Source organism: Thermobia domestica, chromosome 17, assembly GCF_964235325.1.
Source record: "Thermobia domestica chromosome 17, izTheDome1.hap1.1, whole genome shotgun sequence".
Lineage (NCBI taxonomy): Eukaryota > Metazoa > Arthropoda > Insecta > Zygentoma > Lepismatidae > Thermobia > Thermobia domestica.
In genome coordinates this window covers 184,283,946-184,356,034 of record NC_137470.1, presented here as the reverse complement: position 1 = coordinate 184,356,034, position 72,089 = coordinate 184,283,946, and the positions used below count along the sequence as shown (strand labels likewise).

The following is a 72,089-nucleotide window of genomic DNA, read 5'->3' as shown; positions in this document are numbered from 1 at the left end:
AATTATTGAAAATCCAGTTGTAATATCCTCTTTCTTCAAAAGCTCTGTTTTCTGTACTTAATTTGATTCAAATCTAATTACTCACTAAGCACAGTAATATATTTTATTTTTAAAAAAACTTAAACATGTAACAGTTTCGCCAACTATCTACTTTTTAGACTTCCAAAGACATTAAATAAAATGAAAACAAAAAGTCAATGATAAAAGACAGCTTTTGAGATCCCTTACATCCGATTGGGTATTCTCAACCAATCTCACCAATTATAATGCAGTTCACTCTAAACAATCCAAAAGGTAAACACACTCTTTAAACTATCTTCCTCCCTATTGTAAGCTACTAAAACGTAAACTAATTGCTTAATTTGCCTTCCTCTCTTGTTTTGACTTATACATAAAAGCTTGTCGTATAGCAATCTGAAATAATTCCTTATAACTAGACGAACTGTTGAGTCCTGCGAGAGATTTGTTACTTGTGTAATAATTTCTTCGATGTTTTCAGATTTCTTTGATATCCTCAAGTGGTGAACACCCTCTTTCCATGGGCGCCCGATGGGAAGGCAGGGATCGCCCCCCTGGCTCACGAAAATGTATACGTAATATAGTAAACCACGTATATTAAATACCAGATATACCAGACGTGATACAGCAACCATGAAGATGCCCCTCCGTAGAAAATTTTCTTCGGGCGTCCCTACCTCTTTCTGATTTCTTTCTTATACCATAAACATATTCTTATACCATAAACATATTCAATCTAAACTTATGCTCCGCACATTTTAACATTAAATTTTTAATTATATTAGAATCATAGACAAAGATGGAGCTATTCTAAATATTAAGTTAGTTTTCCCCTTGATATAGTCAGTGTACTCATAGAAATTAATTCAAAAATATAATATTAGGGAAAACGTATAAAATATTGTTAATGTAATGAGAGCAGTCTCACGTATTAAATTCAGGTAGAGCGAAATTTTTCACAGTACATTTTGTTAGGTTCTAAATCACATTAGCATGAAACAAGTTAAAGAAGGGAGAACCTTATCTTCTTTCATTATCTTAGTATGAACGAATCGGTGACTCATAGGGCAGTTAACAGATCGAATCGGTCGCTCATAGGACAGTTAACAGTTCCTGTCGCTAATAGAACTGTCGCAAGTGGGACGACATCATTCCGGAGCCGCCTTGGGCCAGTTGTGGATATTTTGAGTGGCTTTATTGAATGATTTCCTTTTTGGATCGAAAGATCCGTTATATTTCAATCAATTATTCTCTTGCACGTATTATATCTGGAGAACTACATTTGTGTAGCCGAACCCAAGCTACCAGTTAAATCAGTATGATGTGCTTATTCCATAGAAAATATAAAAACTTGATTTAGGGGCCATTAAAAATTTTTCGACCCGTGATCCAATTGATCCAATATATTTTGAATCAAAAAATTTCTTGTAGGCCTTCTTACCTGGAGAACTGCATACAGTGTTGCCAAGTCCAGACAATTAGTTAACTCAGAATGATGTGATTATTCCGTAGAAAATACGTAAACTCGATTTAGGGGCTGTTCAAAAATTTTGTAGCCCCTGATACAGGAACTAATTATTGGCCAAGATCGCAGTATTTGATTTTTTTTTGTTTTGTTTTACTAAAATCCTTGTTCATTGTTGTAATTGTTATATCATTTGGTAATATTTCTATTGTATTTTCTTTTGACTCCAATATTTCCTGCTCCTCTTCAACTAGTAACTACCAAATTTAATCCAACACACTGTAGTGCTAATACAAGTAAATTTTAATAAAGAGCAGTAATTATAAGTATTCACCTGAGGACACAAAGCAATATGACATTTGTAATTATTATCTAAATATATTTCTTTCTTTTCTTTTTTTGTTAATTTTACAGATTGTGCACTTCATGGTCCTAGGTCTGTCTGCTGAATGTATGGTAAAATATGAAGATCTATCATAAATTCGTTTGTGTCGTGCAAAAGCAACTTTTCCTCTTTATGGTGTGTACTATTAAGATGTATATCTTTTGGACGTAGACAAAGAAATTCCAACATCCCTTCATGGTCTTACTTTATATGACGGTTGTAACTTCATTGCATCTGGCCTTCCATTCATTCCATGAAATCAGCATTTTATAACGCAGTAAGTATTGTTTATTATTTGTATTCTCGATTATTGTTATTATAGAGTACATTAGAATCGATTTTCTTTCTACATATAGACAAGTTCTATAATATCTGCGTTTGTCTCATGCAGAAATCAGCCTTTCGTCTTCACAGTGTGTAGCGTTAAGATGTATATGTACACCCAGAAGTTACGACACAGATTATGTGGTCTTACTTTATATGACGCTTGTACTCTCGTTGTTTCTGGCCTTCCATTAATCCCACGAAATCAGTATTTTGTGATGCAGTAAGTATATTCATTTTCGATTCCTGTTATTATGGAGTACAATAGTAATGTAATTTTTCCTACGTATAGACAATTAAATTACCGTCAACAAAAGATGTAATTCTTGTTGTAAACACGAAAACTATCAAATCTGAATTGTTCTGATATACTAATTTAAAACGCATGCATATAGTAAGGTATCTCCTCTAAACCAAAATTGATGAATCCCATATAAATTGAAGTAGTTGGTATATGTGAAAATAATGATCAACGTCATAGGTATTCTACCATTATTGGAAGGTTACTTGCCACAGCTGAGAAGCTTCCATGCTTCATGTTATTCCTCTAACTTCTTCGTCTTCACGTATGATCTTTCTGTTTTACATTGTCCATTAATTGTAGCCTCCTTTGCTCTCTCCCTCTCTTTCGTGCCGTCATACCCTCTAGCACGTCCCTCATGATTTGGTTCCTTCTTAGGCAATGTCCCAATCAGTTTGTCTTCCTCTTAAAAATATATAAAATTGTTCTATTCTCTGCGAACATTTCTAGCACACTCTCAGTCGTCTTCCGCTGGGCCCAACTAATTCTTCCCATTTTTCTCCAATTCCCGACGGGAGCTCTTGTGGTTCGGATTCCACGTTAATCAGTAGGTCCTGTTTCATACAGCCTAGCTGCTGAAAAGGACATCAAAGTCAGCTAATTTTTCTCCGCATCCACATTTCGAAGGTTTCCAGTCGTTTTTCATCACTTTTACGTAATTGTCATCTTTCTACTCATACAGTACAACACTCCACACGAAGTCTTTTTTCTCATCTCTTTATTCGATGTCCCATAAAAAAGACTTTTCTTCCTCCTAAAGGCTTATTTCGCCATTCCTGTTCTTGCTTTTATTTGATATTCGCACTTCATTAGAATACTACGCAGATATCGAAAAAGATTCACTTGTTCTATTTTCTCCCATCCTGCTTTTATATTTTACCCAGACTGCTTCGTTCCAATCACCATGGCTTTTCTCTTTCTAACATTTAATTTTATTCCATATTCTTCAAAGCCCTTCTTCAAATTTTCTAACATTCTATGTTTTTTTTTTTTTTTTTTTTTTTTTTACTAAAATGTCAATTCTACCCGTTCATAGCGAACAATAGCTTTGCAGGTGCGTTAATATTACACATTAGGTTGCTAAGTTGTTCTTAGTGAAAACCAACAAAGTATTCTAAAATGCTTCCTAGAAAACGAGAACGTCTGGAACTTGACAAGGAAAAATTAGGATTGCATGTTGATCCTTTTTTCTATTTAATACACTAAACAGTGACTCATTTGCCTCTTAAGGCACTAGCTAAGTCGCATTCATATCCCAGCAAAAATATGAATGCGAATAAAGAGGCAAGTTCGCGTATGTTTATCACTTTGTTGGGCCACAGAAATAATTGACATCTGAAAAGAATGTCAAGTTCTTTTATAATTTAGAATCACAATGTGAAATAGATAACTTTAGTGCTGAGAGTAACTTGCAGGGCAAAACTTTCCTAAATAATATCGCATATAGCTTCTTTTCAGAGCTAAAATTACAAACTTGATTTTTCGAGTTTCAGATTCCTATAGAATTTGTCTTTGTTTAACATTTTTCTCTGATATTTACAAATTCAGTATAAAGTTCATCGTAGTTCAAACCCTTCCTTATATTATATTTTTAAAAAATGAAATCTTTCCACTTTGTAGGTAAATTCAAAAAAAAAAAAACTAGAAAATTAAATTTTGAATTTTAGTGCTGAAAACAAGTTCTATATAGTATCGCCCCCCAAAGAAGCTTTTGCCTGGCAAGTTCTTCTCAGCATTAAAGTTGCTAATTTTGAATTCAAGTTTCCGAACTGGAACAAAACTTGAGATTGTTTCAAATTTCTACTCTCTTTTTGACCCTACAAAGTTTAAATTGTACGAAAACTTGGTTCTATTATTTATGTGTGTATTTGTGGAATTATCTTTACATCTCACTAGAGGCGCTAGGGATGTTTTTCTCCACTGCGAGCTGAACTTAGACAGGATAGAAAATATCAATATTCATTTGCGTGACTCCAAAAATTATGGATTTGAGATTAATGTTAGTCATTTTTGATTATCTCCACAAGACACTCCTTCCCACAACCACTATAGATGTAATATTTTTTCTCGGACGTAAATCACATGCGTATCAAGTTTGGTTTCAAATAGTTCCAGAGTGGTTTTAAATTGCTTCAAATTTTTAAATTTAGTGACACGGTTTCCTATTTGATTTTTAATTTTTATTTATTTATTGTTTTCATTGCAGACTAGGAATAAGCCGAAAACTTAAAGGAAAATTGTAAATAAAATTAAGGAAGAGGAAGGCTAGTTACGAACAGGGATTATCGTTAAATTCGTGGTAAATGAAACATAGCTAGAAGGCGAAATGGTAAAATACGAAGCACCAAATATGCATTTTATATAATTTAGTTTCCATAGAATAAGCTAGGGAGAACGGTAACGCACTGACGTTTTGAAGAAGTAATAACGAATTTGCCTAATTTAATTGAATCTAATTGGCTAAGTCGCTTGTGTTATTGACCCTTTCTCATCAACTCCGTAAAAAAATATATGTTTCTGGCCCCGTTGCAAGATTGTACTTTAAGAAGCCCCCAACCAGCGATTTATGTTCAAAATGTGAGAGTTGAGGCTTCTAGCAGGATAGACTATCTCTTATTATCAACGATCACCGGTAAATTGATTTCTAAATATGTAGAAGAAGAAGGTTAGTCATGGTTAGGGATTGTCGTTTAATTTATGGAAAAAGAAAACAAAGCTAGAAGAAAAATATGTAAAATATGAAGTAATTAGCATGTATTTTGTACTAATTGGATTTAACATAATGAATTACGGAGAAATGCAAAACATTGGCCTTGTTTGGAAATAGTAATAACGGATTTGCCTAATTGAATTTCACCTAAATGACTGATTTACTGACTCTCTCTTCAGTTTGGTAAAAAAAAAAAAAAAAATTCTGGTCCCATTGGAGGTGTATATTTTTGTATCTCCCCCCACTCAGCGAGTAATTTCCAAGTAGGGATGGTACCGAGACCGAGACTAGTCTCGGTCTCGTCTCGGTCTCGTCTCGATAATTCGAGACGAGACCGAGACCGAGACGGACTTTTAAAAACCGAGACGAGACCGAGACCGAGACAGACCTCTATAAATCGAGACGAGACCGAGACGAGACTTGGGTCAGTCTCGAAAGTCTCGGTCTCGTCTCGAATATTGATATTGATATATACTAAAATTGCCTTCACTCAAACTTTGTTTCGTTGCTGTGTTAGATAATATGAGAGCGGTTGACTGATGTACATTGGCGTATTTAGGGGGGCTATCGGGCTCAAACCCCTCCCGAAATAAATTTGTGATAATTTTTTGCATTGCACGTACAACGCAAATGATTCTTACTGGTTTCTCAAGCCTCTCCAGAAACTAAATCCACTGCTGATGCAAATAGAATTCTCTCTCCCTCTCTCTTTCTATATATATATATATATATATATATATATATATATATATATATATATATATATATATATATATATATGGTCGCGGTGCCACCCAGGTCCGCCCTGCATAGGTTCCCGGGGCCCAACTTTAATTTTAAATGGAAGCAAGGGTTGAGTGGTACCTCGTTCGATAGATCTTGATAAACTAAAAAGCATTGTGGCAAAAGATCTTTCATATCGGGCACTGTATTCAAAATGGCCGACAAGACATGTTGCCTCTATTAGATACAGTTAAAACGTGCAGTACCACTAATATGAAAACGGTTGAACATAAATGAACCGAACAAAAACTCAAATAGAAAATGTCATGTGGCACATCGATTGATATTGTCGCGGAGGCTTCCAGGGCCACCCTTCATGGAGGCCCAGGGCGCAACCTCAAAATTGTAAATGGAAATATGGGGTGAGTGATACCTCGTTCAACATATCTTTAAAAACTGAATAGAGCTGTTGCAAAAGATTGTTCATATGGGTCACCGTTTTCAAAATGACCACCAAGACATGGTACCTGCATCAGGTAAAACGTCCAGTATCACTAATATGAAAACACCAGAAAAAATTATTCGAATAGGAAATATTCGAATAGGAAATTTATCATTCTATAGCTCGGGAATGTTGCAACAGTCGAAAAGATGATTAGAGTGAAAGTGCCATAATGGAAAGGAAGAAATTTAACTCCTAGAAATTTATCATAACCTCACTCCGCAAGTGAGTGAAGCGGAAAGGATCAGTGAAATTGCAAATGAGAGCCTTAGTTTTTGCAAATTGTATCTACGAAACAAAGTTATTTGAAATGTGTTTAATAAGAGATAAATGTCTCTGTAATGGGATAAAGTATGTAAAATTCTTGTTAAATGGTACCTTGCATTTTGATTGCAGGCAATGGTTTGATGCAAAAATGAATCAACTGAAATGCGAAACCAATTTGTCGAACAATGCAATTTTAGAACAAAGTTTTCAAACGTTGCTTTTGTTCAACAGTCGTCTGCATGATATTGGTTAGCTTCTTTTCCTTCATGTCTTCTTGCATGTGATAGAATATGAGTTTCACTGAGATGTCCACAGTTACATTCCGAATAACTTTCAACGGTAATTTCAGTTGTGATCCTTAGTCACGAAAAGGTACATACTGATGCAGATATGTCCCAAAGATCTTGCACGCATTGCGTTAAATTATCAGGGGCGAAGGGGCGGGCAAAATGTTGTTAAACTTGAATTTCGCCTTATTTTTCTCACCTTATTTCACTTTATTTTTATTCATTATAGTACCAGTCATTTGTACACACAAGTTCTTCAGACAAACCATATCTATTGTAAATAAAAGTGAGGTTCTCATTTGAGATTTTACCATTCATTCCCGCTTCACCCGCTTACGGACAGAGATCGGAAAGATAATTTTCTATCATTTTCTCTTTTGCATAATGTTAATTATACTTTAGTAATATTTTTCTCCGTTGCATTATACTCGAGCCGTGGAATGATAAATACCCTCTGTGCTTTCCTATACGAGTTTTATTCTGCTCATTTATCTCCAACTATTTTCATATTAGAGGGCTAGTTGTACTGGACGTTTTATCTGATACAGGCACCATGTCTTGGCGGCCATTTTGAAAACGGTGACCCATATGAAAAATCTTTTGATACAATACTGTTTAGTGTTTCAAAATGTTTCCAACAACGTATCACTTGACCCATATTTCGGTTCAAAATTTCTAAGTTTGGCCCCCTTGAAAGGCAGCCGTGGAGCACTGCGAGAACAGTAATCGACGCGCCCCATGCCTTTCCTCTTTCACTTTCTGACTGTTTGTTTACCTCCAACTGTTTTCATATTAGTGGTACTGGACTTTTTACCAGATACAGGCACCATATCATGGCGGCCATCTTGAATACGGTGACCAATATGAAAAATCTTTTACCACAACGCTTCTTACTTTTTAAAGATCTATGGAACGAGGTATTACTCGTCCCACGTTTCCATTTAAAATGTTAAAGTTTGGCCCTGGTACCCCATGAAGGGTGGCCCTGGGAGGCGCCGCGACAACACCATTCAGTGTGCCCCATGGCATTTCCTATTTGAGTTTTTCTTCGGTTCATTTATGTTCAACCGTTTTCGAGATATCTCCGTGGAAAGATTAAATATATCCGTGGACCCAGTATATGATCAAGGGAAGGGCTAAACCATGGTTTGTCGCTTTATCCAGTGTAAAGAAAGTAGGATTGAAACTCATTTTATCCAGTGTATACCTGCGCGTTAAGGGGGGGCTATAGTCCCTATAGCCCTCCCGTATGATCTGCGAAATATATATATTAAAAATGCTGAAATTTTGTACCAAGTTGGGAAATTCTTCTAGATACTCTGCAATATCACTAGATAAGCAATGTTGCTAAAAGCAAAATAAAGTTGTATTTTCTCAAATTGCGCTACGTAAAGTATTACATATTTCTAATTTAGTTATTTAACAAAACCACAATAGCCCATACATTATTTAGTGTGACAAAGAATAACACAGAATCATTAACATCATCAACATTTTGGAAATTTCTAATAACTCAAATGGCATGGACGGTGCAATGCGCATCAACTGTATCTTGGCTTCAAATACTGTGATCATGGTATAATATATTTCGAATGAATGAGGGAACAAAGTTACAAGAAACGAAAAATGTAAATGTTTCTAAAGATTTACTTCGAAAACGCGCTGACATATCACGTCTCATCATGCACATGCTTCGACAAGACTTAAATGCTTATAACGCCATTTACAACAACTGTTATTTCTCATCGTTTCAGAGATACCAAACACATTGGTAGTGATTGTTATACTGCTTAAAATGACGTATTTGTATTAATTTTTTATAATGATTATTGCTTTCCTTTGCTTCTATAACATTACAACAATAGTTTTTGGTGGTTTTAATTACAAGTCGCAGTTACATTATTTTAAGCAGCGTTGCCCACTTAAATAAATTGCTAAATATTATTCTAAATACAGTATGTACAAATAACGTAGATGAACTGCAAGATGTTTTAAAATTACTCGTAGTTTGTTTTATGGTGCAAGAATGCTTTCAAGAGAAGACGTTTTTCATAGTCTTTGGGCTACTTATAATGTTAAAGTCTTCGTTCCAGCAATACACGTAAATGCAAATTGTAACTGATACATTTTCAGTAACACTAGTTGTTCCTCCTAAGCCTTAGGCCTGGTGTACACTTCAGATTAAGACCGTGTTTAATTAAAAGTTCTAATTACACACTAATTACATATCATTTGATTTAGTTTGACCACCGATCACATCAAATTCGACCCATACCACATAGCTATATGCAATTATTCAAGGACTTACAGTTAGTAATACACAGTGTACACTTTTGTTTTGTTTTGTTTTGTTTTAGTTTAACGTCCCACAGTTATGCTAGGGCGGCTAAAGGAGACGTGGAGCTAATGATTATAAGTGGAATCCGAACCACTTCGGTCGTTCAACTTTACCCCTACCGGAAATCGAACTCGAGACCACTCGAACCGAAATCAAGAGTGCTAGCCGCTAGACCAAATGGGGGTTCTCACATTATGTTGATTTAAATCATTCAGTCAGTGTTGCCAGATTCGAAGATTAAAAAGTAGCGTGTCTCTACTCCGAAAGTAGCGAATTCGAACTATTTGTAGCCCAAATATATAGAAATGAATACTGATGGTGCTAATGAAATAATTTAATATGAGCTGCAAAATGTGCTGGACGTATTGCAAGAAGAAATTATGATCGACGAACGAAAACAATTCTAGACTGGACACCACAAGACAAAAACAGCCTAGGAAACCTCCGCATACAAGAAGGTGTGACGAAATCAAGAGCCACTGAGGAGTAACCTGGAAAAGAATTGCCCAAGTTAGATAGTTGTGAAGACTTGGAAAAACCTTCATCCAGCAATGGATTGATAATGGTTGATTATGATGGTGGTGATGATTTTATTATATCTAAACCTCGGAGGTAAACTAAACCAAGTCATAATTTCGTAATTTTACAGAAGCGAAAAACTGGTTCCTCAACTAAGACTATATACATAACTTTTACTAGGTAAGGTAGGGTAAAAATGGATCCACAATTTAATGAAAGTCGTAGAACGAAAAAAGTATTTTTGACTATTCAATCCATCATGTTGCAGCAAAACTACGAAAATTAACACAAAAGAAAACTAGAAAGTTAAGAATCACTTGTTTTGGCGAGTAAGAAAAAAATAGATACAGATAACTCGAATTACCTATATACTTATATAATATGTATGTCCATGTTTCGCAAGTAATTTTTAATCAATATAAAATTTCAACTTAAGGAAAACAAGATTAGTTTTCTCGAATAAAGTTTGCATGCACCGTTGAGAGCTCAGGAATAAGATTATTCTATGTTACGGCACTGGATATGTGCTTACGTAATGCATTACGACCTTATGAACTTGTATAATAAACAGAATTCACTTAAAATGAGACGCGAATTGTGCGAAACATTGGACTTTGAATCTAACTTGTTTTGTAATCCAACTCGAGACCCCACATAGCAAAGATGAGTGTAGTAGCTCCCACCACAAGGTTCAGGACGTACGTGTTATAAAGTGTCAATTAAACACGGAGATGTGAAATGGTAATAAAGCATTTCATCAATTTCAAACAAAATTCGTATATTGTAGTAATAATTTACCCTATTTGTTAAGATAATGAAAGTTATATTCTGTTTTGAAAATGACAGTCAAAGCAGAATGTATTGGATAATAAATGAGAAACTGTAAAATTTCAATTTCGGTATGATTAAATACATTCATGCTGCTATGTGTTACGTTATCCGTTAGGAGGTATTGAACAATTCTGATTCAAAGGAAGGAAATAAACTACTGTACAGTACTGGAGTTAATTTAATAGAGTTTAATTGTATAGGCAGTTCTGAGGTTATATGAGACAAAGCCTATTGCTGAAAGTGAAATATGGGTTCTATTAGGGTTTTAGGGTGATATACCCACTGATCATTGAACCTGGAATACGCGCATGGAAAGCATTAGCACTAGCAAATTGGCTATGAAGAGGTACACCATATCATAATTCTAAGTCAAAATGAAAGGAAAAAATAAGCGGATACGACAGACTGTACGAGAATAATACTTTCACTATTTTAATTTCACGCTATTTATTTCGAGACTTTCGAGACTTTCGAGACGAGACCGAGACTTGGTACTCGAGACCGAGACCGAGATCGAGACAAGCATCTGTTGACCGAGACGAGACCGAGACCGAGACGGTGATTTTTTACTCGAGACGAGACCGAGACCGAGACCGTTATTTATCAACCGAGACGAGACCGAGACTGTACAAAGTCTCGTCTCGTCTCGTCTCGATACCATCCCTATTTCCAAGGTGTAAGAGTTGAAGCTTCTCAGCAGAATAAACACTTTCTTCTCATCAAGGAACCCCTTAAATTGCTTTATAAACGTGACACCGCTCCTTAGGGCCTTTTGCTGTTGCAACGACTGAAAGTCATCAATTGGTAATATCATTGGAACAAAACAAGTTAGACTAGTAGATTTTTTGATTTCAAATAGGACATACTACATATAAAGCTTCGATAATTATCATAATGAGAGTCTATATATATGCTCGGATTCGGCGCTGTTTCGCTGAACATTTTCGTATTCTACAGTAGTTGAAATGTTCCTATTTCACACGGGAATAATAAGTTTATAGAAAAAGTTGTATCCCTTCTCCCTATATACACATTTCATTTTGAAAGCGTAAAAATTAAAAAAAAAAAACAACATAGTTAACTCCAATTTTGGCGTAAATTTTGAACATCCTTCCCCCTAGAATACACCTTTTGATCAAAGTGGCGTGACAAAATGACAGACTTGGTAAGTTCTAAATATGTTTAAAAAGCTTTTTCAAAGGAGTCAACCGTTTTCCCTATTACAGAAACTATGGATTTGACACTAATTTTAATCATCTTGGAAATATTTTTTTTCAACTCCTTCCAACCCATTTGGCGATAGAGAATAAATTTGAACTTAAACAAAATCAAGGAAACTAATACGTATCTCAGTGTATCAATAATAATAATAATAATAATAATAATAATAATAATAATAATAATAATAATAATAATAATAATAATAATAATAATAATAATAATAATAATAACATCAGTAAAAGAGATACATAAAAGAGATACATACATGTAAACTTGCACCGTTAGAGCCCATCTAACAAGTTTTACACACATTCAAGACAAAGATGAAAGGGTTATCCCTGATCGTATGTCTAACAAAGGTGATACAAAAGTTTAGTTCACTGTGTATTAGTAAAGAAGAAGGGTGCAGACTTGAGTATGTGTATTGAAATATAAGTATGTTCCTTTGTAGGATGTTTTTTTAAGTCCTCACACCTGCCCTGAAAACCTTTGGCGCTTCAACAGAAAGACGAGCCGCACAGTTTAAAACCCCTGCAACATTCCACTGTTAGTTTTATATATTTCTAAAATCATATGTTTTCTAAAGTTAGATATCTTGTTTGATTTTATAGATCGTATCAGCCTTTAGGTATCACTTACTTTTGCTGTTGAGTAAAGCGAAACTTTCGAGTACCAGAGTTAACCTTCATAATTCCGAAGAAGATCTCAAACTTTCACAGTTTTTTATAATATATTTTAAAACTTATTAAAAAATCATTTCACTTTTAGAAAATAGCAAATAAAATAAATCATGACAAAAATTAAAAAAAAAATGTGTTTTCTGAAATGTTTAGAATATCTATTTCTGATTCGCAAAAATGAAAGCACTCTGAGCTATTTTATACACAATCAATTTATAAATTATTTCATTATCATGTAAATCAAGTCACTCATATGAGATTAGTGTCGTTGCATTCTTTTTCGTCATGCGTAAATAGAAAATTCTTTGAAAAATAATTTTCTGGAATATATATACACCTTCCTTTCGAGAAATGTAGAAGAGCTTAATTGTATTTTTCACATTTATATATATGTGTGTTGGATAGTTTTCACATATCACTACGGACACTTGTGGTGTTTTCACCCCATGGGAGATGATCTTTAACTTACGCTGGCTAGAAAATGTCTCTATTCATTTGAGTGATCATAAAAAATATGGGTTTGGGAGTAATTTCAGCCATTTTTAACTGTCGCTGCTGAAGTGGTAGTTTTCAGTTGCACCCGCAGTATTTTCTTTGGATATAAATCACATGTGTATCAAATTTGGTTTCGAATAGTTCCGGACAGTTTCAAATTGCTTCTTCTTTTACATTTTTGCAGACACTGTTTCCGCGTGGATTTTTATGTTCTTTGTTTTCCATTCCAGGGTAGAAGAAAGCCGACAAAGCAAAGAAAAAATAAAATAAAATTTAGGAAGAAGGAGGTTTCTCACGGGCAGAGATTGTCGTTGAATTCGTGGTAAAGAAACCACAGGTAGAAATAAAAGAGGTAAAATATGAAGTACTTATCTTGTATTTTATATAATTTATTTTCTACATAATGAGCTAGAGGGAAACGTAACACATTGACTTTATTTCGGAGAAGTAATATCGGATTTTTTAAAATGTAATACCACCTAAATGGTTGAGTTATTGACTTTTTCTCGTCAGCTCCGTAACAAATTTCCTTCTGGTTCGTTGCAGAATGTACTTCTTAAACTTCTCTTTATCGAGGTATTTTGAAGGTGAAAAAGTTGAAGCTTCCAAGCGTATAGGCACTCCATTATAATCAGCGAACCCCATAAATTGCTTTATAAATGTGACATCCCTCCTTTGGGCCTTTTGCTGCAGCAAAGACTGAAGGTTGTGCATTTTTTATATCATTGAAACAAAACAAGTTAGCCTGGTAGATCTTTGGATCTCAACACGGACACATAAAGCTTTGATGATTATCATAATGGTCTTTATTGATGATCGGATTCGGCGCTGTTTCGCTTAACATTTTCCTATATTCTACACTAGTTGAAATATCTTCCTTTCCAGAAGGGAAAAATAGATATGCACAGCCAAATTTGAACACTTTCCCCTTAAGGAACACGTTGCATTTTGAAATTGTAAAGATGAAAATAAAGAAGAAACTCTAATGTTGGCATAAATTTGAAACATCTTTACCCCTAGAATATCGTTTTTTAATCAAAGTTGCTTGACGGAATGACAGCTTGAGGCGACTACTAAATATATTCAGAAAGATATTTCAAACGGGTCAGTACTACTGAAACTATGAATTCGAAATTTTATTTTTAACTCTTCTCAAACTCCTAGGCAATAGGGAGTCCATTTGAACTTAAACAAAATATCGAGAGGTCTAATAAACGTCTAAGTGTACCAAAAAGTGTCAGTAAAGAAAGATCCATATTAAGTAAACTAGCTCGAATCTGTAACGTCGCACATGCATATATTTTTTTACTGTCTAAACAGATGGATATACATTTCTATATCTATATCATTCTATCTCACTATCTGTTTAAGTTATACTGTTTGATATTTTTTATTATAATGTTCGTTTGATTATAACGTATGATAATAATAAGTCTCACGATGCAACAAAATTAATACAAATGTAAACAGTAATTTCAATAATTTTTAAGATCTCGTCAAATTTGCTTTCGGGTAGAATTTTATATCATATATTACTTCATTTGATCTCAAGATTAAGCAACACTTATTGTTACAATATAAAAATTAAAGTTTTGATTGTTTTGTTAGATGTATCTCCATAATATTTGCCTATAATTAAGATAAATTTTATTTATTTGACAATAAATGAAGGAAGAAAACAACGGAGCACCTATGATATGAAGAGCTAGTAACATATATGAGATTAACGTAAGAAGCTTGTTGATCCTAGGACATAGAGGATATTTTGCTGTAAATCCCGGTGAAAAATCGATAGAAGTCCTTATTTATAAGTCATGTGATTAAGTTATTATCTTATGCTATGTAACCCACAACAACATTACAAATAGAAAGTTGAGTATACTATTCAGTATACATTCTATTGTCCATTTATACTTTATAGAGTTTTATACACAAAACCGAAAAACGTGTACATTTTAATACACTCGTATCTGGTCTAACGAAATAAACAATCGGTCCTGCGACCTGGAAGTTTGTGGGACTTTTCCAAAGCATAGTTTTAGTTAGTTTATTTATTTGTATTTTTTATATATTTTAACTAACACGACTTATAACGCTAAGGTTGCTAATTGTATAATCTTATTTTCGAATGTCGATAGAACGTGAGATCGTTTCAAGTCTCTATTTGTTTGGTACTAGAAAGTGAGAAATGTACAAATGCTTGGTTCTATTTTTCACATTTATGTATTTCTCGGATGCTTTTTATGTCACTATGGGACTTGGGGTGTTTTGACCCACTGGGTGATGATCTCTATCTTAGACAGGATAGAAAGTAACACCATTCATTTGAGTGACCACAAAAAGTTTTCATTTGTGACTAATATCAGTCATATAATTTTTGCTTATATTTAATTGTCGCTCTTCCCACACTACTCTTTGAAATGGTAGATGTTTCTTGTACCCACAGTTTTTTTCTTTATATATACATACATTTTTATCAAATTTTCTTTCTAATAGCTCGAGACTGGCTTCAAATTACTTCACCTTTTACATTTTTGCTGGCACTGTTTCCTCCTGAAGTTTTAATTTTTATTTTCTTTGTTTTCCATTGCAGTGTAGGAAAAAACACCCACAAAGCAAGTTACGAAGAAAGTAAATTTTAGGAAGATAAAGGTTCCTCACGGGCTAAGATTGTCGCTGAATTCGTGGTAAAGAAACCACAGCTAGAAGCAAAAGAGTTAAAATATGAAGTATTTAGCATGTATTTTATATTAATAAGTTTCGACATAATGTGCTCCGGAAGAAGGAAGCACATTGGGGTTGTATTGAAATAAAGTAGTGATAACGGATTTGCCTAATTGGATTTCACCTAAAGGGCTGAGTTGTTTAAGTTATTGACTCTCGTCAGCTCCGTAACAAATTTGCTTCTGGTCCGTTGCACGAGTGTATATTCGAGGCCTCCATTCATCAAGTTATTTTGAAGGTGAAAGAGTTGAAGCTTCTAACAGTATTGACACTCCATTATCATCAACGAACCCCGTAAAATTGCCTTATAAATATGACACCCCAGTGTGGAGCCTTTTGCTGCAGCGAAGGCTGAAGGTCACGAATTGGTAATATTATTGGGACAGAGCAGGTTAGCTTACTAGATCCTTCAATTTCAACAAGGACATATTACGATAAAGCTTTGATATTTGAAGCAGTTAAAGGTTAAAGGTGGTATGTAACAAACTGTAGATTTCGAGAAAATTGACTTTCAGAAAAGTGTCTGTTAACATACACCTTTCATCTCTTCCAAAACCCTTTACTGGGACAAGGACTCACTAAATGATATACTAAGTAGCATGACTAACATATAACAGGTACACGAACCGAGAGAATTCAACGTTTCCGAAAATGTAACATAAAACCTTTATCATTTAAGCGCATCATTTATCATATAAAGAGTTTGTGTCGATGATCGGAAACAGCACTGTTTCGATTAACCTTTTCCTATTCTACACTAGGTGAAATGTCTCTTTATTTGTACGGGGAGAGTAGGTTTATATAATCAAATTTGAACACATTTCCCTTAGGCTACACATTTCATTTTTAAAGCGCTAAGATAAAAGCGAAGAAGAAACTATAATATTGGCACAAACTTTGAAACATCTTTCCCCCTAGAATATCTTTTTTAATGAAAGTGGCTTGCCGAGATGACAGCTTAATTCGACTGCTAAATATAATCAAACGTCTCAGTTTCTTTCTCTACTACTGAAACTATGGATACGACACTAATTTCAGTGATTTTGGAAATTTCCTTTTTAATCTCTTCCCAGCATCCATGGGAGTAGGGAGTCCATTTGAACTTGAACAACATCAAGAGTTTTAATAAACGTCTAAGTGTACCAAAAAGTGTCAGTAAAAATGGTCCATATGAAGTAAACTTGCACCAATCAATAACGTCGCACATGCATATAATTTTTAAAGTTATATATAATCAATATTGTCCGAACAGAGGAATATATATTTCTATATCTCTATCGCTATGTCTATCTATCTAAACTTATTCTGTTTGTTTATTTTATCATATTTGTTTGAGTATAACATCAATAAAATAATAACAATATGATAAAATAATAATAATAATACGATAAAATAATTATATAATGATAATAATAAAACTCACAATACAACAAATTTAATTCAAATATTAAGATAAATATTAATAATTTTCAAGATCTCGTCATGTTTGCTTTCGGATAGAATTTTATATCATATAATACTTCATTTGATCTCAGGATTAAGCAACACTTATTTCTACAATAAAAAAATAAAAAAATGATTATTTTGTTAGATGTATCTCCACTATATTTGCCTATAATTAAGATACATTTTATTTATTTCACAATAAATGAAGGAAGAAAACAACGGAGCACCTATGATGTGAAGAGCTAGTAACCTCTATGAGATTAACGTAAGAAGCTTGTTGATCCTAGGACATAGAGGATATCTTGCTGTAAATCCCGGTGAAAAATCTATAAGTCATATGATTATGTTATTATGCTATGTTATGTAACCAGAAACAACATTACAAATATAAGGTTGCGTATACTATCCAGAATTCATTCTATTATCCATTTACTTTATACACAAAATCGAAATCGTGTACATTTTAACTTATTCGTATTTGGTCTAATAAACTAAACAATCGGACCTGCAACATGGAAATTTGTGGAACCTTTCCAAAACTTAGTTTTAGCTAGTTTATTTTATATGAATTTGTTTATATCTTTTAACTTGTGCGACCTATAACGCTAAGGGGTCTAATTGCATATTCTGATTTACAAATGTCAAGAGAACATGATATCATTTCAAATTTCTATTTTTTATTTTTTAGGGCGTGGGCAGTCTAGAAAGAGAAATGTTCAAATGTCTTAGTCGTTTGGTTCTATTTATGATTTCTATATATTTGTGGTATTATTTTTGCATGTCAGTACGTGTACTTGGGGTGTTTCGACCCATATTGAGATGATCTTTAACTTACACAGAATAAAAATGTCACCATTCATTGGAGTAACCACAAAAATGATTAATTTGGAGTCTACTTTCAGCCACTTCTGTTTATTTTTAATTGTCGCTCTTTTAAAATGGTGCTGGGCTCTTGCACCCATAGTTTTTTTTCTTTAGATATACAATGCATGTACAAGTTTGGTATCAGATAGCTCCAAACAGGTTTCAGATTGCATCTCCTTTTATATTATTAGTGACAATGTTATCCTTTGGATTTTTATTTTTTATTTTCTTTGTTGATCATTACAGACTAGGAAAATCCGACAAAGTAAAGGAGAAAAAAATAAATCTGTGGAAGAAGAGTTATAGTCATGGGCAGAGATTTACGTTGAATTTCTGGTAGCGAAAACAGCTAGAAGAAAAAGGTAAAATATGAAGTACTTAACATGTATTTTATATTAATTAATTTCTATATAATGAGGTCCGGAGGAGAAACGTAACACATTAGTATTATTTGGAAGAAGTAGTAACGGATTTGTCTAATTGAATTCCACCTAAATGGCTGAGTGGTTAGTTTTTGATTCTTTGTCGTCAGCTCTGTAACACATTTCTTTGTCGTCAGCTCTGTAACACATTTCTTTGTCGTCCCGTTGCAGGAGTGTATTTTTGAGGCCTTGTTAGAGAGTTATTTTGAAGGTGTAAGAGTTGAAGGTTCAAGCAAGATAGCTACTCCCATATCATCAACGATACCCTTAATTTGATGTTTATAGATGGCACTCATGTACGGGGTGTCTTGCTTGAGGAATGGTTCCTGAGTCCAGAAGGTTAACTCCTTCTGACGTTTGTGGATATGTTATATCATTGACACAAATTAAATTAGCCTTCTATTTTTTTTTTTGATTCCATCAAGTACATAATACACACAAATATTTGACAATAAGTATAATGAATTTGATGATCGTTTTTCCTACTGTTTCGATGACTCATTTTCTATTTTACACAAACTGACATGATCCTTTTTTGCACGGAGAGAATATGTTTATAGAAATGATTTTAATTCATTTATTCCTTACTTCATCCGTTTCAATGGAAGTTTAATAATGAAAATGCCCAAGACACACTACTTCTCGTATAAGGTTTGAAATACTCTATCCCCTACAATGCATCCTTCAATCAAAGTGCGGTGATAAAGTGGCAGGCTGAGATAAGTTCTAAATGCGTTCCAAAAGGCATTTGAAACAGGTCAACCGTTTTCCCAGTTACAGAAACTAAGGACTTGATACTAATCGCAAACATCTTACGCCCTTAAAAATTTACTTGCTCAGAAATGAGAAAAATGCGTGTTCAAAACAAAATAAATAATTTTTACTCATATTTGAGACAAAATTATCATTATTTTCAAACATGTTTTCATTTGTGAGATCAAGGAAAATTTTCAGGTACCCATATATGAGATTTTGTCATTTCCTAAAAATGAGAACGAGATAGTGTGTGATTTGCAAAATCACAGATGATTAAAAAGTAACGGTAGCAATCTTACCCAAATAATATTACTATGTTTTACTAAGATGTAATATTGCTAGAATTTAATTAGTATACAGGAAATGAAATAAAGGATTTCTGTTGTAACAGAGTACGTATGCATATGAGTACGCAGTACGGCGATGTGGCTGAGGTGGCGTATGAGTACACCATACCACAACAAGAGTCGAGGAAGTCAACAGCATATGAAAATAAGCATATAGATTTGATCAGACAAGATTCGTGGAAATTATCAGCTGTGTTGTAATAAGATTAATACTGTAATGTAATTTCGTGTAGTTTATTGGTGGAACACTATTGTAGTAATTGCACCGAGTTTACAGTAAAAGCACAATTAAAGAATAAATGGATCAATTAATATAAATACCCTGTTTGTTATGTAGCAATAAATAGAATTTGGAGGCATATATATGCTGTACTTCCTTTCCCATTCGATATAAGGTGCAAAATAGCTTATATACGGAAACAAAGAACACATAAGTTATCTGCGTAGTTGGAAATGGCGTTGAAAAAAGTGCAATTTACAGTCTTATCATGGAATTGTAATGCACAGGTACTCTGTACTTATCACCTAGCATAGGTTGGCGCCTCCTTTTTCCTTACCAGTCATCTTTTTAATGGCATACGCTTTAAGGTTATTTGTGACATATAGTCACTGTGCGAATTGAATATTTCGTGCAGATTGATTATACGGATTCATACAGAAATTCATAAAATATATACTTCTTTGTGAATTCACTTTCTGTATTTTCAGGAATAATTTTTGAGGTGTACAGTTGCATTCCCTGGTGTAGATTCACAAGAGCTCTTGTTCAAAAATACTACCAAAATGTGTTAGGTGGCAAGTAAAAATCAAGAATGCTATTTAACCGAGTCAGGGCAAGATTGCAGCAGGGTGCCGCACGGGGGTGCGTCCGTAGAGAGCAGGCGCAACAGTGATGGTGGTTATACGCGTAAACAAGGTTTCTGGAAAACCACTGCTTTCACGATACAAAGTTATCTTTTCGTTAAAATAGCACGTTACATTGTCCTTTATTAATATAACACTACATACCGTATGGGCGAATACGTGCATTAATATAATATTTTCATTAATATATTTTCAAGTAAATACGCATCTCACATATAAGAGCACACAATAATTTCATAAGACCACACCTTTGTTATAATTATTATTACAAATTTCTTCTGTAAATTTTACAAATATGTGGATCATATTCAATCTGCACCGAATATTTTTCCCGGCGGGAGGTATGAATTTCACCCATATATGCATCCAATCGTCACACACGTATAATATAGAGAGAGAGAACTTGAAAAGTTATCCCTGCCATGGATGATAATTTTCTTCTCCATGGCGATAATTTTTTCTCAAAGAGGGAAATACCTGGCGTCATCTCATTAATTCAAATACTGCAACTGTACCCATGTGTTCTTAACTTAACGTAGGAGCCGCGGTAGCTCAGTGGTAGAGCGTTCATCTCTTGTGCATGAGGTTATTGGTTCGCTACCAGATTGCGGGAAATGAGTTTTCTGGTGGATGAACACAGTGTGCGTGGGTTTTCTTGGGATTCTCCCGTTTCTTCCCAGTAAAACTCAAAGATTTAGTTGTTTTTTTTTTCTAAATTTAACGTCCCAAGATTGTGCTCCAAGACTAAGGAAGACAGTGATAGAGATGGACAATAATGGTGTAATGAAAATGTGGACTTTCGTTTCTCGGCAGTTTTTACAGAATTTAGCTGCTTATACATATTTGGTTTGTTGTAAAACAAACGTTTCGTTATTAAAGAATGTAATTTTCATGCATTGAAATGAAAGTTTAAATGGATTATATTTTAACAATGTAATTGTGGATGTGTATTTAATATAAATTATGTATGTACTAATAGTTTGAATTTTTGGGTTATGTTTATATTTTGTTTGTAGCTTTCGCTTCTCCTTCTCGTATTTGAGAATCCTGTTTCTTGCACCGTTTCTCGCTTTTGAGAAACACATTTTTTCTCCCTTTATTTATAAATGTGTTTCTCAAAATTGGGGTTGTATATGTCTCGTTTCCTCAGATGCCCCTTTGTCAATTTTAAGAAAAAATATATATATTTTTTTTCAAATTTGAGAAAGCATTTGCACGCTCAGAAGTGAGATATAATTCCTCGCATTTGAGTCATTATTTTTCAAAATAATATGAGAAAATTTAAATCTCACCTTTAAGAATGTATTATTTGGTGCACAGGTAAGGAACGGATGTTCTCAAATAGGAGGATTCTTTTCTCGAATTTAAGTAACAATATTTTACAGTGTAGACATTACATTTGTCACCTCTTCCCAATGTTCATGGCGATGGGTGCCCAATTTGAATATCCATCTTAGTGTACCAAAAAGGTCTCAGCGTAAAAATATGGATTGGACATTATATATGTTTTTTTAAATTATTTGTACGTATGTAATCGCTTTTCTCCTAGGTTATGGTACGGTTATCTTATCCTTATACTGGTTTTATCTAGATTACAAGCCTGCGTGTGTGTGTGATGTTTAACCATTATCTGAGACAATTTAACAGTAGAAATAATTTTAGTTCAATCTTAAAAGAGTTTAATCTATTATTGCCTGCCAAGATCACGATGCACTTGTAGCCATAAGCATGAAAACCCATGTAAAGTAAACATGCACCTAGCAATAATTTATCATCTATATACTTATAAATATTTTGAAAATAGGCTGTGTTGAATAAAAAACTGTGTATAGTTTATACACTATGTTTGTGTTGCTTAGGTACTAAATTATATTCTTCTTCACGTGGATTAAACATTTGTGGATTTTATTTATGTATTAATAACCTTTATTTCCGTACCATGCTTCATGTGGGTTTTTGGTGAAGACTGTTGAATATTGCATTGTCCTAGCGAACGTAGGACACACGTTCGAATTTCATTACTGGCCTATGAAATAAAGTACTCTCCAACTACCTCCATAAAAAGTGTCGCGTGAGTACCTTAGGATTCTAAAACATGTATTTTTGGATAGAGCACATACTAGTTTCTAAGTGAAGTCTTGACCCGACCACAGTAGGTCCCATAGTTTTGGAGCTATGGACCTTTTGAATTCGTTTTCTTTTTTTCTGTTTTCGGCAGCCTATAACACGTAAACGATAGGGTTTTCGCCCTAAGTTTATTGGAACTTTTTTGTTTGTTTCACTCTTAGGAATCACTCCTCTGCTTTTGTACAATGAATTTAGCGCCATACTATATATATATATGTATATATATATATATATATATATAATATATATATATATATATATATATATATATATATATATATATATATATATATATATATATATATACAATCACGTAACGGTTTTAACACAAGAGAATGAGTGCAAATGGGATGAAGACACAGTTATTGTGTAGAACTATTTGGTGATATGTGTTATGTATAACCACATAACTTTGCTCATGGTGTTGTGTTTAGTTTCACAATATGGAAACAAAGTATGATAGATTTAGTTCCTAATCCTTCCAGACTGTTTATTGGTGTCACTAATATTTCCTCATGCATTTTTATTAAAAAAAAAAACATTTCTTCGCTTTTCATTGCAGAATAGGAAAAATCAGACAAAATAAAAGAAAGAAAAACAGAACTAAAATTGAAGAAGAGAAAGGTTAGTAACGTACAGAGATTGGTGATGAATTCATGGGAAAGAAAACATTGCTAGAAGGCTGAAAGGTAAAATGTGAAGTACCTAACATGTGTTTTATAATAATTAATCTCCATATAATGAGCTACGGAGAAGGAAAAAGCATTGGCGTTGTTTTGAAAAGGAAATAAAACTAAAAACGGATTTGCCTGATTGTATTCCAGATTCATGGTTGAGTCATTTGAGTTTTTGACTCTGTATTGTCAGTTCTGAAACAAATTTGTTTCTGTTCCCGCTACAGAATTACATTTGTGAAGCCCAAACTCATTCAGTTATGTTCAAGGTGTAAGAGTTGAAGCTTCTAGAAGGGTAGAACCCTGGTAGCAGCTCATGTGGTTCAGATCTCACGTTAAGTTTAGGTCCAAGTTTCATATAGCCTCGCTGCTGAAAGGAAGGCTAAACTCAAAATCAAATCAAAATCAGTTTTTATATTAGAAGATAGTGGATGATCAGCATTTCATAATAATAATAATAACGATAATAATAATAATAATAATAATAATAATAATAATAATAATAATAATAATAATAATAATAATAATAATAATAACTCTTTTCCACTTAGTATTGCTAATGGGAGCCGTACGTGGACTTAAACAGTATCCGGAATGTAAGTATTCATCTTAGCCAGCCTGAAAACTATAGATCCGACATTAATATTGGTATTTTTTTTATTATTTTATACACCACTTTTTTCCACTTCAATTTGTCGAAATTATGAGACGAATATGTGCCAAGTTTAGTTGAAATTTCTTCAGGCGGTCCAGAGTTATGATTGCCCTGGTAGTTTAATACGGTTAAAAGGTAAATGATATAGTTGTAAAAATTATGTTTAAAATATGTCCATAACGATAATGAGGGAATAGACTGTGGTAGGCATTTTAACATTTGCTCGGCACTCGAAGTTAAGGAACAGCCAACTCCATTAACTGTAGTAACATAACCCAATTGATCAATAGGACTCAGTCTACAGAAACCAGATTCCGGAGCCACCCTGGGCCAGTTGTGGTATTTTGAGTGGCTTTATTGATTGATTTCCTTTTTGGATCGAAAGATCCGTTATATTTTAATCAAGAATTCTCTTGCACGTATTATATCTGGAGAACTACATTTGTGTAGCCGAACCCAAGCTATCAGTTATCTCAATATGATGTGCTTATTCCATCTATATATATAAAAGAGAACGTACAATATTTTGTCCGCTCATCACGCTAATACGGCTGAACCAATTTCTTTCATTTTTGGGGGGTTATTAGGATTTGGACCCTAGATGGTTTTTATCATATCACTTTAATTTTTAATTACCAGTGTCTTGAGATAATTGACCATTCAAGTGTCCATAACGTACAAATCCTTTTTTATTAGTTCATCATAGGTAAAAATAAACGTATTTATATGCAACCCGCATGACCGTGTCACTCGGCGGGTTAACATAAATGACAGGCGATATACAGCGGAAAATAGCTTGAATCTTCTGTTTAAAATTTTTTAATTGATTTGCTTATTTTTACAGACACTTTTACAATATGCCAGCACCGGGATGACCGCAGCGAAGCGGGGCGGGTTAACATAAATGACAGGCGATATAATGTTAAGATTTACTGCAATCTTCTATGGTTTTTATCATATCACTTGAAAGCGAAAAAGTAAAAATTATCTAAGTAACAAAGTTTATTGCGTTCCGGGGTGACCGCAGCGAAGCGGGGTGAACGCTGCTAGTAGAAAATATAAAAACTTGATTTAGGGGCCATTAAAAATTTTTTGACCTCTGATCCAATTGATCCAATATATTTTGAATCAAAAATTTTCTTGTAGGCCTTCTTACCTGGAGAACTGCATACAGTGCTGCCAAGCCCAGACAATTAGTTAACTCAGAATGATGTGATTATTCCGTAGAAAATACGTAAACTCGATTTAGGGACTGTTCAAGAATTTTGTAGCCCCTGATACAAGAACTAATTATTGGCCAATTTCGCAATATATATTTTTTTGTTTTGTTTTCCTAAAATTCTTGTTCATTGCTGTAATTGCTATATCATTTTGCCGTATTTCTATTATATTTTCTTTTGACTCCAATATTTCCCGCTCGTCTTCAACCAGTAACTACCAAATTTAATCCAACACACTGTAGAGCTAATACAAGTAAATTTTAATAAAAAAAAACAGTAATTATAAATATTTACCTGAGGACACGAAGCAGTGTGACATTTGTAATTATTATCTAAATATCTTTCTTTCTTTTCTTTTTTGGTTAATTTTTCAGATTGTGCACTTCATTGTCCTAGGTCTGCTGATAGTTTATGCTAAAACGCCCATGTAATCAACTAAACAAAAACTTACAAGCTCTCAAATATTCTACTTTAATAGGATTCCACTTGCTGAAGGAAAGGGAAAAGATGAAGATCTATCATAAATTCGTTTGCGTCGTGCAAAAGCAACTATTCCTCGTTATGACGTGTACTATTAAGATGTATATTTTTTGGACGTACACAAAGAAATTCCAACACCCTTTTATGGTCTTACTTTATATGACGGTTGTACCTTCTTTGCTTCTGGCCTTCCATTCACTCCATGAAATCAGCTTATAATGCAGTAAGTATTGTTCATTATTTATTGATCTCGATTATTGTTATTATAGAGTACATTAGACACATCTACATATCGACTAGTTCTATCATGTCTGCATTTGTCTCATGCAGAAATCAGCCTTTCTCCTTCACAGTGTGTAGCGTTAAGATGTATAGTTTTGAACGTAGACGCAGAAGTTACGACACCGATCATGTGGTCTTACTTTATATGACGCTTGTACCTTCGCTGTTTCTGGCCTTCCATTAATCCCACGAAATCAGTATTTTGTGATGCAGGAAGCATATCCCTTTTCGATTCCTGATAGTAGTGTCATATTTCTTATGTATAGACAATTAAATTGCCGTCAACAAAGATGTAATTATTGTTGTAAACACGGAAACTTTCAAATCTGAATTGTTCTGAAATACTAATGTAAAACACATGCATATAGTAAGGTATCTCCTCTAAACCAAAAATGATAAATTTCACATAAATTTAAGTAGTTGGTATATGCGAAAATATTGATCAACGTCATAGGTACTCTTCCATTTTTGGAAGGTCACTTGCCACCAGGGGCGGATCCAGGACCGACCTCTGGGGGGGCGATAGGTTGTCATACTGCTACCTTTAAGGGCTCCAAACTTAGGAATGATTTTTATTTATATATATAAAATAAGAAAGCTTCTTCTTCTGGGGGGGGGCGATCGCCCCGATCGCCCCCCCCCCTGGATCCGCCCCTGCTTGCCACAGCTGAGAAGATTCCATGCCCCACGGTATTCCCCTAACTTCTTTGTCTTCACATATGATCTTTCTGTTTTATATCGTCCATTAATTGTAGTCTCCTTTGCCCTCTCCGTCTCTTTCCTGCCTCCAATCAGTTTCTCTTCCTTTTAATAATATCTAAAATTGTTCTATTCTCCCCCAACATTTCTAACACACTCTCATTCGTCTTCCGCTCGGCCCAACTAATTATTTCCCTTTTTCTCCACATGTACATTTCGAAGGCTTCCAGTCCTTTTTCATCACTTTTACGTAATGTCCATGTTTCTACCCATACAGTACAACACTCCACACGAAGCATTTTATAAGTCTTTTTCTCAACTCTTTATTCGATGTCCCATAAAACAGAATTTTCTCCCTCCTAAAGGCTTCTTTCGCCATTGCTATTCTTGCTTTTATTTAACATTCGCACTTCATATCATTACTAAGAATACTACGCAGATATCGAAAAATACTCACTTGTTCTATTTTCTCCCCTCCTACTTTGATATTTTTCTCCAGACCGCTTCGTTCCAATCACAATGGCTTTTCTCTTTGTAAAATTTATTTTTATCCCATATTCTTCAAAGCCCTTCCTCAAATTTTCTAACATTCTATTGATTTTCTTTATTAAAATGTTAAATCTCCCCGTTCATGGAGAACAATAGGTTCGCAAGTGCGTTAAAATTACATATCAGGTTGTTGAGTTTTTCTTAATGAAAACCAATAAAACATTTTAAAATGCTTCATAGAAACGAGAACGTCTGTAAGTTGAGAAGGAAAAATTATAATTGCTTGTTGATGATTTTTTTTTCTATTTAATACACTACATAGTGACTCACCTGCCTCTTAAGGCACTAGCTAAATCGCCGTAAATGCTTTTCACAAAATGCTGATATCCCATCAAAAATATGAATGCGATAAAAGAGGCAAGTTTCCGTATGTTTATCGCTTTGTTAGGCCAGGGAAATAATTGACATCTGAAAAGAATGCCAAGTTCTTTTATAATTTGGAATCACAATATGAAATCGGTAACTTTAGTGCTGAGAATAACTTGCAGGGCAGAAGTTTCCTAAATAATATCGCATATAACTTCTTTTCAGAGCCAAAATTACAAATTTGATTTTTCAAGTTTCAGATTCCCATACAACTTGTCTTCGTTTAACATTTTTCCCACATATATTCACAAATTCAGTTTGAAGTTTATCGTTGTTCAAAACCTTCCTTATATTATATTTGAAAAAAATAATAAAGCTTTCCAGCTTGTACGTTAATCCAAAAAAAAAAAAAAAAAAAAAACTAGAAAATTAAATTTGGAATTTTAGTGCTGAAAACAAATTCTACATAATATCGCACCCAGAAGCGTTTGCTTGGCAAGTTATTCCCACTATTAAAGTTGCTAATTTTGAATTCAAATTACCGAACTGGAACAAAACTTGTGATTGTTTCAAACGTCTACTCTCTTTTGGGTCTTACAAAGTTTAAGTTGTACGAAAACTTGGTTCTATTTTTCATGTGTGTGTATTTGTGGAATTATCTTTACATGTCACTAGAGGCGCTAAGGATGTTTTTCCCCACCGCGAGCTGAACTCAGACAGGATAGAAAATGTCAATAGTCATTTGAGTGACTCCAAAAGTTATGCATTTGAGACTAATGTTAGTCATTTTTGATTATCTCTACATAACATTCCTTCCCACATCCACCATAGATGTAATATAAGTCTCTTACCCCCTAGATTTTTTTCTGAGACTTAAATCACATGCGTATCAAGTTTGGTTCCAAATAGTTCTAGAGTGGTTTTAAATTGCTTCATGCTTTTAAATTTAGAAACACGGTTTCATTCTTGATTTTCAACTTTTCCTTATTTATTGTTGTACATTGAGGAGTAGGAATAAGCCGAGAAATTAAAGGAAAATGGTAAATAAAATGAAGGAAGAGGAAGGCTAATCACAAACAGGAATTGTCGTTAAATTCATGGTAAATAATACATAGCTAGAAGGCAAAAAGGTAAAATACGAAGTACCAAACATATATATTATTTAATTTAGTTTCCATATAATGAGCTAGGGAGAACGATAACGCACTGACATTTTGAAGAACTAATAACGAATTTGCCTAATTTAATTGAATCTAATTGGCTAAATCGCTTGTGTTATTGACACTCTCTCATCAACTCCGTAAAAATATATCTTTCTGGCCCCATTGCAAGACTGTATTTTGTGAAGCCCCCACCCAGCGATATATTTTCAAAATGTGAGAGTTGAAGCATCTAGCAGGATAGACACTCTCTTATCATCAACGAGCACCTTTAAATTGATTTCTAAATATTACATCCCTCCTATGATAGTGTATATTAATGATCGGTTTCGCCGCTGATTTGGTGACCCTTTTGTTATTCTGTACTAGCTGGAAATTCCTTTCTTCGCACGGGAGAATGGGTTTATAGGAAATATTTTAATCCTTTCCCCTTAGAAAACTCATTTCGGTGAAAATATAATGGTGCAAATTCATAAGACTATCTATTTCTGGCATACCTTGTGAAACACCTAACCACATAGAATACGTCTTTTGATCAAAGTACGGTAAAATGGCAGGTTGAGGTGGGTACTAACTGTGTTCCAAAACTCTTTCAAAATGGGCCAACCGTTTCCCAAGCACAGAAACTAAGGATTCGGCACTAGGCCTAATCTGAGTCATCTTGGACATTTTATTTTTCATCTCTTATCAACCACCATGGCGATAGGAGATCGATTTGATCTTAAACGGAATCAAGGATGTCACTATCCATCTCAGTTTACCCGAAAAATCTCAGCGTAAATTATGATTCGGTACTAATATTGGTCGTATTCAATTATTTGTGTGTTATCCCTTTTTCCCTTAGGGATCGGTAGTCATGTCTTAACTCAACATTATTTTCATTCTGATTATTAATATGTGAGTGTTTCCGTTCCGTTATTTGAGGAAAATATAACAGTAAAAAATAATTTAATTTTTTTCTTACGTCAGTTTAGTCTAAGTTTGCTCGCCCGGAAAACGATGTATTTGTAAACATAAGGATTAAGGGATATATTAAGTAAGCCTATTCTGAGCTATAACTTCCCTTATACATAATTTATTTTGTCAAAGAAAGACATACATATTAGTACACCTATTCTTAACAGGGGCGTCATTTAGGGAGGGCAGGAGGGGGCAATTCCTCCCCAAGAGTTTGAAGAATGCATGTGCTTTAATAGATTGTCTACTAATATACTAGTACAAAACGTGAGAATCTTATGTAACTGGTGCTCTTGCCCCTCCCAAGCGAACACCGAAGATGTACAGTACCATGTTGTATATTTTTGTGTAGACAGTTACATATTATACGGTACACTTATTCTTAATCTGCACCGTGTTATGTTTAATTGTACATACAGGTACGTATAACGTTTAGTAAAATGAGGTAACCTGTTTTGATTCTACTATATGATTAATTTATAAATATTTTGAAAAGGGATTTAGTTGAATTAACAAATATCCGTATTTACTCACTGTGTACACATTGGTTAGTTTCCAAATCATACTCTGCTTGACGCGGAATAAGAATTTTTGGATTTAAGGTGCGTAATTACAACATTATTTTCATCATCATCATAATCATAATAATAATATTAATAATAATTAGTATAACCACTTTCCACTTAGGAGTACCATTGGGGGCCAACCTGGACTTGAACAGCATCCGCATTTTCACTGTTCATCTTACCCTGCAAACTATACATTCATTACTAATACTTGTCATTTTCGATAATTTGGTACATTACTTTTCCACCTCAATTCTTCGAGATTATGAGACAAATGTGTTCCAACTTTGGTGCAGATTCATTTAGACGGTCCACAGTCATGATGGAATATTCGATAAGAAGAAGAAAAGGTACAGGGATAGGCTATATACAGCATTCAGTGCACAATGAAAGCATACACTGACCACGGTTCTGGATGGTCAGTGTATATTAAAGGATTGTTTAAAAATAATTATGGAGGATGATTTTTTTTCGCAATATGGAAACGTAGTAGTATCGATATATATATATTATTCGTAAGAAGCAACTCTTTTCTAAAGATTTTGTTTGACTTAAAATATTCAACTTTGTTCTTAAATCTTGCAACCCATTTGTAAACATCATGAAATATTGAAATATCACACAGCGACTTAAAACAGGTAAAAATGCAATATTCCACTGGTTTTCAAACTTTTTGCAGTTGAGGCTCCCCTCAACCACCAAAATCTGAACGCGCCTTCCTTGTCAAAATTGAAATATATCAAGAATATAAATGCATGTCTCCCTAAATGAAAGACTATCACTATGATAAACTATGTACCATTTATTAATTCCTAATGGAAATATCTTTATTAGCCCATGTTTATAATTATAAATTTATGTAAGTCAGATATTTATGTTATTTATGTTGCGAATTGTCCCAAATATAATAAGAGGAAAAAAATTCAACAGGTCGCGCGAAATTCCAAAGATATTTAAGAAGGCATACTATTGTACAGAGATAAAATAGAAGATCGTTAGTGCCCATCTAACAAGTTTTACACGCACTTAAGCCAAAGACGAAAGAGTTATCCCTGATCGTAAGTCTAACAGAGGTGATACAAAAGCTTAGTTCACTGTGTATTATTAAACAAGAACGGTGCAGACTTAAGTATGAGTGTTGCATCATAAGTGAGTTCGTATGTAGGATGTTTTATTAACTCCTCACAAACTTTCAGTATTTTCTTTGGATATAAATCTCATGTGTATCAAATTTGGTTTCAAATAGCTCCGGCCGGCTTCAAATTGCTTCTTCTTTTACATTTTGGATACACTGTTTCCGCTTGGATTTAAATTTTTTATTTTCTTTGTTTTCTATTGCAGAGTAGAAAGAAGCCGACCAAGTAAAGAATAAATAAAATAAATTTTAAGAAGAAGGTTTCTCACGGGCAGAGATTGTCGTTGAATTCGTGGTAAAGAAACCGCAGCTAGAAATAAAATAGGTAAAAAATGAAGTACTTATCTTGTATTTTATATCAATTACTTTCTACATAATGAGCTCTGGGGAAACGTAACACATTGACTTTTTTTCGGAGAAGTAACATCGGATTTTTTAAAATTTAATACCACCTAAATGGTTGAGTTATTAACTCGATCTCGTCAGCTCCGTAACAAATTTCCTTCTGGTTCGTTGCAGGAATGTACTTCCTAAACTTCCATTCATCGACGTATTTTGAAGGTAAAAGAGTTGAAGCTCCCAAAAATGTAGACACTCCATTATAATCAACGAACCCCTTAAATTGCTTTATAAATGTGACACCCCTCCTTGGAGCTTTTTGCTGCAGCAAAGGCTGAAGGTTGTGAATTGGTAATATCATTGGAACAAAACAAGTTAGCCTGGTAGATCTTTGGATCTCAACAGGGACACATAAAGTTTTAATGATTATCATAATGGGTCTATATTGATGATCGGATTCGGCGCTGTTTTGCTTAACATTTTTCTATTCTACACTAGTTGAAATATCCCCCTTTCCACAAGGGAAAAATAGATTTGCACAGCCAAATTTGAACACTTTCCCCTTAAGGTACACGTTGTATTTTGAAAGTGTAAAGATGAAAATGAAGAAGAAACTCAAATGTTAGCATAAATTTGAAACATCTTTACCCCTAGAATACCGTTTTTAATCAAAGTGGCTTGACAAAATGACAGCTTGAGGCGACTGTTAAATATATTCAAAAAGATATTTCAAACGGGTCAGTACTACTGAAACTATGAATTCGAAACTAATTTCAGTCATTTTGGAAATCTCATTTTTAACCTCTTCTCAATCTCCTTGGGAATAGTGAGTCCATTTGAACTTAAACAACATCAAGAGGGTTAATAAACATCAAACTGTACCAAAAAGTGTCAGTAAAAAAAGACCTATATTAAGTAAACTAGCACGAATCTGTAACCTAGCACATGCATATAATTTTTAAAGTTGTAAATAGTCTATACTGTCCAAACGTAGAGATATACATCTCTATATCATTATATATCTCTATCTATTTAACTTATTCTGTTTGTTATTATTTTATTATAATGTTTGTTTGATTATAACGTATGATAATATTAAATCTCACGATACGACAACATTAATACAAATGTAAACAGTAATTCCTATAATTTTTAAGATTTCGTCAAATGTGTTTTCGGGTTGCATTTTATATCATATTTTATTTTATTTCATCTCAGGATTAAGCTACACTCATTGTTCCAATATACAAATTAAAAATTTGATTGTTTTGTTAGATGTATCTCAATAATGTTTGCCTATAATTAAGATCAATTTTTGGATTTGACAATAAATGAAGAAAAAAGACAACGAACACCTATGATGTGCATAGCTAGTAACATCTATGAGATTAACGTAAGAAGCTTGTTGATCCTAGGACATAGAGGATATCTTGCTGTGAAAAAATCGATAGAAGTCCTTATCTATAAGTCATGTGATTATGTTATTATTCTATGTTATGTAACCAAAAACATTACAAATAGAAGGTTGCGTATACTATCCAGCATACATTCTATTGTCCATTTATTTTGTAGTGGTTTATACACAAAACCGAAATCGTGTACATTTTAACTTATTCGTATCTGCTCTAACAAACTAAACAATCAGTCCTGCAACATGGAAATTTTTGGAACCTTTCCAAAGCTTAGTTTTAGCTGGTTTATTTAATTTGATTTTTTAAAATATATTTTAACTAATTCGACTTATAACGCTAAGGTTGCTAATTGTATATTCTGATTTCCTAATGTCCATAGAACGTGAGATCATTTCAAGTCTATTTGTTTGGTACTAGAAAGTGAGAAATGTACAAATCCTTGGTTCTATTTTTCAAATTTATGTATTTCTCGGATTATTTTTATGTCACTATGGGCACTTGGGGTGTTTTGACCCGCTGGGTGATGATGTCTATCTTAGACATTATATAGAAAGTGACACCATTCATTTGAGTGACCACATTTTTTTTCATTTATGACTAATTTCAGTCATTTTATTTTTGCTTATGTTTTTGTCTCTCCTCCCACACTTTTCTTTGAAACGGTAGAGGTATCTTGTACCCACAGTTTTTTTTCTTTAGATATAAATCACATGTTTATCAAATTTTGTTTCTAATAGCTCGAGACTGGTTTCAAATTACCTCTCCTTTTATATTTTTGGTGACACTGTTTCCTCCTGGAGTTTTAATTTTTATTTTCTTTGTTTTCCATTGTAGAGTAGGAAAAAGCACCAACAAAGCAAAGGAGGAAGAAAATAAATTTTCGGAAGAAGAAGGTTCTTCACGGGCTGAGATTGTCGCTGAATTCGTGGTAAATAAACCACAGCTAGAAGAAAAAAAGGTAAAATATGAGCACTTAGCATGTATTTTATATTAAATAAGTTTCGACGTAATGTGCTTGGCGTTGTTTTGAAAAAAGTAGTGATAACGGATTTGCCTAATTGAATTCCATATAAATGGCTGAGTTTAAGTTATTGACTCTCGTCAGCTCCTTCACAAATTTGCTTCTTGTCCGTCGCACGATTGTATATTCGAGGTCTCCATTCATCGAGTTACTTTGAAGGTGAAAGAGTTGAAGCTTCTAACAGTATTGGCACTCCATTATCATCAACGAACCTCCTAGCCCTGGAGCCCGTTGCTGCAGCGAAGGCTGAAGGTCATGAATTGGTAATATTATTTGGACAGAGCAGGTTAGCTTACTAGATCCTTCGATTTCAACAAGGACATATTACGATAAAGCTTAGATAGATTAAGCGGTTAAAGATTAAAGGTGGTATGTAACAAACTATAGATTTCGGGAAAATTGACTTTCAGAAAAATGTCTGTTAACATACACCTTTCATCTCTTCCAAACCTCTTTACTGGAACAAGGACTCACTAAATGATATATTAAATAGCATGACTAACATATAACAGGTACACGAACCGGCAGAATTCAAAGTTTCCGAAAATGTAACATAAAAGCTTTATCATTTAAGCTTTTCATTTATCATAGGGAGAGTTTATAAAGATTATCGGAAACAGCGCTGTTTCGATTAACCTTTTCCTATTCTACACTAAGTGAAATGTCCATTTTTCGCATGAGCAGAATAGGTTTATATAATCAAATTTTAACACACATCCCTTAGACTAGGCATTTCATTTTGAAAGCGTAAAGATAAAAGCGAAGAAGAAACTATAATACTGCACAAACTTTGAAACATCTTCCTCCCTAGGATATCCTTTTAATGAAAGTGGCTTGCCGAGATGACAGCTTGATTCGATTGCTAAATATATTCATAAATATTATCAAACGGGTCAGTTATTTTCCCTATTACTGAAACTATGAATTTGACAGTAATTTTAGTCATTTTGGAAATTTCATTATTAACCTCATCTCAACATCCGTGGCAGTAGGGAGTCCATTTGAACTTGAACAACATCAAGAGTTTTAATAAACGTCTAAGTGTACCAAAAAGTGTCAGTAAAAAAGGTCCATATGAAGTAAACTTGCACCAATCAATAACGTCTCATAAGCATATATTTTTTTAAAGTTATATATAGTCAATATTGTCCGAACAGAGGAACATATTTCTATATCTCTATCGCTATGTCTATCTATCTAAACTTATTCTGTTTGTTTCTTATTATCATATATCTGTTTGAGTATAATATTAAGAAAATAATAACAATATGATAAAATGATAAAATATAATAATAATAATAATAATATGATAGAATATTAATAAAATGATAATAATAAAACTCACAATAAAACAAATTTAATTCAAATATTAAGAGTAATAACAATATTCAAGATTTCATCAAAAGTGTTTTCGGGTAGTATTATATATCATATTTTATTTCATTTGATCTCAGGGTTAAGCAATACCCGTTGCTACAATATACAAATTAAAAATTTGATTGTTTTGTTAGATGCATCTCCATAATATTTGTCTATAATTAAGATAAATTTTATGGATTTGACAATAAATGAAGAAAAAAGACAACGGAGCACCTATGGTGTGAAAAGCTACTAACATCTATGAGATTAACGTAAGAAACTTGTTGATCCTAGGATATAGAGGATATCTTGCTGTAAATCCCGGTGAAAAATCGATAGAAGTCCTTATCTATAAGTCATATGGTTATGTTATTATGCTATGTTATGTAACCCAAAACAACATTACAAATAGAAGGTTGCGTATACTATTCAGCATTCATTCTATTATCCATTTACTTTATACACAAAACCGAAATCGTGTACATTTTAACTTATTCGTATCTGGTCTAACAAACTAAACAATTGGACCTGCAACATGGAAATTTGTGAACCTTTCCAAAACTTAGCAGATATACCTCCCACAATTATGCTTTTTCGGCGAATAGAGTGGATGATTAAAGCAGCTCGATAATGATGGAAGAACTGGTGGAAATGAAAAGTGAGAGGAAACGGAATCCCGAGTATCCCGAGAAAACCTACAGACACGATGTTGTCCACCATAAATTTACTTGGTCAGGGATCGAACCAGCGACCCCACACACCAGGGGTCAGCACTCTACCACTGAGCTACCGTGCCGCCCTGAGTTTACACTTTTAAGAAATGATATTCTCAGGGGAAAAAAGGAGGCTAGTTTTCAATTGCTCGCAACTTTCTTCGCACTTATTTAAGATACGTCATGTGATGACCATAGTACTTGACATTAGGATACTTTGGATGTGCATTACCTTGTTTGCATTAATTGCATTATTACTGCTGTATAACTTTCCAAAATTTGGTTGTTTTTCGATGTTTGTAATGCTGTAGCATATGCATTAGAAATGTAGTATTTCATTCTTTCGTTTAGAATATAGTGGTCCCCAAAGTTTTCGTGTTTGTGATACTGTATTATTTTTAGTTTCCAACGCCGAATAAGAAATATAATATCGTATATTTTGGTTTGGTATGTAAATTTGAAATATACCAATAGCCTAGCTTAGGGTCATTTGCCAAAAATGTAACTTTATGCTTGACTGGCAACACTGTTAACCTCGTAGTACCATATAGTATGTCAGACATTGTTCCCCTCCCGATATTTGCATGGTGCAACTTTTCAACGTATTTTCTATATATTCGTATATTTATATGTCACTTAGAGGCGCTAGGGAAGTTTTGACTCATTGGAACGGAACTCTTAACTTAAACAGGATAGGGAATGTAACCATTTATCTAAGTCATCCCGAAAATTATAAATTTGAGACTTATTTCAGACATTTTCAATTATTTTTGCGTGTCAGTCTTTTCCATACCCACAATTAGGGGTAATGCATGTCAATTATCACCCCTTTTTTTAGATGTAGATCACATGTATAACACACTGAGTAAGGTTATGATATTGTGTTATTGTGTTATAATAATAATAATAATAATAATAATAATAATAATAATAATAATAAAATAATAATAATAATAATAATAATAATAATAATAAAATTAATAATAATAATAATATATAGTCACATAACTTTGCTCAGTGTGTTGTGTTAAGTTTCACAATATGAAAACAAAGTATGATAGATTTAGTTCCTAATCCTTCCAGGCTGTTTTTAAAATGCTTCATCTTTTTATAATATCTTGGTGTCACTAATATTTCCTCATGCATTTTATTCTTTTTTTTTAATTTCTTTGTTTTTCATTGCAGAATAGGAAATATCAGACAAAAAAAAAGAATGAAAGAACAGAAATTAAATTGAAGAAGAGGAAGGTTACCAACAAACAGAGATTGGTGATGAATTCATGGTAAGAAAACATTGCTAGAAGGCAGAAAGGTAAAATATGAAATACTTAACATGTAGTTTATAATTAATCTCCATATAATTAGCTACCGAGAAGGGAAACTCATTGGCGTTGTTTTGTAAACGAAAGTAAGACTAAAAACTAAAAATGGATTTGCCTGATTGAATTGCAGCTTCATGGTTGAGTCATTTGAGTTTTTGACTCTGTCGCGTCAGTTCTGTAACAAATTTGTTTCTGTTCCCGCTACAGAATTATATTTGTGAAGCCCAAGCTCATTCAGTTATTTTCAAGGTTTAAGAGTTGAAGCTTCTAGAAGGGTAGAACCCTGGTAGCAGCTCATGTGATTTGGATCACACGTTAAGTTGTAGGTCCAAGTCTCATATAGCCTCGCTGCTGAAAGGAAAACTAAAGTCAAAATCAATTATTATATTAGAGGAGAGTCCATGATCAGCATTTCATAATAATAACAACAACAATAATAATAATAATAATAATAATAATAATAATAATAATAATAATAATAATAATAATAATAATAATAATAATAATAAATCCTTTCCACTTAGTGTTACTAACGGGAGCCGCACATGGACTTAAACAGTATCCGGAATGTAAGTATTCATCTTAGCTACAGATCCGACACTAATATTCTTCATTTATTATTATTATTATTATTATTATTATTATTATTATTATTATTATTATTATTATTAGTAGTAGTAGTAGTAGTAGTAGTAGTAGTAGTAGTAGTAGTAGTAGTAGTAGTCTTATATAGTCTTATGTTATTTTGTCTTATCATTATTTTGTGAATATTATCGTGTTTGTTGTGTGTGTTCGGTTAAGATTTTGATTGCTCTGTAAATAGTGATTGTTTGAACACGTCTGTCAATTATAATCCAATAGGATTGTTCATTTATCGATGACGTAGTTAACATTCACAAATCACTTTAGAATTTAGGGAAGGTTAATGTGCTTGAATGTCATGATTCCCCGGGTAGTTTAATACGGCTAAAAGGTAAATGGTATAGTTGTCAAAATTATTCTGTTTAAAGTATGTCCATAACGATAATGAGGGAATAGAATGTGGTAGGCATCTTAACATTTGTTCGGCACTCGAAGTTGAGGAACAGCCAACTCCATTAATTGTAGCAACATAATCCAAGGACTCTTGTCTACACAAACCAGATTCCGAAGCCGCCTTGGGTCAGTTGTGAATACTTTGAGTTTATTTATTGAATGATTTATTTTCTGGATCGAAAGATCGAGATTCAATCAAGAATTCTCTTGTACGTATTATACCTGGAGAAATACATGTAGTGTAGCCGAACTCAAGCTACCAGTTAGCTCAGTATGATGTGCTTATTCAATGGAAAATACGAAAAGTTGATTAAGGGCCATTCCAAAATTTTTTGACCCCTAATCCAATTGATCCAATACATTTTGAATTAAAAAAAAATATTGTAGGCCTTCTTATCTGGATAAATACATACAGGGTTGCCAAATCCAGACAATTAGTTAACTCAGATTGATCTAATTATTCCGAACAAATTACGAAAACTCGATTTAGGGGCTGTTCAAGAATTTTGTAGCCCCTGATACAAAATCTAATTATTGGCCAAAATCACAATCTTTGATTTTTTTTTTTTTGTTTTCCTAAAATTCTTGTTCATTGCTGCAATTGTTATATCACTTTGCCATATTTTTATTATAGTTTTTTTGACTCAAATATTTCTTGCTCGTCTTCAGCCAGTAAGTATCAAATTTAATCCAACACACTATAGTGCTAATACAAGTAAATTTTAATAAAGAGTAGTAATTATAAACATTTACCTGAGGACACAAAGTGATATGATATTTGTAATTATTATCTAAATGTGTTTCTTTCTTTTCTTTTTTGGTTAATTTTACAGATTGGGCTCTTCATTGCCCTAGGTCTGTCTGATAGTTTATGCTAAAACGCCCATGTAATCAACTAAACAAAAATTTACAAACTCTCAAATATTCTATTTTAATAGGATTCCACTTACTGAAGGAATGGGAAAGGATGAAGATCTATCATAAATTCGTTTGTGTCGTGCAAAAGCAACTTTTCCTCGTTATGGTGTGTACTATTAAGATGTATATTTTCTGGACGTAGACAAAGAAATTCCAACATCCTTTTATGATCTTACTTTATATGATGGTTGTACCTTCTTTGCTTCTGGCCTTTCATTCATTCCATGAAATCAGCATTTTCTAATGCAGGAAGTATTGTTCGTTATTTGTATTCTCGATTATTGTTATTATAGAGTACATTAGAATCGATTTTCTTTCTACATATAGACAAGCTCTATCATATCTGCGTTTGTCTCATGCAGAAATCAGCCTTTCGTCTTCACAGTGTGTAGCGTTAAGATGTATATTTTTGAACGTAGACGCAGAAGTTACGATACCGTTTATGTGGTCTTACTTTATACGACGTTTGTACCTTCGTTGTTTATGGACTTCCATTAATTCCACGAAATCAGTATTTTGTGATGCAGCAAGTATATGCCTTTAGTATAATAGTAAGTATAATAGTAGCTTCATTTTTCCAACGTATATACAATTATGATACCATCAATAAAGATGTAATCCCTGTTGTAAACACGGAAACTTTCAAATCTGAATTATTCTGAAATACTAATTTAAAACACATGCATGTAGTAAGGTATATCCTCTAAACCAAAAATGATAAATTCCACATAAATTTAAGTAGTATGCGAAAATAATGATCAACGTCATAGGTATTCTGCTATTATTGGAAGGTCACTTGCCACAGCTGAGAAGCTTCCATGCCCCCCATTTTTCCAACGTATATACAATTATGATACCATCAATAAAGATGTAATCCCTGTTGTAAACACGGAAACTTTCAAATCTGAATTATTCTGAAATACTAATTTAAAACACATGCATAGTAAGGTATATCCTCTAAACCAAAAATGATAAATTCCACATAAATTTAAGTAGTTGGTATATGCGAAAATAATGATCAACGTCATAGGTATTCTGCCATTATTGGAAGGTCACTTGCCACAGCTGAGAAGCTTCCATGCCCCACGGTATTCCGCTAACTTCTTCGTCTTCAGGTATGATATTTCTGTTTTATATTGTCCATTAATTGTAGCCTCCTTTGCTTTATCCCTCTCTTTCCTGCCACCATACCGTCTAGCACGTCCCTAACGATATAGTTCCTTCTTAGTCAATATTCTAACCAGTTTCTCTTCCTCATCTTAATAATATATAAAATTGTTCTATTCTCCCCAACATTTCTAACACACTCTCATTCCTCTTCCGCTCGGCCCAACTAATTCTTTCCATTTTTCTCGACATCCACATTTCTTAAGCTTCCAGTAGTTTTCCATCACTTTTACGTAATATCCATATTTCTACCCATAATTTACAATACTCCACACGAAGCATTTTATAAGTCTTTTTCTCAACTCTTTATTCGATGTCTCTTAAAACAGACCTTTCTCCCTCCTAAAGGTTCTTTCACCATTCCTATCCTTGCTTTTATTTCACATTTACACTTCATTTCATTACTAAGAATGCTACGCAGATATCGAAAAATATTCACTTGTTCTATTTTCTCCCCTCCTACTTTGATATTTTACACCGACCGCTTCGTTCCAATCACCATGGCTTTTCTCTTTGTAACATTTATTTTCATCCCATATTCTTCAAAACCCTTCCTCAAGTTTTCTAACATTCTATTGATTTTCTTTATAAAAATGTCAATTCTACCCGCTCATTGAGAACAGTAGGTTCGCAGGGGCGTTAATATTACATATTAGTTTACTGAGATGTTCTTAATGAAAACCAATAAAACATTCTAAAATGCTTTCTAGAAATGAGAACGTCTGGGGCTTGACAAGAAAAAATTAGGGTTGCATATTGATCAATTTTTCTATTTAATGCACTAAATAGTGGCTCATCTGGCTCTTAAGACACAAGCTACATTGCTGTAAATGCTTGTCACAAAATACTGATATCCCGGCAAAAAATATGAATGCGAAAGAAGAGGCAAGTTCGCGTATATTTATTACTTTGTTGGGCCACAGAAATAATTGACATCTGAAAAGAATGTCAAGTTCTTTTATAATTTGGAATTACAATATGAAATCGATAATTTTAGTGCTGAGAATAACTTGCAGGGCAGAGCTTTCTTAAATAATATCGCATATAACTTCTTTTCAGAGCTAAAACTACAAATTTGATTTTTTCGAGTTTCAGATTCCCATAGAACTTGTTTTCGTTTAAGATTTTTTTTCTGATATTTACAAATTCAGTTTGAAGTTCATCGCAGTTGAAACCCTTCATTATATTATATTTAAATAAAAAAAATGAAAGCTTTCCACGTTGTACGTAAATTCAAAAAAACTAGAAAATTAAATTTGGTATTTTTGTGCTGAAAACAAGTTCTATATAGTATCGCACCCAGAAGCGTTTGCCTGGCAAGTTATTCTCAGTATTAAAGTTGCTAATTTTGAATTCAAATTTTCGAACTAGAACATAACTTGAGATTGTTTCAAATGTCTACTCTCTTTTGGGTCCTAAAAAGTTTAAATTGTACGAAAATTTGGTTATATTTTTCATGTGTGTGTATTTGTGGAATTATCTTTACATGTCACTAGAGGCGCTAAGGATGTTTTTCCCCACCGCGAGCTGAACTTAGACAGGATAGAAAATGTCAATAGTCATTTGAGTGACTCCAAAAGTTATGGATTTGAGACTAATGTTAGTCATTTTTGATCATCTCTACATAACACTCCTTCCCACATCCACCATAGATGTAATATAAGTCTTTTACCCCCTAGATTTTTTACTGAGACGTAAATCACATGCGTATCAAGTTTGGTTTCAAATAGTTCTAGAGTGGTTTTAAATTGCTTCATCGTTTTATATTTAGTGACACGGTTTACTTCTTGACTTTTAATTTTTTATTTATTTATTTATTTATTTGGCTTTACATTGCAGAGTAGGAAAAAGCCGAGAAACTAAAGGAAAATGGTAAATAAAATGAAAGAAGAGGAAGGCTAATCACGAACAGGAATTGTCGTTAAATTCATGGTAAATAATACATAGCTAGAAGGCAAAAAGGTAAAATACGAAGTACCAAATATGTATTTTATATAATTTGGTTTCTATATAATGAGCTAGGGAGAACGGTAACGCATTGACGTTTTGAAGAAGTAATAACGAATTTGCCTAATTTAATTGAATCTAATTGGCTAAGTCGCCTGTGTTATTGACCCTTTCTCATCAACTCCTTAAAAACGTATCTTTCTGACCCCATTGCAAGACTGTACTTTCTGAAGCCCCCACCCAGCGATATATTTTCAAAATGTGAGAGTTGAAGCTTCTAGCAGGATAGACACTCTCGCAACATCAACGAGCACCTTTAAATTGATTTCTAAATATTACATCCCTCCTATGATAGTGTATATTAATGATCGGTTTCGCCGCTGATTTGGTGACACTTTTCTTATTTTACTCTAGCTGAAAACTCCCTTCTTCGCATGGGGATAATTAGTTTGTAAGAAATATTTTAATCCTTTCCCCCTAGTGAACGCATTTCAGTGAAAATATAATGGTGTAAATTCATAAGATTATCTGTTTCTGGCATACATTGTGAAACACCTAACCACATAGAATACGTCTTTTGATCAAAGTACGGTAAAATGGCAGGTTGAGGTGGGTACTAACTGTGTTCCAAAACTCTTTCAAAATGGGCCAACCGTTTCCCAAGCACAGAAACTAAGGATTCGGCACTAGGCCTAATCTGAGTCATCTTGGACATTTTATTTTTCATCTCTTATCAACCACCATGGCGATAGGAGATCGATTTGATCTTAAACGGAATCAAGGATGTCACTATCCATCTCAGTTTACCCGAAAAATCTCAGCGTAAATTATGATTCGGTACTAATATTGGTCGTATTCAATTATTTGTGTGTTATCCCTTTTTCCCTTAGGGATCGGTAGTCATGTCTTAACTCAACATTATTTTCATTCTGATTATTAATATGTGAGTGTTTCCGTTCCGTTATTTGAGGAAAATATAACAGTAAAAAATAATTTAATTTTTTTCTTACGTCAGTTTAGTCTAAGTTTGCTCGCCCGGAAAACGATGTATTTGTAAACATAAGGATTAAGGGATATATTAAGTAAGCCTATTCTGAGCTATAACTTCCCTTATACATAATTTATTTTGTCAAAGAAAGACATACATATTAGTACACCTATTCTTAACAGGGGCGTCATTTAGGGAGGGCAGGAGGGGGCAATTCCTCCCCAAGAGTTTGAAGAATGCATGTGCTTTAATAGATTGTCTACTAATATACTAGTACAAAACGTGAGAATCTTATGTAACTGGTGCTCTTGCCCCTCCCAAGCGAACACCGAAGATGTACAGTACCATGTTGTATATTTTTGTGTAGACAGTTACATATTATACGGTACACTTATTCTTAATCTGCACCATGTTATGTTTAATTGTACATACAGGTACGTATAACGTTTAGTAAAATGAGGTAACCTGTTTTGATTCTACTATATGATTAATTTATAAATATTTTGAAAAGGGATTTAGTTGAATTAACAAATATCCGTATTTACTCACTGTGTACACATTGGTTAGTTTCCAAATCATACTCTGCTTGACGCGGAATAAGAATTTTTGGATTTAAGGTGCGTAATTACAACATTATTTTCATCATCATCATAATCATAATAATAATATTAATAATAATTAGTATAACCACTTTCCACTTAGGAGTACCATTGGGGGCCAACCTGGACTTGAACAGCATCCGCATTTTCACTGTTCATCTTACCCTGCAAACTATACATCCATTACTAATACTTGTCATTTTCGATAATTTGGTACATTATTTTTCCACCTCAATTCTTCGAGATTATGAGACAAATGTGTTCCAACTTTGGTGCAGATTCATTTAGACGGTCCACAGTCATGATGGAATATTCGATAAGAAGAAGAAAAGGTACAGGGATAGGCTATATACAGCATTCAGTGCACAATGAAAGCATACACTGACCACGGTTCTGGATGGTCAGTGTATATTAAAGGATTGTTTAAAAATAATTATGGAGGATGATTTTTTTTCGCAATATGGAAACGTAGTAGTATCGATATATATATATTATTCGTAAGAAGCAACTCTTTTCTAAAGATTTTGTTTGACTTAAAATATTCAACTTTGTTCTTAAATCTTGCAACCCATTTGTAAACATCATGAAATATTGAAATATCACACAGCGACTTAAAACAGGTAAGAATGCAATATTCCACTGGTTTTCAAACTTTTTGCAGTTGAGGCTCCCCTCAACCACCAAAATCTGAACGCGCCTTCCTTGTCAAAATTGAAATATATCAAGAATATAAATGCATGTCTCCCTAAATGAAAGACTATCACTATGATAAACTATGTACCATTTATTAGTTCCTAATGGAAATATCTTTATTAGCCCATGTTTATAATTATAAATTTATGTAAGTCAGATATTTATATTATTTATGTTGCGAATTGTCCCAAATATAATAAGAGGAAAAAAATTCAACAGGTCACGCGAAATTCCAAAGATATTTAAGAAGGCATACTATTGTACAGAGATAAAATAGAAGATCGTTAGTGCCCATCTAACAAGCTTTACACGCATTTAAGCCAAAGACGAAAGGGTTATCCCTGATCGTAAGTCTAACAGAGGTGATAGAAAAGCTTAGTTCACTGTGTATTACTAAACAAGAAGTGTGCAGACTTAAGTATGACTGTTGCATTATAAATTCTTCCTATGTAGGATGTTTTATTAATTCCTCACACCTCCCTTGGAAACCTTTGGCGCCTCACCAGGGAGGCGCGCCACACATTTTGAAAACCCCTGCAACATTCCATTGTTTGTTTTATATATTTCTTTAAATTATATACTTTCTAAAGCTAGATATCTTGTTTGATTTTAAAGATCATATCAGCCTTAAGTATCACCTACTTTTGCTGTTGAGTAAAGCGAAACTTTCTAGTATACCAGAGTTAACCTTCATAAGTAAGAAGAAGATCTCAAACTTTCACAGTTTTTTATAATATATTTGAAAATGTATTAAAAAATCACTTCGCTTTTAGAAAATAGCAAGTAAAAAGAAATAAATCATGCTAAAAGGTAAAAAAAAAAGTGTTTTCAGGAATGTTGATTAGAAAATCTGTTTCTGATTCGCAAAAATGAAAGCACTCTGAGCTACTTTATACACAATCAATTTATAACTTCTTTCATTATCATGTAAAGCAACTCATTGATATGAGATTAGTGTCCTTGCATTCTTTTTCGTCATGCGTAAATAGAAAATTCTTTGAAAAGTAATTTTCTGAAATACATATACACCTTCCTTTCGAGAAATGTAGAAGAGCTTAGTTGAATTTTTCATATTTATGTGTGTTGGATAGTTTTCACATATCACTACGGACGGGGTGTTTTCACCCAATGGGAGATGATCTCTAACTTACGCTGGCTAGAAAATGTTGCTATGGATTTGAGTGACCATAAAAATGATGTATTTGGGAGTAATTTCAGCCATTTTTTTTAACTGTCACTGCTTCACAAATCACCCTTAGAAGTGGTAGGGTTCAATTGAACCCGCAGTATTTTCTTTGGATATAAATCACATGTGTATCAAATTTGGTTTCAAATAGCTCCGGCCGGTTTCAAATTGCTTCTTCTTTTACATTTTTGGACACACTGTTTCCGCTTGGATTTTAAATTTTTATTTTCTTTGTTTTCTATTGCAGAGTAGAAGAAGCCCACACAGAAGAGGCAGAGATTGTCGTTGAATTCGTGGTAAAGAAACCACAGCTAGAAATAAAAGAGGTAAGATATGATGTACTTATCTTGTATTTTATGTTAATTAGTTTGTACATAATGAGCTACGGGGAAACGTAACATATTGACTTTTTTTTCGGAGAAGTAATTTCGGATTTGTAAAAATTTAATACCGCCTAAATGGTTGAGTTATTGACTCTTTCTCGTCAGCTCCGTAACAAATTTTCTTCTGGCTCTTTGCAGGAGTGTACTTCTTAAACTTCCATTCATCGAGGTATTTTGAAGGTAAAAGATTTGAAGCTACCCAGAGTAAATACACTCCATTATAGTCAATGAACATCTTAAATTGCATTATAAATGTGAAACCCCTCCTTAGAGCCTTTTGCTGCAGCAAAGGGTGAAGGTTGTGAATTGGTAATATCATTGGAACAAAACAAGATAGCCTGGTAGATCTTTGGATCTCAACAAGGAGACATAAAGCTTTGATGATTAGCATAATGGGATATATTGATGATAGGATTGTGCGCTGTTTCGCTTAACATATTCCTATTCTACACTAGTTGAAATATCCCCCTTTCCACAAGGGAAGAATAGATTTGCACAGTCAAATTTGAACACTTTCCCCTTAAAGTACACGTTGCATTTTGAAAGCGTAAAGTGAAAGTGAAAAAGGAACTTTAATGCTGACATAAATTTGAAACATATTTACCCTTAGAATACCGTTTTTAATCAAAGTGGCTTGACGGAATGACAGCTTGAGGCGACTGCTAAATATATTCAAAATAGATATTTCAAACGGGTCAGTACTACTGAAACTATGGATTCGAAACTAATTTCAGTCACCTTCGAAAATTTATTTTTACCTCTTCTCAAACTCCTTGGCAATACGGAGTCCATTTGATCTTAAACAACATCAAGAGGGTTAATAAACATCTAAGTGTACCAAAAAGTGTCACTAAACAAAGATCCATATAACCAAACTAGCACGAATCTGTAACGTCGCACATGCATATATTTTTTAAAGTTGTAAATAGTATATACTGTCCAAACACAGGGATATACATTTCTATATCATTATATCTCTCTATCTGTCTAACTTATTCTGTTTGTTATTTTTTATTATAATGTTTGTTTGATTATAACGTATGACAATATTAAATCTCACGATACAACAACATTAATACAAGCAAACAGTAATTTCAATAATTTTCAAGATTTCGTCAAATTTGTTTTCGGGTAGCATTTTATGTCATATTTTATTTCATTTGATCTCAGGATTAAGCAACACTCATTGTTACAATATACAAATTAAAATTTTGATTGTTTATTTAGATATATCTCCATAATATTTGCCTATAATTAAGATAAATTTTATGGCTTTGACAATAAATGAAGAAAAAAGACAACGGAGCACCTATGGTGTGAAAAGCTACTAACATCTATGAGATTAACGTAAGAATCTTGTTCACCCTAGGACATAGAGGATATCTTGCTGTAAATTCCGGTGAAAAATCGATAGAAGTCCTTATCTATAAGTCATGTGATTATGTTATTTTCTTATGTTATATAACCCAAACCAATATTACAAATAGAAGTTTGCGGATACTATGGAGCGTACATTCTATTGTCCATTTACTATAAAGGGCTTTATATGCAAAACCGAAATGGTGTACATTCTAACTTATTCGTATCTGGTCTAACAAACTAAACAATCGGAGCTGCAATCTGGAAATTTGTGGAACCTTTCTAAAGCTTAGTTTTACCTAGTTTACTTAATTTGTGTTTATATATATATATATATATATATATATATATATATATATATATATATATATATATATATATATATATTAACTAATGACACTTATAACGCTAAGATAGCTAATTGTATATTTTGATTTGCAAATGTCGATAGAACGTGAGATTATTTCAAGTCTTTATTTGTTTGGCACTAGAAAGTAGAAATGTAAAAAAAAAAAAAAAAAAAAACTTGGTTCTATTTTTTTTACATTTATGTATTTTTCGGATTATTTTTATGCCACTATGGGCACTTGGGGTGTTTTGACGCATTGGGAGATGATCTCTATCTTAGACACGATGTAAAGTGACAACGTTCATTTGAGTGACCACAAAAATGTTTCATTTCTGACTAATTCCAGTCATTTCATTTTTGATTATTTTTAATTGTCGCTCTTCCCACAATAATCTTTAAAATGATAGAGCTCTCTTGTACCCAGTTCTTTTTCTTTAGATTTAAATCACATGTTTATCAAATTTTGTTTCTAATAGCTCGAGACAGGTTTCAAATTACTTCTCATTCTATATTTTTCGAGACACTGTTTCCTCCTGGAGTTTTAATTTTTATTTTTTGTTTTCCATTGCAGAGTAGGAAAAATACCAACAAAGCAAAGGAGGAAGAAGATAAATTTTAGGAAGAAGAAGGTTCCTCATGGGCAGAGATTGTCGCTGAATTCGTGGTAAAGCAACCACAGCTAAAAGCAAAAGAGGTAAAATATGTAGTACTTATGAAATATTTATATTAATTATTTTCTGCATAATGTGATCCGGAGGAAGGAAGCACAATGTAGGGAACCTGTTTTACATCTTATAATTGTCACAGAAAATGGTTAGCAACACTGACAAACTGAAGTACTTGGGAGAGTAATATCTTCTCCAATGAATAACGATGTTTATGTTACGTTTCATAGATGTACACCTCGTGGTACAGAAACCATCTTCAATATTGCATTTACAGTTCGTTGGCAACACTGACCAATTGAGTGCGTCAGGATGCAAAGTGATATTACCAAACCCTTACCCAAATCACGTTCTACCAATGAGCCAAAAAAGAACATGATGGGCTCAGGCGCTTTTGCGTGATACATCTTAACATTCGTTTTTATTCTGTCGAATATGCCTTACCTAGGGTCACAAAACCAACGAAGCGGTTACTTATTGGGTCAAGTTGCGAGTTTGCCCGTGATTGGAAAACGGTTTTGCAGTTCTCATGGCAAGAGCTTTCAGACGATATATAGGTTTCCTCCAGATACTTGGTCCCAGTATGGAACAATTCCTAGGAGTGGGGGATCCAAGGGGGGCTATAAGGGCCATAGCCCTTCCCCTTGACGCTCAGATATACACTGGATAAAATGGGCTTCAATCCTGCTTTACACTGGATAAAACGGCAAAATATGGTTTAGCCCCTCCCTTGATCATATCCTGGATCCGCTCCTGATGTACCAAAAAGTGTCAGTAAAAAAAGGTCCATATGAAGTAAACTTACACCAATCAATAACGTCGCACATGCATATATTTTTCAAAGTTATATATAGTCAATATTATCCGAACAGAGAATTATATATTTCTATATCTCTATCGCTATGTATATCTCTATCTAAACTTATTATGTTTGTTTCTTATTATTTTACGTGTTTGAGTATAACATTAATAAAATAATAACAATATGATAAAATGATAAAATAATAATAATATGATAAAACAAAAATAAAATGATAATAATAAAACTCACAATACAACAAATTTATTTCAAATATTAAGAGTAATATTAATGATTTTCAAGATTTCGTCAAATGTGTTTTTGGGTAGCATTTTATATCATATTACATTTCATTTGTTCTCAAGGTTAAGCAATGCCCGTTGCTACAATATACAAATTAAAAATTTCATTGTTTTGTTAAGTATATCTCCATAACATTTGCCGATAATTAAGATGCATTTTATGGTTTTGACAATAAATGAAGAAAAAAGACAACGAGCACCTATGATGTAAACAGCTAGTAGCTTCTATGAGATTAACGCAAGAAGCTTGTTTATCCTAGGACATAGAGGATATCTTGCTGAAAATCCCGGTAAAAAAATGGATAGAAATCCTTATCTATAAGTTATGTGATTATGTTATTATCTTATGTTATGTAACCCAAAACAATATTACAAATATAAGTTTGTGAGTACTATTCAGCATACATTCTACTATCCATTTACTTTATAGTGTTTTTTATTCAAAACCGAAATCGTGTACATTTTAACTTTTTCCTGTCTGGTCTAATGTTGTTTGTACACCCTCAAAGAAAGCTTGAAAAGGACCATTGAATACCTCAAATTTACACGTTCAAAGGAATATTGTTCAAGACAGTTGAACAATAGTCTTGAATGAACTTGAAACAATGTTCACACGATCATAGAGGTATTGAATCACGTTTTGTGTACTTGTTAATAGGTGGCACTCAAATCCAACTGATCGGTACTACGAAAACAAATGAAAGCGAAGCTGCGTACTGATCTACTTCAGACCTGTGCATGAATAACTATATTAGCATTTATTTCCTAACTTTCTCCAGGCATTTGGAATTTAATAGTTTATTTTAAATCGTTTAGAAAAAAATATCAATTGATCTTGTAGTAACGCCATCGAATTTTCACTAAGTATTTCGTTCTTTTACATTAAATGCGAGTTAGATTAGCTTACGTTAAAATAATAAAATGCTGCCTATTCATGAAAGTCGTTCCCTGTACTATTTTTTTTTAATCTGATTCTTCACATGGCGTACTGATGACAGAATTACTCTCAAGAAAAAATGGAACTAGGCCTATTTCCCAAAATTGCGTTATAACACGGACGATGGCTGGCTTTTGATGTTATTTATGGTATTCCTTCGAGGACTGTTCAAAGGAAAGGTTGAAATCACAAGAAACCAAACGAAGCAACAATAACGATTTTTTTTCAGCTATTGGACTTACCGCCCATATTTGGACCATACTATCTTCACAAACCTATCCCATGTTTGGTACTTGATTAGAATAGCCCGTTAACAAACACTAATTTTACTCTTCAAATGTGTGAGTGCATATGGAAGATGATTGTCTGGGATAATAATTTCCACCGTCGGAACATGCTTGTATAATGTAGAAAACAAGTATTCTAACTTTGGAGAGCTAAATTTTAACCGATTTTTTTTTTTTTTGATATTCAATTCACATTCAGTTAGGTTACGTTAATAACATATAATTCAGACAGTAGGCATATTGTCGAGCGAGTGATAGCAGGGCACGTTGTTTTCTGTTTTCGTCAGTGTTGGCCCCCCATTACTAAACAATTACCGTATTTTATGTTTAGAAGTTAAATGTTACCAGTATCAAATCATTACAAGGGCTATAGTTGAGTAAAAATGAGTGAATATGAGATCAAAGGTTTGTTTCACTATTCTTATTTATTCATTATTCATATTCTTGCACTATATACTCCGTCAATGACTCACTTGCACCTTGCGGACGTACCGGTACTCTCGCGTGGGCTCTATTCTACGTTCTTGACCTTACACTGTTAAATAGCAGTCTCGATTTTACTGTTTTTTTTTTCATTTTCGTATATGTAGCATAAGTCTGGATGTGCATTTGTATCTTACGGGAAAGCCCTCATAAAATTAATCTGCACGTATGAACACAACTTTTACCCTAAGAAATAACTTTTAAAACACTACGTGTAAATTTCGTGACAAAATAATTGCATATATTATAATAGCATAGCATGTAATAATTTCCAGTATACCTCAGTTTGCGGGCGTATTGTCAATGTGTACGTAATTATTTGTTATTATCCCAGATTAATAACAGTACAAAACGTCTTATTGGTGCAAGAAAAGTCATATATATATAAACTAACTCTATGGCCTATGGAACCCGGAGGTTCAGTGCCGCGTTCACAAAAGCTCTCCACTGACTTCTATCCTTAGCTAATTGCATCCAGTTTCTACTTTGTATTCCTATCTCTGCGAGATCCATCTTAATATTATCCTCCCATCTGCGCCTAGGTCTTCCTAATGGTCCTTTTCCTATGGGTCTACCAGTCAAGACTTTGAAAGCGTTTCAACTTTCTTCCATTCTAGCTACATGACCTGCCCACCTAAGCCTCCTAGACTTGACGACCCTAACAATGTTGGGTAAACCGTATAAACTATGTAGTTCCTCGTTATGGAGCTTCCGCCATTCCCCATTCTCGTTCCTCTTGGGTCCGAATATTCTTCTCAGGATCCTGTTCTCAAATACTTTCAGTCTATGTTCTTCCCTCAGAGTAAGCGACCATGTTTCGCAACCATACAGAACAACAGGCATGATTATCGTTTTATATATTTTAAGCTTCAAATTCCTCGACAGAATTCGCGACGACAAGAGATTTTGAACCGAATAGTAACACGAATTCCCTGCTTTTAGTCGACATTTAATTTCTTCGTGAATATGATTTTCGTCTGTTAACATTGATCCTAAATATTTGAAAGTATCCACTTTATCAAAAGCATTATTTAATATTTTAACGCCTCCACAATTATTATTATATATATTATTTCACGGGCTCCTCTTTCTTAATCTACACCCGATATTCTTGTATATTAAATTCTCAAATTAATGTTATTATACCTATCACTTAATCAAAATTTAACAATAGTTATAAGCATGCAAGCACTGTAACTACATAAATCGTGTATATTATCAACAATAATATTAACAATATATTCCAGTGCGGATATATCCGTTTTTCTTAAAATTATAATGCATACTTTCAATATCAGGTAATTTTTAGAAGAGTAATAAAAATATATTTACTGAAAAAAAAAAACTGCTGTTCTTTCTCACGACATAGTTGTTTTGTATTTTCCTGCAATCAATTCGGGCGCTGATTGGCTGTTGAAAACTCATGAATTGGATTGTTTAAAACAGTACCGAAATGAAATCCCTTGAATGAAACTCTTGAATTCAAGACAAATTGACGTCAGTGCTTACTACTTTATCATCAAATACTCTTGAATGGTCTTGAACAAGCTCTTGAATGGTCTTGTTCAAGCTTTCTTGGATCGGCTACAAGAAGTTAACAAACTAAACAATCGGACCTGCAACTTGGAAATTTGTGGAACCTTTCCAAAGCTTAGTTTTAGCTAGTTTATTTAATTTGTATTTGTTTATATCTTTTAACTAATGCGACTTATAACGCTAAGATAGCTAATTGTATATTTTGATTTACAAATGTCGATACAACGTGAGATTATCTCAAGTCTCTATTTGTTTGGCACTAGAAAGTGAGAAATGTACACAAGCTTGGTTCTATTTTTCACATTTATGTATTTCTGGGATTGTTTTTATGTCACTATGGACACTTGGGCAGTTTTGACCCACTGGGAGATGATCTCTATGTTAGAGAGGATACAAAATGACACCATTGATTTAAGTGACCACAAAAATGTTTCATTTGTGACTAATTCCTGTCATTTCATTTTTGCTTATTTTTAATTGTCGCTCTTCCCACACTAATCTTTGAAATGGTAGAGGTCCCGTGTACCCACTTTTTTTTCCTTAGATATAAATCACATGTTTATCAAATTTTGTTTCTAATAGCTCGAGACAAGTTTAAAATTACTTCTCATTCCATACTTTTGGAGACACTGTTTCATCCTGGAGTTTTAATTTTTATTTTTTGTTTTCCATTGCAGAGTAGGAAAAATACCAACAAAGCAAAGGAGGAAGAAGATAAATTTTAGGAAGAAGAAGGTTCCTCACGGGCAGAGATTGTCGCTGAATTCGTGGTAAAGAAACCACAGCTACAAGCAAAAGAGGTAAAATATGTAGTACTTATGAAAAATATTTTATATTAATTACTTTCTACATATTGTGCTCCGGGGGAAGGAAGCACATTGTCGTTGTTGCCTAATTGAATACCACCTAAATGGCTGAGTTGTTTGAGCTGTTGAGTCTTTTCAGCTCCGTAAATAATTTCCTTCTGGTCCGTTCCACAAGTGTAGTTTCGAAGCCTCCATTCATCGAGTTATTTTGAAGGTGAAAGAGTTGAAGCTTCTAACAGTATTGACACTCCATTATCATCAACGAATCTCCTAAAATTTGCCTTATATATATGACACCCCTCCTTGGAGACTTTTGCTGCAGCGAAGGCTGAAGGTCATGAATTGGTAATCTTATTGGGATAGAGCAAGTTAGCTTACTAGATCCTTCGATTTCAACAAGGACATATTACGATAAAGCTTTGATAGTTGAAGCGGTTAAAGGTTAAAGGTGGTATGTAACAAACTGTAGATTTCGAGAAAATTGACTTTCAGAAAAATGTCTGTTAACATACACCTTTCATCTCTTTCAAATGTATTTACTGGGACAAGGACTCACTAAATGATATATTAAGTAGCATGACTAACATATAACCGGTACGCTAACCGCCAGAATTCAACGTTTCCGAAAATGTAACATAAAACCTTTATCCTCTAGGCGCTTCATTTATCATAGTGAGAGTTTATATTGATGATAGGAAACATCGTTGTTTCGGTAAACCTTTCCCCATTCTACACTTGGTGAAATTTCCGTAGCGAGAATAGTTTTTTTTTTTTTTTTTTTTTTTTTGTAATCAAATTTGAACACATTTCCCTTAGGCTACGAAGTTCATTTTCAAAGCGTAAAGGTAAGAACGAAGAAAAAACTCTAATATAGGCCCAAATTTGGAAATATCCTTCGCCCTGGAATATCCTTTCTAATAAAAGTGGCTTGCCGAGACAACAGCTTGATTCTACTGCTAAATATATTCAAAATAGTATGTATATGGATGTATGTATGTATCAAACGGGTCAGTTATTTTCTCTACTACTGTAAATATGGATTTGACACTAGGGATGGGCACGAGCGAGTTCGAGCGAGTTTTCTTTGAAACTCGACTCGACTCGACTCGAAACAGACATCTTTGAGCTCGACTCGAAAACTCGGCTCGAAAAATTTCCTCCAACTCGACTCGAATTTGGGTCGAATTTCCAGTCGAGTCGAGCCGAAACGAGCCAAATCGAGCCATACCCTCCGGATTGGCACTATTTATTTTAGCGAACCTGAAAATTGTTTACGTGACAATAATACTAATTGTTTGGATCAAAAGTTCCAGTATATTACCGATAAAAAAATTCTTCTACGTCTTACATCTGGAGAACTACATACAGTGTAGTGAAACCCAAACTATCACGTAACTCAATATGATGTGCTTATTCCGTAAAATAAAAAAAAAAAAGTACGACAACTGGATTTAGGGTCCGTTCAAAAATATTATAGCCTCTGGTCCAAAAACTAATTAATGGCCAAGATCGCAATTTTTTGATACATTGATTTATCACTTGAAATTCATTCGATTATTTGATTACTTTATACGTTCCTCTTTTCCATCTATATTTTCTTTAGATTATATTGTACAAATGATCCTAAAAATCTATCACCTGACTTCACTTGGGAAAATTCGCACGTAGCATTGCATTCTCTATTGCATTTTATTCTCTTGACCACATTCATGTTGATGGATTGTACCGTAAAACGAAATGCTTGTATTGAAACATAAATAACTGTGTATACCAAGTCATTAAAATCAGATTAGTTATACGAGAGTTATCGCTGAACAGACGAAATGACTTATAGGCAGACAAATGTAATGCAGGCGGATATTAAAACACATGAACGCTAGCTTCAGTAACTTACACATTTTCGAGGAGAACTATCCTCACTGATTTCATAAGAGCCTTAACGTTAATACAGTAAGGACAATTTTAAAACCAATCTGGGATTAATAATATATTTATTTAGATTTATATCACAGAAAATATGTCTATTATTAATCTCCTGGAATGAACTAAATAAAGGAAAATAACCTAAGAATGCAGTCAAGTTATAACTTAGAGCCTGGACTTACATTATGATGTCTGCCTTTTCTATTTTTTTTATGATACTCATATTTCTTTCTGAAATTTTATCTTTATTTTACTATAGTTTTATTTTATTGTATTTTTATTTTGTTTTTATTTTGTTTTATTACCTTTGTTTCTCATCTAGTTATATTTCTGTTACCCATCGAATAATTAGAGATAAGAAAAAAATGCAGAAGAAGAAAACGCTGAAGCACTGGCAGAATGCGAGAAAGAAATTCAAGAGGATGACTTCTCATGAACAGAAATTGCCGTTGAACTCGTGGTAAAGGAAACGTATCTAGAAGACAGAGAGGTGAAGTACTAAATACTTCAGATACATTTTATATTAAGTAATGTCCATATAATGAACTACAGGAAAGGAAGGAAGAGATTGGCGTTGTTTTTCAACAAGAATAATTAATTTCTGCGATTAAATTCCAGCTTCATGGGTTGAGCCGTTTGAGTTATTGATCTTTTCTCATCATTTCCGTAACACATTTCTTTCTGGCCGCAGTACAGGATGGTGTTTATGGGTCCCCACTAAGTGAATTATTTTGAATGTGTAACAGTTGAAACTTCTAGTAGATTAGACACCCCATTATCTTCAATGAGCCCCTTCAATTGATGTGTATGTAATTATGTTTGACACCCCGGTATATTTTATGGAGTCTCTTGCTGTAATAATGACCGGTCACATCTCTTTCTGAACACTACGATTGGATAATATCATTGATGCAAAACAATTTTGCCTACTATTCTTTGGATTTTAACAAGGACATATTATACAAGAAGCTTTGCTAATTATCAAAATGAGAGTCCGCCGCTGTTTCGGTTAACTTTTTCCTATTCTGCAGTGGAGAATTAGTTCATAGAAAATATTACAATCCCTTCCCTTTAGGATACGCATTTTAATGAAATAATTATGATAAAAACACAGAATATTATCTCCTTTGGGCATAAAGTTTGAAACATCCTACACCTGGAAATCGCCTTGCAATCAAAGTTTCATGATACAATAACAGTTGGAGATGGAGATTAAATGTGTTCCAAAAGTCATTTCAAGCATGTCAACTGTATATTCAACACAGAAACTATGGATTGGACACCAATCTCAGTCTTTTTGGACATTTTATTTTTGACTTCTCAATCTCCTTGGCAATACAGCCTGAATTTCTATATAAACTTCATCAAGTGGATCACAATGTATCTCACGAGGAACGAACATGAACCTGTCATCCGGGCATCCGAATCAAACCTACTCCATTCAATAAGCATACCAAAGATTTTATCATGAACAAAATAATAAATAAAAAATACTAGCCATAGACAACGGAGTAAGTCCCAGGACCCCATTAACCTGTTAATATAAAGAAAACAGCAGAATCACAGTTAAATAGCTATTGCATCAACGCTGTTCGTTGGAAAGTCATGATTTATAGTCCGTTTTCTTCAGCATGAAACAAGCTTTTCAGAGGTGCTATGAATTGGAGCCCATATCGTATTTGAACAGGGAAAATTGGTATAATGTCGGGAAAATTTCCACCAGAAATCCCCCCATCAATTTTGGTCCCCTCTGGTGCGGCCCTGGATAAAAGCACAAAATCTAAATATATCTCGAAAAATACTGTAGGGGATAAGAAATTAATGTACCAAATTTTGTTTTGATAGGCGGAATAGGTATGGAAGGGTTGTACACCAATACGCTCTGTACACACAAAACCGAACCTATGACATGATCTATTGAAAAGGCACATAATATAAAAAGTGTAAACTCAGTAATTTTTATGCTGATATCAAGAATTATACTACATTCTCTGTAAAATGAAGCAAGCGTTTCAATATTTATCAAGCACATTGTTCCATGGCAGGTGGAAACTGGGGATAAGTCGCAAAAACATGTTCGTAAATAGCTATATTGTGAGGTTGTACACCCTCTGAAGCGACACTTAAGCCAGTAGGAGTGAATGAGTAAATTTCAAAGGGGGATAAAATGCAAATATAAGAATTTTAGCATGGGAAAAATCAAAACACATGTGAGGCATCCAATTCTCCAGAGGTGGATTTCCCCCTCATCCTCCCTGGTAAGTCGCACAACTGGTAGGAGTACACAAAATATACTTTGAAAAATACTAGTGGTATACGGATACAAAGTATATCCTTAAAACAAGGGAAAATATATAGTATGACAAAGTAAGAATGGAGTGAATAAAGTGGGTTTATCCCATAATAACTGTAGCACAATTGCTATTTAAAACGCTTTTCCATTCTACAGAGAATGTGGTACAAATTTTGATATCAGGATAAACAATACTGCATATATATTTTTATATTATGTTCTTTTTGTAGATCAGGTCATAGCTTCGATTTTGTGGTCTATGTACAGATTCGATTTGGTTCGATTTTGTGTGTACAGAGCGTATTGGTGTACAACTTTTTCTCACATACCCATTCCGTCTATCGAAACAAAATTTGGTACATTCATTTATTCCCTATAGTAATTTTCGAGATGCATTTGGATTGTGATTTACCCGGGACCACTCCACAAGGGGTAAAATTGACTGGAGGGATTTCTAGAGGAAATTTTCCCGACATTCTACCACTTTTCCCTGTTCAAGTACGTTATAGGTCCCAATACGTAGCACCTCTGGAAAGCTTGTTTCATACTGAAGAGAACGAACTATAAACCATGACTTTTCAATGAACAGTGTTGATGCGATAGCTATTTTACTGCGAGTCTACGATTTTCTTTTTTACTAACAGGTTAATAGGCTCTCTGGAGTTACTCTTTGTTCATGCAACCTAATTTTTTGTGCATGAACATATCTTTGTTATCTTTATCGAATGGACTAGGTTTGTTTTGGATGACAAGTTCATGCCCTTTCCTTGACAGTAAATGAAAAATATATATAAATTCGACATCATGCCCGTGCTTCTTCATGCCTAAGTGATCAGCGTACGTATCTTTTGACGGAAAGACTCGGATTCGATTCCCGATGGGAGCTCATGTGTTCCGAATCCCATGTTAAGCTGTAGGTTCACGTCTTATATATCACCACTGCACATAGAGACACTAAACTCAAAAACCAAATCAATTGGACACTATATCAGCTCTCGTATGGATATTTACACGAAACAAATTAGCCATTTTTTCAACATCCATAATTTCGCTTTTCGTGGAGATAGTGCAACTTAAATTGGCTGTGTCAATTACATACGAACATTCCATGTCCTATATAAAATTTGAATATTTTATCTCAATTCGTTTACGAGATATAGAGTCATGAAATTCTAAACAAAAATATATAAGGCTTAAAATATATTATTTCTAAATGTCGAAATTTGATATTTGACACAAGATGTTGAATTTGTGATACAAACAAAGGAAAATTTATGTAAATTATAAATTTCCCCTACAAGAGAAAACAAACCAAAAAAGAAAAAGAAAAATGGCCAGATGGAAAATTCAAACTTAATGTAAGTTGATTTAAAACCTATAGGAATATTTCAGTTGGAATATAAACTTAAAATTTAGCACAAGTGTTGAATTTGTGATACAAATAAATGAAAATTTCTGTAAATTGGAAATGTCCTCCTCCTAGGAGAATAACTAGGGGCAAAGGAGAAACTATATATATAGTTACATCAGTTGACTCAAAATCTATTGGATACTTCCAGTAGAGACGGAAACTTGAAATTTGCTGAAAGTGTCGAATGTGTGATAGAAGTAAAGAAAAAGATCCGAAAATGGAAATTTCTCTATTCAAGGAAGAAAATTAGTGGGCAAGGGCCAAATTTGCATGCAGTTGCATCGCTTGACTTGAAAACTGTATGGTACTTCTTGTGGACATGGAATGATGAAATTTGCAAATTTTATAGCGTTCCCATCCGCCGTCGAAGCCAGGAAACCCGCCGAGTGTCCAACACACGTGGATTAGCAAAAGGTCGCACGATATGTTGACCAATCAGCAGCTCCCCCAACCAACTACAGAGGGAACTACACGAGCTGATGTCCTTCCATGGTATCCAAAGCAAAAGCAGGCATTAAGTGATAATTCAGCATTCAACATTATACCAGAAATACCACAAATATAAAGCACTTATATCTAATAAATAACCAAAGACTCAGATCAACTTAACAAAGGTTTATTAACAAATTAAATTACAGGGTGATATCTGATCGCTCAGATATCTAAAACAACAATAAATTTACCGTCGAAGTACTGTATCATAGATTCTATTCATCAGCTTGAATTTAACTGCGTTCAATGTCAATTCAAGTCAAATGCAAGTCAAAAATTAATTCTTCAATATTATAATTATATCCAAATATCAATGTATTTACTAAATTTAATTTCAATTAAGGAGAGAGATCGAGATTCAAAATGCCTCAGTAGTTTCAATATATATATCATTCGAATTATTAAGTACTTCGTAAAAGTCCAAGCTCTGGGGAGGATGAATACTAATGCAATCTCAACAATAATACTTCTTATATATTTAAATTTTAAAGCAAAGGTTGTCATTAGTAAATTTCAACATCGAACCCCGAAATGTCTTATCTCGTTCAAAATCTTTCCAATTAAATCTCTGACTAATCAATAAATTAATCAAACTTAATTACACTATAAGAAATAATTCAGTAATAGAAATATAATGGAACAATAATAACACTACCACAAATACGAAAAGTAATATCAGCTTATAGCCAAAAATGATAAATGCTGAATTATCAAAATCTCGGAAAATGAAAACGTATGGGCGACGAATTGAACCACAATAAACCACAAATAACCACAATGGATGCAAATTAACAACCCACACAACATAAAACACACACAACGGACCAACCAAAGAATTTAATAAATGGTTTAGCACTCACCTTCACAGTTCCTTTGGATTCATATTTACCTCCTTATGCAATTGAACCTCGGTCTGCATTTCGTCTCTCAAGTGATAACGAGGAATAGAGAATAATTTTAATTGTTGTTGTATATACAAGACAGGAAATATTAAGATTCCGACTATTCTTAGTCAATTTCTGCGAAAACACAGGTTTTCAATCGACATTCAAATTGTCGCACTTCGCAACACTCCCTTGTAATAATTACAATTGAGCGGCAAATACTTAATATTCTAAAGAATATCTTATTATGCCCAATGAAGATATTTCCGCAATTAATATTCCTCTTACTGATCGATCGGCCAAGAATCAGGCTAGTGTCTTCCCGCATTCGCATTCCACTACTTCTAGAACGTCAATGTATGTCCAACAAATGTCAAAGTTACAGCAATGATACTTTCCAGGGATGATGGCAATTAACCTTATTAAGGCAAAATAAAAGTTTAACTGCTGAGCGTATTTACGCCTCCCACATCCCCTTTTCACCAACCAAAAATGAATCCACAGTTTCTCATTGAGAACTAGCATAAAGTGAGTTGGATTCAATAAATATCTCTATAGAATGCTTAGTGAAACTAATACAGGATCTTGCAGCCTATTCACACGCAAATCCCCTACGTTCTCATTCCACAAAAATTGAGAACAGAAAAACGATTTCAATGGGCAATTTCCTCGGACAAGGCAACTCGCCGTTTGACAAGACTTAGTCAAATATACTTCTCTTTACTTTATTTTCTTTACACTCACCCCGAACACGGCAAAAGCGAGGAACAAAAATGACGAGTGAAAAAAAAATATTGGATACTTCCAGTAGAGACGGAAACTTGAAATTTGCTGAAAGTGTCGAATGTGTGATAGAAGTAAAGAAAAAGATCCGAAAATGGAAATTTCTCTATTCAAGGAAGAAAATTAGTGGGCAAGGGCCAAATTTGCATGCAGTTGCATCGCTTGACTTGAAAACTGTATGGTACTTCTTGTGGACATGGAATGATGAAATTTGACACAAGTGTAGAATTTGTCATGTGAATAAAGGAAAATAACAGAAAACTCGATTTTTTTCCGTAGAAAGGGAAAATTAGGCAACACGGAAAAAATAGATATAGGTATGCCACTTGACTCAAAACCTACTTACAGCACTATAGGACACTTATAGTAAACACATGAATTTAAAATTTGGTACAAGTGTAAAATTTGTATTGAAATTATAGGAAAACGTCCAAAAACTTGAAATTTTCTAACTACAAGGAAGATAATTTTTGGGCAATGTCAAAATTGCATCCAGTTACGTAACTGCAGTGAGTCCTTGTAGAATACTTTATGTAGGCATGGACACAAAATTTGGTAAATGTGTGGAAGTTACGATGCAATGCGGGTAAAATGCGAAAAGTAAAAATCTCCACCTCCTTGAAGTACAATTCGGGACAGGGTAAAATTGCATATTTTAATTGATTCAAACCTAGTAGTTGTGTACTTCCTGTAGATACGAAAATTTGAAACTTGGCGCAAACATAGGATTGGTGACATAAATAAAGGAAAACATTCCGTGAACTGGAAATTTCTTTCTCTAAAATGAAACTTTAGGGATCAAGTATCATATTACACTGCAGTTACTGCTACTTGATTCAAAACCTATAGAATACCTGCTATAAACAGGAAAAATTTAAAATTTTAACAGAAACATAGGATTGTTGATACAATTAAAGGAAAATATACAAGAACTCATTTGTTTCCCACAAGGGACGAAAATTAGAGGGCATGATTAAAATTACGAAGCGTTACGTCACATATGATGCCAATACGAAATTTATACAGTATTTCGTGTAAGCATGGAAACTTGAAATTTGACAAAAATGTGTATTTGTTGCACAAATATAAGAATAAAAGAACCCGAGAACTGGATTTTTTCTGCAGTAAGGCAAATTAGGGGGAAATAAAATGTATATATTGTCAGGTCAGTAACGAAGCGGATTCAATGACTACAGAATTTTCTCTAAACGGAAACTTAAAATTTTGCAGAGATGTACTTCTTGTAACATAAAGAAAGGGAAGAAAATTCGAAAACTGGAAATGTTCCCCTCCATGAAGGAAAGTTAGATAAAATACTAAAAATTTAGTTACTTTTACGACATTATTAAAAATGGTTAAAAAAACTGCAGGGTACTTATTATTAACATGCAAACTGGAGAGTTAGTAAAAAGGAAAGACATAAGCTGCAAGTGAAGTGCAAATCAATCCACAAGTTTTAATATTGTCTCTCAAAAATAGGGGATTTAGAGGCAAATAAAAAAAATCACATATTAACATTAAGTTGTGAAGCTCATTATAAACTTACTGTATATCATCTTTGCTGTAAGCATGGAAATGTTCACATCGGGCTGATTTTCGAGATTTTGCTCAATTTGATTCCGAATAGCATTTTATGTCATAGTATTTGGTGTGATCTTCTCAGGGTTAAACAGCACTCAATGTTACAAATATTCAAATTACAAATTTGATTTTTTTTTTTTTCGTTAGGTGTATCTACATAATATTCGCCAAGAAAAACAGCAGGTCTATGGTTTATGAACTGGACAATAAATGAAGAGAAAAGACAACGGAGCAACTACAATATGATCAGCTAATAACATCTATGGGATCAACTTAAGAATATTGTTGTTTGTAGGAGATAGAGGAAATGAAGTCATGTGACATTAAGAGGGAGAACTAATTGCTCTAGGACTAGCTACTGCAACGTTTCTTTTAAATGTATAAGTTTAAAATGTAAAGTAAAATTTCGCTAATTTTGTACATATTCTTTCATTATAATTTTACCTAACTGTTAGTAGAAATAATGAGATGATTACACTAAGTTTACAATCTAGTTACGTGTACAGCTACGACTGTAATTTTTATTAACTTGACTCCTTTTTTTTAATTAGGAACTGCTTAATTTGAAACCATGATATTATTCGTTTATAAATTGGCAACTTGTGAAAGTAAAGAACCATTTATTGAACCAAATGTGACCAATTTTAACTGGTATCACTGTATTATAATATTATTCTAAACAGTTTTTTTTAAATATTATTATTCTTAACAGTTTTCCAGCTTTACAGAAAATACGAGTATTACAAGACAAATGAGAATATTGCAACAAATGTATTGAGTGCAGATATTGAATTAGCGAGCCACCGTTCTATAACGAAAGTGCATAATTCGTTTTGCTAGCGTTCTAGTTCCAAAGCTTACTACCTAAAATACATTTTCTTTTTAATCTCGTTTATAACTTTAAAGTTTTCTTAATGGTTATAACTATGTACAACTTCCGTGTGTTCTCTAACTTCAATAACTCACTCACTCCGTGATTTCATTTTTGTTTCATTTTTGTCTTCATATTTCTTGCATGGGGTTGGTAGATTCATCTTGAGTACTTCGCACCAAAGCACCGGATTGGTCTAGTAAAGAGTTTGTGCTAGAACACACGCGTAGGTAGAAATCCAACACGATTGTGCGATGTATTACTTAATGTTAGTTAATATTCAACTAGTAGCATTACAGCTTAGCTATTCAAATAAAAAGTTGAAGTGCTTAAATTACATAATCATTCTTGGAGTTAATAAGGTTAGCAAGTAAATTGTCATTGTCAGAATTATATTTGAACTATGTCCATAACAATATTGTGATAATAGAATGTACTATTTACCTTAACTTTTGCTCGACATACTGGTCAATATCGTAGATAGCACAGAGTCGTGTAATTACAAATACTTTTCAACAATGCTTACAGTACCTTACAGTTGATTGCTGGGGTTATCCTAATATAAATTAATCAATACAATTATTCTTTATGACTTTAAGAAACTTTTATGCGACTTTCACCTAATTACTCATTTGCAGCTCAAACTCATAGACTCCTAGCTTCCTAGACTCTTTCGTAAAGTAAAGGTAGTATAGTCAAACATTTTCTATAACAAATGGGTCAAATTGATGTAAACAATAATTGAATTATATTTATTTTCGGCGATATTTGAAATTTTAAAGAATGCTTTTTAAAAAAAAAACATTTTTTAACTTCTGAGGTATTAGAGGGTAAAAAATTTTGAAATTTGCCAAAATTAGGCTGTGCTTATTATGTTGGTATGAACTCAGACCCTAAATAAAATATTATAAAAAAGATTGGTAATGTTGGGGAAAACAACTCCTATGATACGTCCTATAAAGAAAGTGACTTTTTATTTTACTTGCTAAACGATATGCAAATTTTGACACACCAAAGAAGGAGTTTCATAATTTTCGTAACATGACTTCAATTTGCGTCCAAAAAGTTTGAAATCATATTTAACTGAATCAGTGCAACAGAATATTCACTTCTGTGAAACTAAATACAATAAAATTGCATTTTAAAGCACTGATTTACCAACCTTAATTACATTGTATTCCAGGGGTGTAGCCATGGGAGGGGGGCTATCGGGGCCAGGCCCCCCCAAACGATTTCCTGTCCCCCAAATGATCAGGTTTTAGAACATAATCGTAAGATTACCTCGCTTCAGTCATTTAAAAATAACATAGTTTACATATAATTAATAATTCACGATAAAATAGTATAGAGATATAAAATTTTACCATATCGATCGAAAAATAGTATGGTATGTCTGTCTTATACCGATCGGAAAATAGCATGGTAGATTTTTTGTGACAGCAGATTACACAATTTACTGCGATTTAAATTTGACAGTTTGAAGACAAATAATATACTATAAATAATAACATAATAAATGCTGCTAAACTAATTTGTAAGTATATTACTTTTTTATATGCTGTAACGAGTGTTTTCTTAAAACATTTTTATCAGATGGAAAATCTGATGAAAAACAACGTTCTTATTCAGTTTTTCAGTTTGGATTTCTTTTGCTTTTTTCTACTTCGTGTAAAACAGGAAGTGAGATATAGCTGTTATTAAAATAATTGTTTTCTTAGTCACGAATAATTAATATTTTTGTCAAGAAATCTTAAAGAAATTAAGTGCAATTTCAAAGAAAATCAATCATGTAAATAGGTTGTGCACAAGAGCTTAAACTGAAATAGTTATGCACAAAGGTATAACGTTTGGTCCGGGACAGTAGTTCTGGGTTAACCCTCGAAATGACAAGCTTATTTCATAACAAGTAAGCTTGCGATATTTTACGGTAAAATGACCAGGTGAGGCTATGAGGCTTGTATGTATTTTCATTTACTATGCACTCGGATACTTACAGGTAAATGTTTCTGTTTTATTATAATTGTGCGTACGTACTTGTTAATAACTCTATTCCTGATTACCACTTTTATAAATAGTGTTTACTCGTTTCTTTGATTAAACTTCACTTTTAATGGTAAATGATAAAAGTTAGCAATACATCACATAAATAATGTATAATGTTTTGATAGTATACATGTTTTTGGTATATATAGTTTAGAAGAACCTAAAGTTAATCACTCACAGAGAGCGGTTCACTTCTTTTGTCAACGTACACAAATTCTACTCATCTTGCTGAGCTGTTTACAGACATTTTTCTTAGATATATCGAATGTTTGTTGATGCATTCTTGACTTTTTTTCGGATCACACACATGACAACTTCTATGCTTCTCTACCTCCGCTTGATTGTGACTTATCTGGCCACTCCTGTAAATTACGACAGAGTTCCATAGCCAATTTTGCATCATTATGTAAGCTAATGTACTACGTCAATGATCTGTTTTATCAATGTTTCTGCTACTGAAATCAAAAACAGACACCTTTAGTCGGTGGTAATTACACGCAGTTTGGGTGGCTGTTAGTCCAAATCATGTATGGTGCCACTCCAAAACATCCAGAAGATTCATAAAATAAGCAAAATGACATCTATACGTTTTTCCCCTGCATGTATAGTTGTGAACTATATAATTGAAGGAATCAACCAACCTTTTTGTTTCGTTGTAATATACAGGGTGTTTCAAAACAACACCAACGACGTTCAGGAAGTGGTTCCTGACACCAAGATAAGACGAAAAGCAGACCAACCTGGGTGCATAAATGCTTCCTTTCGGAGTTATAGGCTGCCAAAAACGTGAAAAAATGAGCTTTAAAGCTCCATAGCTCCAACACTATGGGATCTACCGTAGTCGGGTTAAGATTTCATTTAGTAACTACTATGTGCCCTATCCAGATATCCATGTTTCACAATCCTGCGGTATTTCCGCAGCAATTTTTATAGAGGTAGTTGGTGAGTGCTTCAAATTATATGCCCGTAGCCAAAATGCCTCTATAAAAATTGCTGCGTGAGTACCGCAAGATTTTGAAACATGTATTTTTGGATAGCACACATATTAATTCCTAAGTGAAGTCTTGACCCGACTACGGTAGGTCCCATAGTTTTGGAGTTATGAACCTTTAAACTTCTTCTTTTTTATATATATTTTCGGCAACCTATAACTCCGAAAGGAAGCACGCAGATTGGTCTGTGCTTTCTTCTTATCTTGGTGTCAGGAATCACCTCCCGAACCTTGTCGGTATTGTTTTGAAACACCGGAAAAAAATTAAGAATAATAATAATATCTGGCTTATTATTCTTGTGTGGATGAAATTTATTTTCGTGACACATACTGGATAAAAGTACACTGAAGAGATTTCCTTCGAAGCATAAGATACAAGTGTGAATTTGTCATTATTAGACATCAGATTTTTATGCACTTAAATTCATGAAATATGCAAGCAGCTATGCTGCTATATACGTTGAAATATGCACACTTCTAGAATATGCGAGATATGCTCTTAAGCACTAATATATGCTCTAAGCTTTGAAATATGCATTTATATGCATTATAAAAGTTCAATTTATAGCTGTATTATTGTTGTTAGAAAGTCCTACCAAGTTTAACAGAAATGCATATATGCAAACAAAATATGCATTTGCATAAAAATCCGAAGTCCAGTCATTATATACGAATAAAAATGTGTGAGGCTCTCTCTGTTGCATAAAATATGGTCACAATCCCTCAAAAATGACGGGCCCCTCCAACATAAACCTGCTGGCTATACCCCTGTTGTATTCACGTTCTAACTTTATGATGAAGAAACCTGTAATAACTGTAATAACTCTCTAAATTCACAATCACTGTTGCATTGTGTTTTTGTCTATTTGATGGAAGTTTCCCCGTTCAAAGTTTACCGACTTGATACCTTCCGATCCTGTTGCGATAGCCTGTTCTGAATATTAATCGGCTATTTTATACCACATACATAAAAACAGTTGGTAAGAAATATCACGCTGTTAGAAAAAAAACACATTTATTTTAATTTAGAAAAATAGTTTATTGTAATTCAAAACAAAGAGTGAACATGATTTTATGAAATAACGAAAATATATGACAATGTGCATGTAACAAATACCCTTATGTTTACCTGAGGTTAAATTGGTGTTTTTGTTCAAAATTTCCTGTAAAGAGAAATAGAAACATTGAAACTTATTAAATTAAACTTACAAGTATAATAGTTATACTATATAATAGTTACCTAATAATAGTATAATAGTTACACTATTAGGTTACTTGTATAATAGTTACCTAATACAGTACTATCAATACTAATAACCTTAGTTTTCAATCAGGATTTACCACTACAGTAAATACATTTTAGAAATGCTTCAGTAGCTACATATATTAACATTGTTTTCATTTTTCTTTATCTTTACTTGCCATATACGAGGGGTACCCAAAAGTTTTAATTATTATAAAGAAGTTATACAGATATTTACATCAAACATGTTGTGCATAATATTGTCTTTTCTATGCATACTTGTGCAAATATCAAATATATGTCTAAAGTATTTTTGTTTTCAAAGCCTTAGAAGACATCAACCTGTATGATGAACAAAATTGAAGCCCAAAGTGTCACAAAGTTCCTCCATTTGAAGGGCAACAACGCACGCCAAATCCATGACGAAATGAAAGTTGTCTATGGGGATGAAAGCCCATCATATGATACAGTTGTAAGGTGGAAGCGGAACATTCAAAGTGGTCACATGTACCTCACGGACGAGCCACAAGCGGGGAGGCCCTCAATCAAGGATTATCTTTCCATGGTGATGAAATTGTAGTGTTTAATCCTCGAAGACAAACGTGTAACCATCCAGACGATTAGGAATGAGACTGGTCTCATTTATGGTAGTGTGTGGAAAATTGTTCATGAGGAACTTTACATGTCTAAGGTATGTGTGCACTGGGTTCCTCATTTACCGACACCTTTTCAGAACCACCAGATCATTCATTTCAAGTTGCTGTCGACAAAGCAAGGGCGTGTGGCTTCCAGGTATTACATCATACATCATCCGTCTTATTCTCCCGACCTCGCATCCAGTGACGTTTCCCTGTTTCCTCAAATGAAGAATCCGTTGCGTTGTCACCATTATGACAACACATATGATGTCACTCATGAGGTGGAAGAATGGTTTAAAGCACAATGTGCAGACTTCTACAATGATGGTGTTCGCAAACTGAAGCAACGCTGGGAGAAATGTGTAAATATGGATGATGATTACATAGAGAGGGGTTAGCAACTTCAAATCACAACAATCCCTGTATCCTGATATTTTTAACTATGATAATTAAAACTTTTGAATACCCCCTCGTATATAAACTTGTCTAAAAAGCGTTGAATCTTTGGATGTCAAAATTTAGGATACATTTATTGCGATTTGAAAATAACATTCAAAAGCTATGAAACCACATATGTCCATACACGTATGGGATTCTAAGATCATCTATTGCACTAAAGCTTCCATATTTTTTTAAAGAATATTCAGTACTTGTACCTACCTTCTGAACCATCAACAAAAATAGTCATTACCGAAATTCACTAGTTTTCGAGCACACATTATTATTATTATTATTATTATTATTATTATTATTATTATTATTATTATTATTATTATTATTATTATTATTATTATTATTATTATTATTTTGCCCAAAAAGTACTCATTGTGAAATGATATCTAGAAATAAAATTTCACGGAACATAAAACTGTTTGACATTTTAGACTACTTATTGAGAGAAAAGTCACCAAGTTAGTTTTCTATGCTAGTATTGTACTGCAAAAATATGATCTAAATTGATAGTTTCAAGTGGGTGATTTCAGACACACAACGATCAAAGATGCTTTATCATGGTAACATATTTTTAAAAATATGAGATTTTTAATTTTGTTTATTATTCTACAAACATGACTAACTAATCTGAATTAGCCACTGAATTGCAGAGCAAAATTAAAGACAAGAAATAAAAATTACACAAACGAGATGTATGATCCAAATTCATGCTTCAAAGCCTCACTTATTATTATTTTTTTTATTTCGTTCACAGACTATAGGAGATAAAAACAATATAACATCATATCGTCTACAGTAGTATTATTCATTTCTTGGATTAATTGGATTGATTAATTAGAAAATGAAAATTTTTAAGTTTTACGTCCCACGCTAATGCCTGATAAGCTAAGGGAGACGGTGATGATGAGAAATGAATGAAATAATGGAATGAATAAAGCAGGAGGAAACGGGAGAACCCCCGAGAAAACCCATGCACACGTTGTTTTTTCACCAGAAAGACCACTTAGAGCGAGCTGGCATCGAATCAGGGATCTCGCGCACCAGACTTGAACGCTTTACCATTGAGCCACAGTGGTCCTCGATTAATTAGAGTTAAGTGTATTTTTCAGCATTGATGTTACGCAAGTCGTGGATGCACAGTTTAAGATAGAATCCAGACACCCTTAATGCGTTCAATGCTCTTTCACCAAGAATCTGACCCGGTACTCCATGTATCTTGCAGGCTAGCTACTAAACCACCGGAAGTGGGGGATTGAGCTAAGTGCAGTACTCTCTTACAGCAATAATGAAAGTTTTTATTTTTTTATTATTATTTTTTTTTTTACTTCAAATCAGAAATCGTAGGGAAATGGTAACGAGAGTCTACAATGAACGAAGATGTATTTTTTCCCTACTGACCTAATGCTTTTTATCTACAAGCATCGCACATATATCTATTTACACAATTGGGGCGCAGTGGCTCAGTGGTAGAGCGCTTACGTTTTGTGTGTGGGGTCCTGGTTCGATCTCCGGCCAAGCAAGTTTATGGTGGACAACATCGTGTCCGTGGGTTTTCTCGGGGTACTCCCAATTTCTCATTCCACCAATTCTTCCATCATCATTTGCTTCCTTTAATCATCCGTTTACCTTAACCTAAAGGGTATAATAATGGGACGCTAAACTGAAAGAAGATATTTACAGAAAACTCGAATCCCAGGGGAGACAAACTTAATATCCATTATTGTACAACAAAGATGAGACAGATACGTTTTACGTTTGCTCCCACAACTTTTAATCCATCGATTCTTTCATCGTTCAAAATTTTCATTAATCAAAATTAAATGCAGAGCAAGAATTGTAAGTAGACTATACATATCGTCCATTCACGTTTTTAAGATGTGAGCAGCAATACTAAGAAATATGTAGCGAGAAAGGTTGATAGGAGTCATAACTCCGCAAGTGTTTTACATGCAAAACTATCAAAGCCGTCATCAAGATATTTATTTAATTATCAATCCTTTCTTTTAGATCAAGTTCTTCTTTCTGCTCCTTATGTTTACTAATTTGGATTAGTAAAAAGTGATTTCATTTGATTTTGAACTGAGTTTAATGTTTCGTTCAACAGCGAGGCTATATGAGACGTGAATCTATGGATTAACGTGTTATCCGAAGCACTTGAGTTCCCCAGGGAATCGAACCTTGGTCAATCGCGCCGTAGTAAGAACCTGAGAGTCAAACTGTGATGGGAAGTAGCGCAGGGATAGATGTGGCTGATGTTAAAGTAATAACCACGGTATTTTTCATTGTAGAAAAAGGCGAAAATGTTAACAAAAGGGTGTCTCATAAAGAACGTAACTTTCAAAATGTCCGCCATTTCTGTTCTTGTAAGTTGGCAGCACTGAGTATTACAACGATTTTCATCTGTTATCTTTGTGCTTAGTAGACATGGAGCGCCACATAGCACATGATCGTCATCTGTTTCCTGTACGTGAAAGAATGGAACACTTCACGACGGAACAGTGTGTTATAATAGCGAAAAATTATTTCAAATGTGGCGAATGTTCTGCAAAGACTGTTCACAAACTTCGCAAAATGTTTGG

At 33.6% G+C, this 72,089-nt stretch overlaps 2 long non-coding RNA genes across 3 annotated transcripts in view; one reads left to right on the top strand and one right to left on the bottom strand.

Annotated features, from left to right (window-relative positions):
* The first annotated feature begins 13,305 nt into the window (after positions 1-13,305).
* LOC145674554 (uncharacterized) lies at positions 13,306-48,777 on the top strand. The gene is made up of 3 exons (XR_014128977.1): positions 13,306-13,403; positions 46,310-46,324; positions 48,661-48,777. It is a non-coding gene; the product is annotated as an uncharacterized LOC145674554 (long non-coding RNA).
* A 19,423-nt stretch (positions 48,778-68,200) lies between these two features.
* LOC145673865 (uncharacterized) overlaps positions 68,201-72,089 on the bottom strand; it is a 13,735-nt gene continuing 9,846 nt past the window's right edge. For both annotated transcript variants that reach the window (XR_014128835.1, XR_014128834.1), the window contains exon 4: positions 68,201-68,339. This is a non-coding gene — a long non-coding RNA (uncharacterized LOC145673865). The remainder of the gene's footprint in view (positions 68,340-72,089) is intronic.